We start from the raw sequence: 60,948 nt of genomic DNA, 5'->3' as shown, positions 1-60,948 counted from the left end.
TGCAGAGGACAGCTCTTCACAGCACCACCCCCCCAACCTCTGACTCATACATTCTTTCCTCTCCCTCTTCTTTTCTGCTCCCTGTGTCTTGGCAAGAGGGTTGATATAAATGTCTTGTTGTAACGGCTTCAATGAAGGCAGACAGAAATTGTAATAATATATACAGCTTTAATTGGGAAATAGACTTACAGAACCAGAGGTTCCAGCGGAGAACAGGAAAGCAGAAGGGAAGGCCGGGAGCATGCCCACAATCTTTATAAGTAAAAAATATCCTCGGGGGGCCCCGCCCTACAAGCAAGGTGATTGGCTGGGTCTCCCCTACATCTTGTCTATGGTTGTGCCCTCCCTGTTGCTCATTTTCAATGGTAATGTGTCTCTGATTTAGCCAGCACCCACTATCATAAGCTTATATATGACAGGAAAGAATGGGGTGAACACTGGCAACTAAGTAAGGGGATGGGTGGGACAAGGAGGGTGGGGAGCAGGAGGGTGGGGGATGATTAATCTACAGCTATATGAAGTAGCCTTATGAAACCTCCTTTGTTTGTAAGCTAATTAAAAATGTAATCTTTAAAAGAGTTTGAACATTAGTGACCAATGCTGCTCCTTGAAGACCTAGGATATTAAATGAAAACCTCAGTACTGGACAGGGGTTACCTCCCTGTGAGTTGTTGGTCAGAGAGACCCCAGAGGCTCCCCAAACAACGTAGGTTATTAGCATTGCTATTTCTGTCCATTAGAAATAGCTGGTGAGACCCTATTGCTGAAGACACCACACACTTGGTTACAGAGTAGTCAATCTTGAACTGACTGTGAAACTCTAAATTCTGCTCCTGGCTAGCTTCCATAGTACTGGAAGGTGCTGTGCAGGGTACTGCTGGGAGAAAAGACATCAGTGGTCTCTGCAACGCTGGACCCTGCACGCTCCAATACACATGCCAGGCAGGATGGGCTCACTGGTGCAGTAGTTCAAGAGTGCATGTTGGGTAATCCTGTCCTCCTGATTGGACTTGAGATGTGCCCCCCAGGAAGGAGTTCAACCCTGTGCCTTGGGAAATCGTGGTCTAGGGGAGAAGCTACTGATGCTGTTTCTCTCAATTGTCACGTTGTCACTCTGCCTTCCAGTTTGTTTACGTTTATAGTGATAAATTCATGCTGCTCCAAAGTTAAATTTTGACTTGTGCATTAGCTGAACTTGAGCTGTATTCTAGGGACAAGAGTGGTTTTTCTTACCATAGACACCCACCTGAGTGACAGGGACAGATCTCAGAGTCTCTGAGACACTGGTGAAAGGAGTACGCTCAGAAGCCAAAGAGGTCTCACTGCTTCCCTCCTCCGTGATGAGCCGCAGGAGAAGAAGAAAGTCTGGAACCAGAGGAAGGCCAGTGCTCACAGCGTTTCCTAAGTGACAGGCCTTTGCCACTAATGCTCCTGGACATGATTTTTTAATTTGTGTGTGTGTCTGTGTGTGCGCGTGTGTGCGCATATGTGTGTATTCATGCGTGTGTGTATGTGTGTGTGCATGTGTGTCTGTATGTGTGTGTATTGTGTGAATGTGTGTGCCTGTGTGTATGAGTGTATGTATGTGTGCAGAGTGTGTGTTTTGTGTGTATGTGTGTATGAATGTTTATGTTTGTGTGTATTTGTTTTTTCCTTCCACTATGAGGTTCCAGGAAGGTCATCAGGCTTGGAGGCGAGTGACTTTAGCCAGGAGACCATCGTGTGACACCCATCAACAGAGTCCGGACTGGTAGCACTCTGGCTTCTTTATTAGTTTTGTATTCAGATTTTTTAAAAAAAATATTTAATTTTATTTTACGTGCATTGGTATGAGGGTGTCAGAACCATGTCTCCGGTCAGTATTCAGATTTTTTTAACTGCTATTCAAATCACCTATATAAATAAGACGAATCAGAATTTGCTATAAACATCCCCATCCCCCAAAGTCTTTAAGACAGGGAAGATAATTTTCGAGTTGCAGTCATCAGGCAACCATGGGCTATTTCCCTGCCTCTGAGATGTCCGTGAAGTTCTACAGCACCGACAGCTGGTAGAGAAAGCAGGAAACAGGCCACTCCTAAGGGATCTTGTGTGACAGACAGTTCACTGGATTGTTTAAAAATAACCCTCTAGAAAACTTTAAACAGGGAGTTGCTCTTCATCTGAATGGCCACTCCGACTGCTTCTGTCTTCACAACTCTGTTGTTTGTACAGAACCCTCTTGGAAAAGGTGTTTTATTTTCTGGGCTTTTCCCTAGGCTCCGGACTCCCGGCTTCTGTTCCACAGCCCCCAGCCTCCCCAGGCCCCGCCTCCTCGGCCCTAGGCGTCTCTCCGTAGGTCTGTGATTGGTGCGCTCTCGAGCTCCAGCCTGGCCTTTTACGGACTGTTGTCAGGCCTTTAAAGTGATAAGGGAAAGGGTCCAGGAGCTGCTTTTATCAGCCAATCGTTTCCCTGACATCCCGAACGGAGGGGAAAACCCAGGATGCCTCTCTGTTACCCTTTAGCCTCTTGGTTGGCGGGGAGGGCTGGGGGCAGAGCCTTGGAACAGCGGCCAACACGGACCTGGCACCTGCTCTCCCAGCGTCACCGCGGGATTTGTCTAGCGACTTCCCTAGCAGGGGTGTGTTAGGGGGAGTCCTCTTTCCGACTGTCGAAATGGTTATCAAAGTGTTTGTTGCCACATCTTCTGGGTCCATAGCGGTAGGTGTCTGGGGCTCTGTGGGCTTTCTCCCTGGGTGATTTTCTGAAGGAGTAGTGGGTATGTCCAGGCTTTGGTCTTGAATTCCGTTTTTGTTTCTTTGCGTGCTAGTCAACTGCACACCGCAGCGAGCATGAGTGCCCTTCGCCTTTTGCATTTGTCTTCCCGGTGTTGGAAAAAGTGTATGGTGAAGTGTGTAATCTGGCAGGTGGGCGTGAAAGGAGACTGGAGGGAGGGAAGAGTGTTCCACGCTCGACTTCAGCCCGCGCTTTCTGTCTTGTGTCTTTTTTTCTGTCACCGGCTTTGGATTTTGAGTGCTTTACCATTCATTCTGTAAGACACAGATTAAAACTTGGAACAGTGCAGGGAACCCTGACTGCTCTTCGGACTGGAGAGGGAGAGGGAAAGGAGTGGGGGGAGGGGGAGAGAAGTGGGAGGAGGGGGAGGGAAATGGGAGGTGGGGAGGAGGCGGAATTTTTTTTTTTCAATAAAAAAAAGGGGGGAAAAGACGACAGGTCAGGGAGAATTGAAAGAGATCGGCAAAACGGTCTCAGGCATAATTCCTTCCGGCTTTGAAGTAGCTGGAAGCATAAAGATAGTGGGTGTGATATTATTTGTGGAAAATGATGTCACAATGACAATAGCAAACTCATCTGAGGTCACAGTTTTAAATGCTCTCAGGATTGAGGCACCTAGAGTGTGAGGTAAAAGTCCAGTTCCATACCATGGCTTTGCCTGGGTTTCTTTGGACCACCACTCCTGATTCAGATCTTTGTTCTGTGAAGGGCAACTCAGGGGCTCAGTTCACCTAGGAATGAATCAGAGATTGGCTTCAGGCTGGAATTCAGTTTCTGTCTGTGCTGAGGTTTTGACCAGTATTTTAGCAGAAATTAGAGAGACTCTGGGAAGAAAACTGTTAACTAATTCGGAGAGTTAGAGATCAGAGAGGGGGCTGTTTCCTTTTATAGCTGCTTCCTAGAGGGTCTCAGGTTGCAGCTGGGATTCTGACAGTCACTCAGCAGAGATGTTTCCAGGGCCTGGCTAGGGACCAGCCCCAACTGGAGCTTGCTGAGGGCCACCACTCCTAGCCCTGAACTTTCAGGAGGATTTCCAGAGAGAGTGAGCAGAAAACCAAAGAGTTTGGCAGTCCCACCCACCCATCCATACTGGTTTCTGTGATTCTACTGAGTAGTTAGGACTTAGGACGTAGACTTAGAGATAGATGGCTTGTCATGTTAATCCCATAATGGCCTCAGACCAGGAATAGGAGAAAAAAGGAGCACATATCTTGAATGGAGAACTCCAAACAACACAGATACTACAAATGTAACTCTCTCATGGCTGTTGGTGATATAAACTTTGCTTGATGGATATAAATAATGAGGGCATGTTTGTTTATTCAGACCTGGGGCTGCATGCATGCTGTGTGAGCATGCTAGCTTACTACCGTGCTACATTCTGAGATTACATGTTTGGGTTTTTTTTTTTTTAGATTGAAAGTATTTTTTTCAAGAATAATGGCTTTGTTGGTTCTTTTTTGAAGTGGGTTTTATTTTTTAATTTTTGAAAAAGATTTAAAAAATAATTTATTTTTACTTTATGTGCATTGGTATTTGGCCTGCATGTATCTCTGTGTGAGGGAGTTTGATCACTGAAACTTAAGTTACAGGTAGCTGTGAGCTGCACTTGGGTGCTGGGAATTGAACCGTGGTCCTCTGGAAGGGGCAGTCAGTACTCTTAACCACTGAGCTGTCTCCCTAGCCCCTGGAGTGGGTTTCAAATGTGCTCATTGTTGAAAACCTTTAAAATTTTATGTACCTAGGCGTTTTGTCTACATGCATGCCTGGGCACTACATGTGTGCCTGGTGCCTACAGAGGTCAGAAGAGGCCTCATATCCCCAGGACTGGATTACAGGTGGCTATGAGCCACTGTATGGGTGCTGGGAATTAAACCCAGGTCCTCTGTAAGAGCAGCCAGTGTTTTTAACCACTGAGCGGTTACTCCAGCCCAGCCTTTTGTCTACTCGGACAGTGTGGCTGTTTATATTCTCCAGACAACAGGAATAAACTACAAACTTCTTTGGTTTGTTTATTGCAAATGTTTCCGTGTCATCTGTAACCGTGTGACCTCTGAGGAGACCCTTGCTAAGCCTCGATTTCCTTGCCTGTAAAATGAGGATAAGAATAGTGTCCACCTCACAGCTAGGTCACGAGGACTCCTGAGATGCCACACTCGGGTGCCCAGCACTGTGCCAGGGCCTGAGCGGGCCCCGGAAAGTTTCCTGATTATTAGTTATAGACCCCGGCAGCTGCTTGTCAGTGTCAGCTGCCGTTCTGAGTTTTGTCAGCCACCTAAGCTAGCATCAATGAGCATTGTAGTTGTCCTTATTAGTTACTGTGATTATTAGCGACTATTTTAGTAGGTCTAGGTCTATTCTCATTACGTATTAGAAGAACCGTCTAAAACCAAGGAGATAGAGCACTCCTGCCTTACCATGAAGGGAGCGAACGCAGCACCCCACAGCTGCGCTGCCGAGTGTTCAGGAATGGGGAATTTCACCCAACAGCCACTTGACAGGAAAACTGCAGCGGGTACCGTGTTCCTGCTCCCGTGTGTTGGGTGGTCTGCAGGGACCACCTCTAAGACAGTGGACGGAACCTCCCGGGCATCTCAGTCCCTTCTCCCACTAGATTGGTGGTGTAAATGTGATAGGAAAAGTGGGCCTCTCTCTGTGTGTGTGTCTATGTGTGTGTGTTTGTGAGTGTGGTGTATGAGCATGGCTGCATGTGAGTGCATGTATGCATGTATCTGCGCACACATGCAGAGGCCAGAGGAGGATATCCAGTGTCCTGCTCTATCACTACCCACCTTATTCACATGAGACAGAATCTCTCGCTAAGCCTGGAACTAGCCTAGCAGTCTGCAAGTCCCGGAAGTCACGCCACAGACTGCGGTTACGTGTAAGCCTGTGGCCACACCCACTTTCTTACGCAGGTTCTTGATGTGAGCTCATACTTGTGCAGCAAGCATTCACCCGACCCCCCCCCCCCAAAAAAAAAAAAGAAAAGTGAATTATTTTGATCTGGGTGTCAGTCCTGGAAACCCCAGCAATTCGTTGGAAACTCGTTGTTCCTTTAAAATGGCGTGTGTATGTGGCCAGGCGTGACGGCGCATGCCTGATGCCTGTAACCCCAGCACTTAGGAGGCCAGAGCAGAAGTGCATGCGTTTGCAGCCAGCCTGGGCCACGTAGCTAGGTCTAGGACAGCCTGGACTGTGTATTGAGACCCTGTGTCTAGCAGCACCCCAGCAGTGAGACCCCACCTGCTAGCATGGTCAGCCTGACTGGGAAAGGACGGTGAGTTCTGGGTGCCCAGCACTGCAGGTTCTTGGGCTACCACACAGACCGCATCTCCACACATGGTCTCACTCAGTTGTCACCCCAGAAGGAAGATGAGGGAATCAGAGCCCTAAGCCCTTGCTCGAGAGCAGCCTTGGAGCTAGGACAAAGGTCATCTGTGACTTATGCCCAGCAGGCTCCACACTACAGTATGGTGACCTCAGCTGGAAAATCTCCTCACTGTACCGGACAATGAACAAGAGGTGTCAAGTGAAGGGATCTGGGAGGTGTGGCTGTGGATTCTCAGACACACTGGGGTGGCCAGCAGTGGCTGGGTGACCGCAGGACAGACAAAGCTTGTTGTGGGCATGGAGAAAGAGCTCTCCTAGCCTCCACCGAGGTCCCCCAGGCTCTAAACAGGGACTGGGCCCTCAGGGACCTGCAGGTCCTGCAGACCAGAGTGACAGCATCAGGGCCTTTGGCGTCCTGAGGATGGAGAAGGGACCTAGGGAAGGTGTGGAGTGAGTCGTGAGGAAGGGGAGGAGTCCTCTGAAGGCTGATGCTGTGTTCATGGGGTCAGCTCAGGATGCTGCCTGGAGAAGAGCAGCTCACAGGACGACACAGTGAGAGTACTTGAGTAAGGGCCCACCGGGGGAGGACGAGGTGGGTGAGGGTACCCACCAGGGAGAAAGGACACCCACCTCCTCCTTCCTCCCCTGGGCTTGACTCTAGAACCCTTTCTTCTCTCAAAGTCCCAGGTCAGGCCTCCCTCACTTGTTCCAGTCAATCTGAGGAATCCGTTTTAAGTGGTCCTTGGTGAGTCCGAGGGCAGACAGATTTCTTCTGTTTCCTTTCTGGGGAGCAGGTACTGAGAATAGCATTTAGCATAGTATCACGCTTGTGCCGGGACCAACAGCTCCATTGCTCCTCTATTGATCCTTTCTAAGAGAAAGGTGTGATTTTATTGTTTTCTTTGTTTTGTACTGTATACAGTACAGCTAAAGAAAATAACTGATATATAAACATCAGCAAGCACGCTTCAAAATCAGCTGTGATATTATAATACAGTAATGATCATCTTTTTCTCTGCTCTTAACCAGATTAGGAAGAAACAGCAAGAAGTGGTGGGCTTTTTGGAAGCCAATAAAATAGACTTTAAGGAACTGGACATCGCCGGGGATGAAGACAACAGGAAGTGGATGAGAGAGAATGTGCCCGGGGAGAAGAAGCCTCAGAATGGTATTCCTTTGCCGCCTCAGATCTTCAATGAAGAGCAGTATTGTGGGGTGAGTATTCAACGCTGTGGTAACATCTTCTGTGTGTTTGTCAGGATTAATTATTAATTACTGTGTGTGGTTTGCAAGTCTGTGTACCCACGCATATGTGCGCGCGTGTGTGATGTCGGCCCGAGGTTGACACTGAGTTTTTTCTCCAATCACTTTCTGCTTTGTGTTTTGAGACAGGGTCTCTCGCTGGACCTGGGGCTCCTTGATTCAGCTTGGCTAACAGGGTTGTAGGTGTCAATCTGTCTCTGCCCGCTTCTCAGCACCATGTTGACAGACACGTGCTGCTGGGTTCCGCTTCTCCATGGGCGCTGGGGGCACTTTATCCACTGACCCATCTTGTCAGCCCGTTGACCAGAAGTTGTTTCAGGTAGATTAGTTTCGAGTCACTGTTTGAAATCGTTCTGTTCTGTCAGGTCATGATTTCTTTCTTCTAGCCAACCAAAATTTAATAGTGAGAAGATGGTGGAATCAGTTGCACAGAGACCTGGTGTGGGGAACAATTCTGTATCTGTCAATCATGTTTTAAATAAATGCCGATTGGCCAATAGCCAGGCAGGAAGTATAGGCGGGACAATCAGACAGGAATTAGAGGTGGATCAGAGAGAGTAGGAGAATTCTGGGAAGGAGGAAGCCCATTCTTCCCCATTCCTGACCAGACACTGAAGAAGCAGGATGTGACCTGTCCTGCTGGAAAAAGGTACCGAGTCATGTGGTTAACATAGATAAGAATAATGGGCTAATGTAAGTTATAAGAGCTAATACGAAGCCTGAGCTAATGGGCCAATCAGTTTATGATTAACGTAGACTTCTGTGTATTTTTTTCTTGGGGGGGGGTTACCGACTGTGGGAACTGGGCAGGACAGAAAGCCCAACAAGGAGACCCTCTGTTACAATGACTAGATTTGGGGTTGTTTTAGATCCTGTATGTTGAAGAATAGAAGCCATTTGTTTTAACAAAATCTGCACTTTGGGTAGAAAGGGATTGATTCTACTTTGCCTTGTGAAGGGCATACTCAGTGGGTACATGATAAATTCTTTTTTTGTTTAGTTGTTTTTTGTTTTTTTAGGACAGGGTTTCTTTGTGTAGCAGTCCTGGATGTCCTGTATCTCACTCTGTAGACCAGGCTGGCCTTGAACTCACAGAGATCCGCCTGCCTCTGCCTCCTAAGTGTTGGGATTAAAGGTGTGCACCACCGCTGCCTGGTAATAAATTCTTAAAAATTGACTATCAGACATGTCGTCTTATGCCAGAAACAGGATGTGTTCAAACTCACCCAGTTAGTTTAAATGTATTCTGAGCATTTGATGGTAATGACAATTTTATTTATATTTAAACATTTTTATCTCCTTTAAATTTATTTGTACTCCCATGTGCATGTGTGTGGGTATGTGTAAGCCATGGCATATGGGCGTGGAGGTCAGAGGAAAGTTTGGGAGTCAGTTTTCTCTTTCCCCCATGGGTTCTGGGGATTGAGCTCATGTTCTTATACATGGCAGACTTTATACACTGAGCCGGTGTGCTGGCCCAACAACTTTATTTGAAGGACTTCATAGTTTATGTCAACAAAAAGCCACCTTCCTCAGAGTTCACAGGTTTTGCTTAAGAAAGCAAATTGCTGAAACATTGAAAAAAAATCAGCGGACCTCTGCTATGAGAAGTGGACGTTCCATAGGCCGTTCTTCCATCATCCCTCCTACGGGGGCGAGGGTGCTGTCAAGCAGAGGGAGTTAGTTGTCTGGTGTGTGCTGCGTCTGAAATCTGGGCCCGGTGCACAATATGCAGACACTTCTTCGCTCCTGCCATTGGGAGCTGTCTGTGCTTTTCATCCCAACCACCTGTCTCCGAGCAGATGCCAACTCCTGCTGCTGCCTGTCTAGGCCTCACTAGCCCACATCCACAAGAATTCATTCACCAGTCACCTGCAGCTGAGGCCAGACCGTGGCTCAGCCGAGTGCTTGGAACCAAGTTATACAAGCCACACAGCCCAACGTACTCACTGGATGGTCTCATATGTGTGGTCTTGTGTGGGTGTGGTTGGAGGTCAGAGGACCGAGCTGGCTGGACAATAGGTGCCAGGATCCACCTGCCCTTGCCTCCTTGGTGCTGAGGTTATATGTGTGTGCTGCCATTCCTATATTTCTCCACATGGGCTCGGGATGGAGCTCCGGTCCCCATGCTTGCAAGACAAGCACTTCACCGACTGACTGGTGTCTCGAGAGTCACTGTCAACTCTTTTACACAAAAGTTCTCTGGCTTCTGATCTGAAGTATGCATTTTTGCCTGTTAGGAACTCGGGTTGCTTGCCTACAGCGGCTCTAACAAACCGCCACAAACTGTGGTTTAAAGTATCAGGTATTTATGCTTTCTCGGCTCCAGAGGCCATAATGGTGCTGGTGCATGTTGGAACTTCTTGAGGAGAGCCTGTTCCACTTCTCTCTCCCAGTTGCTCAAGTTCACCAGCAGATCTTGGCTTGTGCAAGTATTCCAGATGTGGCCTCTGGCTCTCCTTGTGTTTTCCAGTGTCTCCCTAGGGCCTTCTGGTAAGGATGACAGTCACTGAAAAGCACTCACTCTAACTTAGTATGGTCTTGCCATAACAGCCACAGCTGCAAATAGCTTCCTTCCACTTTCTGGGGTACCAGGTGGACAAGGGCTTACGTGGGAGGCCCCGGAACCTAGCTTGGGACTGCATGAATTTGCAAGGCCGGATTAGCTTCTTGAAAGGCTTACTAAACGTCCTGTGGGCAAGAGTACTTTCAGTCTTGATGTGGTCCGTACATGCTGTGGGGAGCGTACGGTCTCTTTCAAGCCCTCTATGAATTTTACTTGGGGCTTCCCAGAACGCAGAAAGGATTTCCTCTGCGAGGAAAGACCTCCATCCTCCATTACCAAGCCTGGTGACCCCAGCACCATCTCCGGATCCCACAAGGTGAAACAGGACTCTCATAAGTTGTCTGCTGACCTCCATATGTGAACGGAAGCAAGCTCATCCTCCACAGTAAATAAATGTAATCAAAACAATAAAAGGCAAGAGAATCTACTCTCCACACAACCCCTAGTCTCCTATGCATCCTCGAGACAAGGAGAAGACTAGTGCAGGAGGGAGCGATGATGGCAAGGAATTCTGATTTTATATTTTCCGTAAAAATTATTTAATTTTATTTTTTGAACTTTATCTGTGTGTGCTTGCATGTGTGTGTGCGTGTGTGCGTGCTTCCCCATGTGCCTGTTTGTGCACATATGTGTTTGTATGAAGTACCTACAGAGGTCAGAAGTGGGCGTCAGATCCCTTGGAGCTGGAACTGCAGGTGGTTGTGATCCAGCCATCTGATGTGGAAGCTGGGGAGTGAACGCGACATCTGTGGGAGCAGCAAACACTCTTAACTGCGGAGCAGTCTCTCTGGCACACCAGTTTCTTTCACTATTAGGAAAATCATAAAAGTTCATACTAGCACATACCGAAAAATGAAATGATTTAGAAGGGTCTTCAGTGTGAATCATCCCATCCCAATTCCGCCTCACTGTGGGTGATGCCACCCCTAGGCAGGTGGTCCTGTGTGCCATAAGAAAGCAGGCTGAAGAAATAGCCAGTGAGTATCACTCCTCCAAGGCATCGGGTCCTTCCTCCAGGTTCTTCCATGTTTGAGTCTCTGACCAGGCTTTCCTCGAATGGTCTGAAAGTGTAAACTGAAATAAACCCTTTCCTCTCCAAACAGCTTTTGGTCGTGGTGTTTTATCACAGCAATAGAAACTCTAACTAAGATACCGCCGTAACTTTGCCCATGATTAGAATGTAGATTATGAAAATCTCACTGTTCATGTGGATTCTTGGTCAGCCATGCCCTGGGCCCTAGCAGCAGGCACGGGGGCAGGGGCAAGCAATGCATGTCTCTGCACCAGGAGGTGAGAGCTTCAGGTGTGTCTGGGAGTCCTGAGCATCTGCCGTGCAGAGAAGATGAAGATGTTCTGAGAGCCATGGCAGACAAGTGTCAGAGAAAGGTAACACCAGTTGGAAAGCCAGGCACAGCCAAGGCCAGGTTACCCACCCAAGAGGGAATTCCTGTTGGAAGTAGCAGACATGTATGCCCATGACAAGTTGAGTCGGGCTGCGGCGACTGCCTGAGGACAGAGACAGCCTAGGCTTGGGCACAACCAAAGATGACTTGATCATTGGCATATTTATTAATATAGATGTGAATGCCCCTGGATTTCAGGGAAGTGGGGAAGGACAGAAAGCAAGACCAGTGGTGGGGAAAAGGCTTCTCTACATCTTGTCATTACAGGCACTGTGCACCTGTCCCTAACACCCCCTTCTGCAGTCTTTACTCTGTTTTCTCGTGTGTGTGTGTGTGGGGGGGGCAATGCATAAAAACAAATGTAACATTAATGACTTTATTTTATATCTTTATGGGTTAATTATCAGTTGACAAAACAAGCAAAGAGGATGTTTCATGCTTGATAAAGGGACTGGGCTCAGAACATATACCAGCCCCCAAGTGTAGGATGGTTTTAAATATTCAATTTCTTTGCTTCCAGGATTTCGACTCTTTCTTCTCTGCAAAAGAAGAAAATATTATTTATTCATTCCTTGGTTTGGCTCCCCCTCCAGGGTCAAAGGTAAGCTGGGATGCCCCGCGTGGTCCAGTACAGGCTATAATAGAAGGAGATAGAAGCTGGCAAACACTAGTGCTCATCAGTGATGCTCTAAGTCAACATGATCACTTTTTTTAATTTACAGAATGCTTCATAAATTTACATGTCACTGTTCTATGGGGCTTTGCTTATCTCTCTACAAGTTTAATGTTTGTGTGTGTGTGTGCATGTGTGCGCGCGTGTGTGTGCGCGTATGTACCTTTTGGTCGTAGTGTTTCATCACAGCAATAGAAACCCTGAGTAGGACAAATAGGAAGTGAGGCAGCACTGTAACTCCCCAAGGCCACCCTAGTGATGTAATGTACTTCCTCCAGCAAGGCTACACCTCCTAAAGGTTCCAGAACCTCCCCAAGGAGTGCCACCAACTGAGGACCGAGAGTTCAAACACAGGAGTATATGGGGGACATTTCTCATTCAGAACACTGCATGGACATTGACTTTAAATAAAAAAAGAATTGTGTTCAGGATGGAGCTTAGGGCTCATTCATACTAGGCAAATACTGTTTAATGAGCTATAATCCCAGCCCCAACCTGTTATTTTACATCATATATAAAATTAGATTATAGATGTACATACCTGGTGCCTGCAGAGTCCAGAAGAGACATTGGATCCCTGGAATTGGAGTTATGGATGGCTGTGAGCTGCCATGAGTGTGCTGGAAACTGAACCCATGTCTTCTGCAAGAGCAGCCAGTGTTCTTAAACACTGGGTCATCCCCCCAGCCACAGGGATTAAGTTCTTGTTAGTGCAGTGTGGGTGGCAATGGCTTTGTCCCTATGTGGGCCCCCCCACTGTTGCTGCTGATAAAATGAAGGCCAAAGTAAGAACAATTCAGTTAGTTTAAAGACACTGACATGTGAGTCATTGTCCTGAAGAGAATCTCAGGTGTTGTCAACTATTGGGTATAGGTGACAAAGCCCGAGGAAGCTTCTTCCCTTCCCAATGGAGATGTGGCAGGAGAGGCAGAAGGTGCTGCAGAGGTAAGGACTGGTGCTGCCAGTGTCTTCAGGGTGGCTGCGTGGGCCTAACATTGCTTTCATTTCTCTCCCTGTCTCTGAACCATTTATTCATCTATCTATATACCCAACTATCATTCATTTATCATCTATCTATCTATCTATCTATCTATCTATCTATCTATCTATCCATCCATCCATCCATCCATCCATCTATCTATCTATCTATCTATCTATCTATCTATCTATCTATCTATCTATCTATCTATCTATCTATCTTCTATCTTCCATCTACCTATTATCTATATCTTATCTATCCATATACCTATCATCATTATTATCTATTATCTCTTTATCTGTTATCCATTCATCCATCCATCCATCCATCCACTGATCCATCCATCATCCACTGATCCATCCACCCACTGGTCCATCCATCCATCCATCCATCCATCCATCCATCCATCCATCCACTGATCCATCCATTCACTGATCCATCCATCTATCCATCCATCCATCCATCCATCCACTGATCCATCCATCCATCCACTGATCCATCCACCCACTGATCCATCCATCCATCCACTGATCCATCCATTCATCCATCCACTGATCCATCCATCCACTGATCCACCCATCCACTGATCCATCCATCCTGATCCATCCATCCTGATCCATCCATCCATCCATCCATCCATCCATCCATCCATCCATCCATCCACTGATCCATCCATTCACTGATCCATCCATCTATCCATCCATCCATCCATCCATCCATCCATCCATCCATCCATCCACTGATCCATCCATTCACTGATCCATCCATCTATCCATCCATCCATCCATCCATCCATCCATCCATCCATCCATCCATCCATCCATCCACTGATCCATCCATTCACTGATCCATCCATCTATCCATCCATCCATCCACTGATCCATCCATCCATCCACTGATCCATCCATCCATCCATCCATCCATCCATCCATCCATCCATCCACTGATCCATCCACCCACTGATCCATCCATCCATCTACTGATCCATCCATCCACCCACTGATCCATCCATCCACTGATCCATCCATCCATCCACTGATCCATCCATCCATCCACTGATCCATCCATCCACCCACTGATCCATCCATCCATCCATCCATCCATCCATCCATCCATCCATCCACTGATCCATCCATCCACTGATCCATCCATCCATCCATCCATCCACTGATCCATCCACCCACTGATCCATCCATCCATCCATCCATCCATCCATCCATCCATCCATCCATCCAGTTTACCTGTGTATCTGTCTACCATATTCATCTATATCCATCCATCTCTGCATCTGCCACCTTCACCAGCCTTAAATGGGTGACTCAGCATCCTTCACTCAGTAGCTTATGGCTGCAGCATGCAGGAGTCTGTTAGAGGTTTGGGGCTTTAGGGAGCTGTGTCAGCATCTAAATGACCTTGTGTAGAGGAGGTCTCTCTTCCAGCTCCACTTACATGCCACGACTGAGATGGAGAAGCCACAGCAGGGGTGGCTTGCTTTGTCCTTGGGTGCTTCCTGAAGGTCAGTGATACTTTGAGATTCTTTTCTAAACAGGGAACAGAGAAGGCCGAGGAAAGTGGAGAAAATGAGGCACAGAAAGAGGACAGCGAAGACACTGCTGACCTTTCTGAATCCCAAGAGAAGAATGTGAGTGTTTGCTCTGTCACTGCGGATTTGTTGCTTCTGTCCCTTACTGAACTCCTTCACGGTGCCAGGAATTGTGCTGAGCTCACAGCTGCAAGAAAGAAAGTGCACGTTGAGAGTGTAGCTGTGAGGAGCCAGCTATTCTCATTCCTGCTTTAACTGCTGTGGACCAGGTGCTGAGAGGGCCAGAGGGAGGAGCCTGAGCCAGAGTTGGTGGGAAGCGATCAGTGGAGGGTTCACCGATTCCTCATGTACCCAGGGAGAAGCCATATTCATTCATATTCCGAGCTCTTGCTCAGACACGGGTTCCTTTTCTTTGCCTGAGTGATGATTAACTCTGACATGTAGCTTCCTGTGAGCCTCCTGGGGGAAAGAGCCAGGGCATTCGAGTGTTAACAAAACACAAGTGGGAACGTGAGGATTGGAGCCCAGCATTGGGAAGGAAACTCACTGAGTCCAGTGTTCAGGTAACCAACAGGTCCCAGCAAGTCTCTGTCCCATGTGGTCCCACAGCCTTTCAGTCCCAAAGAAACACACAGAGGCCTACAATAATTATAAACTGGTTGGCCTATTAGCTTAGGCTTTCTTATAAACGCTTACATCATACATTAACCCATTATTCTTGTCTATGCTAGCTACGTGGCTTGGTATCTTATATCAGCGAGGCATTCTCATCTTGCTTCTTCTGTGTCTGAGTCATGAGTGCAGACTGAGCCTCTTCCCAGAATTCTCCTGCTCTGCTCACCCCACCTATACTTCCTGCCTGGCTACTGGCCAATCAGCATTTTATTAAATTAATATAACTGGCAAATCTTTGCAGGGTTTGAGACCGTTGTCCCACAGCACCTGAAGAGATTTGCTGTCCAGGGACACGATGATAAGTGATGTCTGGGGATTCTGTAGGGACAAAGAGCAATGGGTGTAGGGACTACTTAAGGCATTGTGGGACGGTGGCTGACAAGGCCTCGGGGTGGCAGTGGGTGGACTACTGACCTCAGGCCTAGCCTCCTCTTGGGAGAGTTTCAGTGGAAACATTATAACGTTTTCTAAGATGGTGGAAACATCACAACTGGTTTGTGTTTGCGTTGGCTCTTATCAAGGTAAATTTATCTACAAAAAAGGCCAAATTGTTTTGAGTAATGTTTGTTGCCAGCTGGCACTCTTCATCTGAAAATCTCTAAGCCCTGGACTTGGTGACACATGGTTGAAGTCTCACCATCTCGGCTCCTCCCCAAAGAAATCCTCACAAAAGTGACTTATGTTAAGGCCAGCATGGATGTAGCTCCAAAAAGCTTGCGGGCACAAGGCTGGACTAAGGGCCAAAGACCCAGGGGACACCACCAGAGCTCTCTCCTGCCAGTTCTAGGGCTAGCTGCCCTTTCAGGTCACACTGGCAGGGTTCCGCATCCTCGTCACCATCCGTGTCTGACACTCGTCACCACTGACACCTGCCCCTAGATCTGTCCCGGTGCCGTGCCAGTGGCCCAAGTCTCGGCTGAGTTCCCAACAAAAAATAGCTGCTGTGGAAGGTCTAAGAGATCTCATTTCCCACGTGCGCTCCTCCTGGTGGCTCCTCCTGGTGGCTCCTCCTGGTGCTCCTCCTGGTGCTCCACCTGGTGCTCCACCTGGTGCTCCACCTGGTGCTCCACCTGGTGCTCCACCTGGTGCTCCTGTCTGCAGTGCTGTGAACACCTGACGTCACTGACCCAGGAACTACAGTTTTCTCTATAACGCCTTGTCTATGTGATTATTTTCTGACCCATAAAATTCAGTTCAAGCGTTGTGTGGAGTTGGCTTTTTAACACTGCCTAGTTCAGACGCTGTCTAGTTCTGTGAGCTAATGCTGAAAAGCTTTTGAAATTAGTATATTGTACCTCAACTTAAGAAGAAATGGAAGCAGGAGTGGCATTTGATAAATATATTCAATTCACATTTTATCAGTCCTTTGAGCCACTGCCCCCTGACAGGCAGAACCTCAGTGATTAGGAGGGAGCAATGGGAAGGAAGGCAAACTTCTGCTCTGATGGGGAGCCTGTGTTCTGAGTGCAATATCCTGGGCCCTTTGAAGTTCCTTTCAAGACTATTGATGATGATGATGATGATTACTACTCCTCCTATTAATTTGGTTTTTCAAGCAGGGGTTCTCTGTGTAGCCCCTTCTGTCCTGGAGCTAGCTCTAAACCAGGCTGTCCTCAAACTCAGAGACCCACCGGCCTCTGCCTGCCGAGTGCTGGGATTAAAGGCTTACACCTCCACCATCCGGCTGGTTGCCCCATTTTTAATGATACCTTGTTCCGCTTGGATACTAAAAGTCCTTGGATTTAGGAAAGTGTAAAACTCTACAGAACTGATAGATCCATGCTGTATATGATGACGTTTAATCTGATGACACAAGATTAAGAAGAAAATGAAAGCTCTTCGAGAGGCAGAGGGTGGGTACCAGACTTCATGTGTACCTGCTCCCGGCCATAAACTTGTGTTTATCCAGTTTACAACAGCGGCAGGATTCTGGAGATCCTGAAAATAAGTAAGGGGCAGATCACCCTTTCAGGGAACATGCAGAGAAGCCAGAGAGAAGGGCAGCTCAGGGATGGCTGTGGGAGCCGATTTGAGGGCCTGGGACTCAGCCTTCTGGGTTAGGAAATATCTTCCGGGCTAACCGGATTCTGAGTGGTAGCTGACATGAGAGAATCTCATGGGGTTCAGTTTTGCTGAGTAAGGAGTGAGGAGGAGGGAAGCCAGAGCACTAGGTAGGCGCGGGGTGGCTTTCAGCCACAGTTGTAGACGATAAAGGAGATGTTCCGGGTTTAATAGGAAATAGATGAGAAGAATGAGCTTTCAGGAGAGCGCTGTCAGGAGGCCCCAAAATGGGAGAATCTTTGATGTAGGGAACAAAGGGATTTCTGGTTCTTACAGGTTTCTGGGGATGGGCTGGAAGGGTAGAAGGTTCCATACCACATGATCCAGCCTGTGGGCTGGGAGCCACAAGGCCAGAAGGGGTTAAAGAAGAGCATAAAGTCATTCTGGAGCCTGGGCATCTGGGAGATGGACTTGCCTCAGCTGCGAGAGTGAGGGACTGCCAGCCCATGGCTGGTGTTGCTTGTGGTTCCAACTGAAGAGAGACAGGCTGTAGGGTGACGGCCTGATATATCCAAGGTTGCCACCTCTGGTTCTCTAAGGTGGTAGCATCTTTTAAGGTCTGTAGCCTAATTCCATGCCAATGCCATGAATCTGAATGAGAGCAAATGGGGGCAGTTGGAGAGAAGAGAAGGGAAATGATGTCATTATAATCATAATCAAAAATGATTGCCATTGTGCCACGGTGCACATATGGAGGTCTGAGGACAACCCTGTGGGATCGGTTTTCCCACACCACCTTTATGTGGGACATGGGGCTGCTGTAGAATATTATTTTAAGGTGTGTTACGTTTGCTTATGCTCCGGAAGCCTTGTTTAACGACGTAAAGATGTGTTGCTTTTGTTTATGCTGCATTCATTTATGTCTGTGAAGCTGTGATCATTTGCCTGTCTAAAACACAGGCTAATAAAGAGCTGATAAAGAGCTGGACAGCCAAATGGCGGGGCGGGAGCAAGGACAGGTGGGGCTGGCAGGCTGAGAGGATAGAAGGAGAAGCGTGAACAGAAAGAGGAGCAAGGAGAGGAGAGCGCCAGGGCCAGCCACCGAGCCAGCCACAGAGTAAAAAGTAAAGAAAAGGTAGACAGAAATAGAGAAAGATAAAAGCCCAGAGGCAAAAGGTAGATGGGATAATTTAAGAAAAGCTGGCTAGAAACAAGCCAAGCTACAGCTGGGCACTTATAAGTAACTGAAGCATGAATAATAGAAACTCAGAGAAATTGGGTTCACCCTGAAGATTCGAAAAGCAAAACAGCCAGCCACTGTCTCTTACCTCGACCTCCGTCCGAAATGGCTATCTTGCCTCCAAGAATTTTAGAATGAGACCATTTTTATAATCCCCTCTCACGCTGGGATTAAAGGCTGCACTACCCCCTGGTTTCTATGGCAACTAGTGTGGCTACTGGGATTAAAGGTGTGTGTCATTGTTGCCTGGTCTGTAAGGCTGGCCAGTGTGGCTGTTTTACTTTCCCAATCCCCAGGCAAGCTTTATTTATTAAAATACAAATAAATTGCCACTACAAGTAAGAATAGGGCCCCATGTGTGATTTATTTGGGAGCTGGGTAGCGAGCCCCCCCCAAAGAGTAAAAGAATAAAAAACAATGACATTTTGGTGTTCCAGCATGGGGCTAGAGTAAAAGAAAGTCCAGCGACATGGGGCTTGAACTCAGGTCATCAGGCTTGCATGGTGAGCAGTTTACTGGTCAAGCATCTCACTGGCCTGTGACGTGTATGAACTGTGTTGGAGCTGCAGTAAAGACAAACCTATCAGGATAGACAGGCAGTAAAGACATTTTTGTTTTGGTTGAAAGCCTTAATTGCTTGCATCTCTGATCTGATGTTGTTAGATCATCACAGCTCTGCTTTTGACACCTTACGGATAAGTAATGTCCTGCTCATTCAGTGAGCTTCCATTTTGTTATAATTTGTTTACCTTAAAAATTCAATTTAAATCTTACTCCATTTTTTATCTTTGTGGACCCAAGGAAGAAGAGGGAGAAGAGGGAGCGAGAACAACAGAAGAGGTAGGGTCTGCATCTTTAACCGTTGGTTTAATCAACTTAGTGAAAACCTTTGTTGGTGACACCAGTGCTGCTTTTGCTACACTTCTCTCGTGTGTGTGTGTGTGTGTGTGTGTGTGAGAGAGAGAGAGAGAGAGAGAGAGACAACTGGAGGTCAATGTCAGATGTCCTTTTCAGACACTCTTCAGCTTTGAGTGGCAGGTGTCACTGTGAGCCCTCAGCTCTAGTTTGGCCTCTTATTCCCATGGTGTCTTTGGCTCTTATGCGTCTCAGTAATGATGTGATTTTGTAAACACTAGACAGAAGAGGTGAAAGAGGAAGGAGCGGAGGGAGAGGCCGAGGAAGAGGAAGCCGAGGAAGAAGCAGGAGAAGGGGAAGACTCTTAGGCCTTTCAGGCCGGTTCATCAACTATCCCAGGTAGGTGCAGAGTTCCTGGCTGAGTGACTTGTCCCTGCGTGGCCCTGAGTGACCTCTCATGAGGTGTGAGAGGCATGAGCCCGGGTCTGTGCACTGCAGGGCTTCAGGCCACCATGTGCATGACTCGGCTCTGGGGCTGGATGGGAAAAGAGCACTCTGAGCAAAGGAGGGCTGGCGTGCATGCGTTTACTCCTCCACGTGATCTCGGCACAGAAGCAGCTTTTCCGTGTCCACAGCACGAATGCCGTTCATCACTGATGACGCTGGCGGCAGACCCGACCTCAAAGGCACGGAGCTAGCTGCTGGTTCATGAAAGACAATTCCTGCAGCTCTGCGTGTCGTCTTGAGTGCTGGGTAGCCTGGCCAACACTCGTGTGTACATTCTGTGGTTTTACACGTCTGTTGGTGGTAAAACAGTAATTACACATTCTCTACAGGTGGGTAGGTACCGTGTGATTATGTTAATAGGGTAAGGATGGTTTACAGTAGGAGGGTATCAAGGACACGGTGGGATCCTTGCCTAGCGCAGGCTAAGTGAAAACCCTACAGATCACTTGGCGTCGTGAAACAGCGGGCTTCACGAGACACAAGGACAACACGTTTGCACAAGCCAGGTTGCTGCTCCTGTTGTCTTTGTGACTGAGTCAGAGGCAGTGGAGCTTTCTGGGAGGGACCTTCCAGTTGTCTGCCACCACTTAAAAATAAAAATCAAACAAAGAATAAACCAAACACTGAACAAACCAGAAACCTAAAAAGCGTTTTAGTCTCCTCGCTGTCTATATCACACCTGTACTAAAACAACACGGGTCAGATTTCTGGGCTGTAGCTATGAGCGCAGCTGAGAAGGACACAATGAGGGATAAGTACCCGGACACACAGTAGGTCACCAGCAAAGGCCTGTGGTGAGGGATAAGTACCCGAACACACAGTAGGTCAGCAGCAAAGGCCCGTGATAATGAGGGATAAGTACCTGGACACACAGTAGGTCACCAGCAAAGGCCTGTGATAAGACTTGGTGCCTGACTAGAGACAGGTGCACAGAGGGGTTCATACAGAGACGGAAAAAGAATTCTTCAGTACTCTGAAGTAACAATGATGCTATGCACAAAATAAGATGGAGAGAGAACCACAGAAGAGGTGGGGTCCGCCATCTTTAACCATTGGTTTCATCAGCTTAGTGAATACATTTGTTGGTGATACCAGTGCTACATTTCTCTTGTGTATGTGTGTGTGTGTGTGTGCATGTATGTGTTTGTGTGAACAGTGTGGACATTCTTCCTCAACATTCTTATGGACAAGATGCCGATATCAAGATGGTTAGTATGCCCAGGTGGTGGTGGCGCACACCTTTAATCCCAGCACTTGGTCAGAAGCAGAGACAGGTGAATCTCTGTGAGTTCCAGACCACTCAGGTCTACAGAGTGAGTTCCAGGACAGCCAGAGCTACACAGAAAAAAAAAGAAAAAAGAAAAATAAGATAGTTAATGTTTTGTTGGAGCTGGTGGGGATGTCTGTCACAGTTTGTTATTAGACTATAGAAGTATTGTGCTCCATTTATATTACAGTAGATCTGGGCATGGCTGGATGTCTCCCCACCACTTTCCTTCATGCTGGTGACACACAGACCTCTCAACTATCTCTTCCTCTGTAATGATTCCACTGCTAAGGAATGATTTGTGGCTCATGTTTAAGAAAAAGAAAGTTGGCAGTTTTATGAAATCCCATCTGAAGAATCAGGAAAAAATGCAAAAGTGATGGTTTTATCATCGAACCAGCAGCAAAGTCAAAGGCTACAGAGCCGCAGCCTCGCGAGTACCATGCAAATCCACTGATAGCCACGCTACTTGCAGGGTTCTTTAAAAACTATGCAGTTTTAATATGATGACCATATGAATACTGTATGTGTACTAACACAGCGGAGAGAGAAGCCTTAGTGTTTGTATAGTGTCCAGGTCCAATTCCAAAATTAAAATAAAAATGAAAGACCAGTGTGAGGCTGTGTGGATCATTTTGTCTGTTTCTCTGAGGGTGCTGGGTTGGAACTCAGCCCATTGCAGTCTGTTAAATACCTGGATGTGAAGGCATGGACCAGGAGGCTCTTGGCTTCACCCTTGGCTCCCACTGATCCAGTGACTTTCCTTCAAGTGTGCCATGGTTGATGGCAGGAGTGGTCTCTGGGAACCACTCAGCTTCCAGAGGCCACCCTGTCTCGGTGCCTAGGAATTCATACTCAGTTTGAAAACACGATCCCTGGAGAACATGGCAGTGAACAGAAGCATGAAGGCAGTCTCCTGTACAGTTTAGGGTTAGACTCCAAACTGGTGCTTGAGTCTGAGAAGCAAACTCTACCTCCCGAGGCTGCAGAGATGGTTCAGTGATAAAGAGTACTTACTGGGGCTGGAGAGATGGCTCAGTGATTAAGAGCACTGTCTGCTCTTCCAGAGGTCCTGAGTTCAATTCCCCGCAACCACATGGTGGCTCCAAACCATCTATAAGGAGATCTGGCGCCCTCCTCTGGCGTGTGGGTATAAATGGAGGCAGAAAGTTGTATACATAATAAATAAATCTTAAAAAAAAAAAGAGTACTTACTGCTCTTCCAGAGGACCAAGCTTAGTTCCTACCACCTACCCTGCCTGCAACTCAAGCTCCGAGGGATCTGATGCCCTCTTCTGGCCTCCATGGGCACCCTCATATGTACATGACACACACTCACACATTCATACATATGAAAATAAATATAAGTTAATAAATAGACGCTACTCCCCAATGCTTGCCTCTCAACACGGTCTCCTGCTGGAATTCCCTCCTAGGACTCAGTTGTAGATGAAGCCCCTGCTTTCCATGAACAGATAGCAGGGAAGCTAGTTAGAAGGCCGGCCTTTCTTGTGGTGTTCGAGATGTTAGCTCTGGGCAGCCAGTGCAAATCTGGCTTGGTTCTCACCAAACTTATTTTCTCTTCTCTGCTCTGGGGCCAGAAAAGGTAAACTGTGGTCCCGTTAAGTAGCAAAGACTGCAGTTAACACTCCCGTCTTTAACAGCCTTCTCCCACTCCTTCCTTTCTTTTAGGATATCTGAGCCATGAGGCCACATTTCAACTCTCTCCACTAAGTTGGTAAAATCTTCACCGAGGACTTGTGCCCTGCGATGCAGCTGGGTGTGTTTGGGTTTCCCACTGCACTGTATCACCGTGAGCTGAATGTGAGGACTGCACGCATACTGTGCCTACCACTCTTGGTCTTTGCTTAGTTTTTGTTTCTTTTGCTGCACACAAGTAGACCTTCTGTTAATACTCTGCTAACAGGATCTTACTGTGATGCAGCAGGAGTGTTTCCCCGTGTGCTGCTTGTTTAAGGCTTGGCTTTCAAAATGAAACACTTCCCGGAGAGCAATCGTAAATAAAGATTGATAGCAAGAACCTGTCTGGTCTTTCTGCTTTCTTGCTTTCTTTCCCCTTTCCCTCTGCTCACGTTTTTGTCTCCTGTAGACTTGAACTTGCTCTGTCTGTTCAGACTAAGTTGTCTGTATCCTGAGGTAGATAGATTGCTTCTGTTGCACTAATTGGTTCAGGTTGTCAAATGGCACGGACTGTCTTGTATCACAGCTTGTGTAACATAAAGTGCTGTGTATCCTGTCTGGACCCTGACTGCCACCCACACCAGCAGGGATGTGGCTAAGACAAGACGTCTGCTGCCTCATGGCCTGAACATTTCTGAGGTACAGGAACAGTTTTACCTCTGCCCCTCTGGCTGCTGACTGATTTGCAGTCTTAGCCTGGGGTGTGCGTTAGCAACCACTACTGCAGTCGCCATGGGTGCATGGTACACAGACATGTGTTTATATAAAACATCTACACGCATAAAAATAATTGAACTTTACAGTGTGTAATTTTTTCTAAAAGTAAAAGATCAAGCCAGGCAGTGGTGGCCCACACCTTTAATCCTAGCACAAGGGAGACAGAGGCAGCCTGGTCTACAGAATGAATTCCAGGATAGACAGGGCTAAAGAGAAAAACCCTGACTCAATAAATCAAAAAGCAGATCAAATGTTCAAAGTCAGGTTAAATACATTGTAGTGGGAGCTGCAGGCTGTGATCCTGCCGCCTCAGCTCTTGGTAGCCTGGCTAGCTTATGCCCCAAAATAACAACACACAAACTGTATTCATTTAAACACTGCTTGGCCCATTTCTATTTATGTGTGTAGCACCCCGAGGTGCGCTTACCGGGAAGATTCTAGCCTACGTCCATCCTGGGTCGGAGCTTCATCGCATCTGCTCTGGAGAGGAGAGCATGGCGTCTGTCTCTCAGAGGAGCTGCCCTGCATCTGAGCTCACTTCCTCTTCCTCTGCCAGCATTCTGTTCTGTTTACTCCACCCACTTATGTTCTAACCTATGAGGGCCAAGCAGTTTCTTTATTTTTTTAACCAATGACTTTCCTCCATCAATGCATAGTGAATTTATAACAGGGCAACCTAAATATTATGGAGAAAATAGTGAGTTTATGAAGATATGCCACATTGAGAAGCAATCGCTCTCCTTAGCTACTGAAGGCAAAGGACAACTGCACACTCACTATGACTGCACACTCACCTCGGACTCAGCCACCACCAATCTGCTCACTAGCTGCTCTAATCTTATCTTCCGTTCACCAGAGAGTGTGTTAAAGGCCACAAGATGTCCCTGGGGCCTGAAAACCTCCAGAGAAAGGTCTGAGTAATCTCTGTCCTTCAAGGAACTTCTAATAATGTCCTTGGCTGCCTGAGACCCTAAACTCTGTGTACCACACCCAGTCCTGTCCGAACAACACCACTAGAAACCTGTGAGCAGCCTACCGCCTCCATCTGCACCCAGCTCTGTGTACACCTGCTTGGTTTCTGTTCAAACACACTCTGAAATACATTCCTACCTCCCTGCTTCCAGAACCACAGAAAATGGGCAATGTGGCCTAGCCTGCTTTGGGGTTTCCTCTGAGTGAACTGTTAGGGAAGCTCCCTATTTATGGTCTTACGTCTATGCAGAAGTTGATGCACATAAGATTAAAGTCAGAGGTATCTTGAGAAGGGAGCAAAAGCTTGCATAAACCAAGCCTGTCAGTCAAAACTGAACTAACCACCTGTGCCGTGTCCTTGGCAGCTGAACTCCTTATCTGACATCCATAAAAGAAAGTCCCAAGCAATAACAATAAAACACATTTCTTCTGATCTGTACTAGCACTTCGCATGGAACTAAGCAGTCCTGCTCCTTCGCAATCGTGAATCATCCTTGGAAACATCCGGCCCAGAACCCGCCACTGACCAGCAGTAACAACCAGGTATCCATAAGCGGAGCCCTGGGTCACTGCTCTCTGTACATGATCCAGTCCTCACTTCCTGAGACCATTGTCCTTTCCATTTCCTTCCTCCAAAACCCATGCAGAAAATAAACAAACCAAGAAATGCACACTAGGTAAGCAGTAAATAAAATAATAAGTAAATATTCAGGGGGTAAAAGCAAGCCACGCTCTTACTACAGAACCTCTGCGCTCGCCCTGTCCCCTTCCCTGCAACTGTTGCCATGGAGCGAAACAAACCGGAATTCAGACACATTTTCACCTCACTAAATTGTTCAAATCACGCTCTCCTCGTTTTCTGAAAAAATGCTACGTCTCAGGCTGGATGCTCTCCGGGAGGGCATTTCACTAACTGCGGACCTGCTCTGTCAGATAAGGAATCTGCAGCGTGCAGGTCGTTATCGGAGGACGGTTAACATCCTTGATGAAGCAGCTACGTGTCTGTGAGAAGCAGACAGCAAAGCAGCAGTCGGACTGCTCCGAGGAGAGACTGAGGTCAGGGACTGCACTTGTGTGAGAGTCTGTGACTGCTAAGAAGGCGCTGGGTCACTCAGGAACACGCTCCCACTGGCTCTCACGCTCACTTATCTGTTCATAAAGCAACCAAGGGCTGGACGCTAGGACTCACTTTCTTCCCTCCCGAGTCATCAGCCTGAAAGCTTGTCCGGGCCACCACCACAAACAGAAAACCTTTGTTATAGGGATTAACCCCCAGCCCCAGAGCCTTGAGTTCTGGGAGCTACTTTGTGGATTGCAATGGTGTTGCCATGGTTACCAGGTTTGCCCTTCACAGTGGGTTCCTAAACCTTGACACAAAACCTTCAGGAAAACAAAGTAAAATTCAAATTGAAGTGCAGACTACTAAATTAGCTTCCATGACCAGCTGTTGGTGTCGACCGCACAACAATGATTTGGCAGAGGAAAGATAGGAGAGGGGACTGGGGAGAAGGCCCCCTCGGTAAAGTGCTTTCAGGGTGAGCATGAGGGCTGCAGTGTGGACCCCAGCACCCAGGTAAATACCAGTCATGTGCAGTGGCCGCCTATAAATCCAACAGATGGTAGAGACTGGATCCCTGCAGTAAACTGGAGAGCTCGACTAGCCAAATCCGTGAATTCTGGGTTCAAGTGAGAGTGAGAAAAATCGGCCTCAGTAGACAAGATGGAGAGCAAACAAGGAAAACACCCAACGTCAGCCTCCAGCCTTCACATGCGCATCCCATGTACACACTGATGCAGGCACCTCTAAACACATGTGTGCCCAGACATAAGCAAGCAACCACACACACATACATACACAGATACACTCAGACACACACACACACATACATAAATACACATACACACATATACACATACACATATATACATACACACATATATACATATACACAGTACACACATACACACATATATACATACACACATACATACACAGTACACACATACACAATACATATATACACGTATACACATACATATATACACACATATATACACATACACACATACATATACACATACACATTCATACATACACACATACACATAGACACACACATATAGACATACATAAACAAGGTATGTAAAACACGACTTTGCTCGCCATCTGTAATTGCTCACTGTCTGAGTTTTCCGTCGAGCAGCACAACCCATCGCGAGCTCCCCAGGTTGAGATTTTGTATAAACAAGCTTGCTTTTCTGTTTGTAGTCCACAGTTTCTGCTGGGCTCATTGTCCGCCACTGAAGAGGAATCTGCCCTGGTTCCAGTACTTGTGAGTGCTGTGTCTGTGGCATAGGAACCTTTACACGTACATCAGCATCATATCTACTTCACGTCTCTCCCAGGAAACCACATGAAAAGAGCCTCAGTAAAATAAAAACACCGGGGAGATGGTTCGTGTGTAAAGGGCTGGCTGTGCAGGCTCCAGGACCGCAGTTCAAATCCTTAGAACCTACACCAGTCAAGTGCAGTAACAGACATCTGTAACAGTGCTCCTAAGGTGAGAGGGCAGGTGGAAGCAGAAGACTCCAGAAACTGGTGGAGCCACCAGCCCGGGGGACAGAATGGTGGACGGCAAAAACAGACATACATGCAGGCATAACTTAAAGGTGTTTATGAGTTGTAAAAGTTCCTTGGTAGAATTTTTAGGTTCACTTATGCAAACTATCATATCAGCAAACAGAGTTTGACTTCTTCTTTTCTGATTTGTATCCCCTTGATCTCCTTTTGTTGTCTTATTGTTCTAGCTAGGACTTCAAGAATTATATTGAGTGGATATGGAGAGAGTGGACAACCTTGTCTTGTTCCTGATTTTAGTGGGATTGCTTTGAGTTTCTCCCCATTTAGTTTGATGTTGGCTGTTAGCTTGCTGTATATTGCCTTTATTATATTTAGGTATGTTCTGTGTATCTCTGCTCTCTCCAAGACCTTTTTTTCAAAAGCGTTTTTGGCATCTAATGAGATGATCATGTGTGCCCCCCCCCAGTTTGTTTATATTGTGCATTACATTGACATATTTTTGAATGTTTAACTCTCCCTGCATCTCTGGGATGAAGCTGACTTGATTACTTTGGATGTTTTTTTCTGATGTGTTCTTGGATTTGGTTTGCCAGTATTTTATTGAGTATATTTGCATCAATGTTCATGAGTGAGATTGGTCTGGTAATTCTTTCTTGGTAATGTCTTTGTGTGGTTTGGGTATAAGGGTAAGTGTAGCTTCATAAAAAGGGTTTTGCAATGTTTCTTCTGTTTCTGTTTTGTGGAACAATTTGAGGAGTATTGGTATTAGTTTTTCTTTAAAAATCTTGTAAAATTCTGTGCTGAAACCATCTGGCCCTGGGCTACTTTTGTTTGGTAGATTTTGATGACTGTTTCTTTTGCTTTTTTCTTTTTTTCCCTTTGGTTTTCTTTAAGGGATTTGCTAATGTCTTTCATGTTTTTGTTTGTCTTTTCCTCCATTTCTTTGAGGGAATCTCTCATTTCCTCTTTAAGAGTTTCAAATATTCTCCTGAGGTTATTTTTTAGGTCATTTTCTTCTACTTCATATATATTTGGTTGTTCAAATCTTGCTGTTGTAGGGTCTCTAGATTTTACTGGTGTTATGTTGCTCTCTGTGGTGTTGTGTGTGTTCTTACCTTGTCAACTCATCTTTTCCTCTAATTGGTATGGTTGGGGCTGCCTGTGATTCTGGTGGTTAATCTTCTAGGTACCAGTGGATCCAAGGCTCAGATTGTTGTATGGTATAGTCAGTGCCATGGTTCTAGTTACCCTGTTGGTCACTCTGTTTTTGGAGGTTGCTTAGCACTCCCAGGCTTTGCTCTGATCCCATGGGGTTTACTGTCTTAGGCTTGCTCTGGACTAGATGGTCAGTTCATACTTGTTTCTGTAAATGTCCCTGGTCTTTATCTGCTCCTGCAGAGGTCCTTGGCTTGGAGTTGGTCCTGCAAAGGTTTCTGGCTCTGATTTACTCCTTGGATGTCCTAAACTTGGGTGTGCCCAGACCTGCAGAGGACTTGACTCAGGCCTGTTCCCCCAGAGGTCCCAAACCCACAGAGGTTTCTGGTTCCTGCTTACTCCCTTTGATGTTCCAGAATGATACCCAGATCCACAGAGGTCCTGGCTCAGGCCTACTCTCTCAGAGGTCCCAGACTCACACCAAGACCCACCTATACTTCCTGTCTGGCTACTGACAAATCAGCGTTTTATTAAAATACAATTGACAGGGCACAAACCATTGTCCCATAGCTCTCCCCCCTTTTAAAAAAGCAATAACTCTGAACCTCATATCCTTTGTTTAGCTTTTCTCCTGATCATTCTCCATAACATCTTGTAACCATCATTCTAAACAAAGGAAAATATCCATAGTCCATTTTCTGGGAATATGGGTATAGTTTTCCAGGCTACTTCCTGCTGGTTGGGCATGCTGACAATCTTATGGGGACATAAAGAAAATTTAGAATTATTATCAAGTCCTGACTGGAGTATCCTGTGAGGCTTGATCATCTCAAGCAGCAGTCTTGAATCTGTTCTGAACGGAGAACTCAGACATCCAGACCATCTGTTCCTACCGGAGATTTCTCAGGTGATCTTCTTTGATCAAACCTGATTTTTCTTAACTCAGAATGAATCCACAGCCTCTTCTTTCCTGTGGAAACAAAAGCAAAATCTCTTCTCCAAAGTAACATACCTTTTGGCTTCAATTTTGAAGTCAAGGAATTTTCACAATACCTATCTTGGATTAATTTAGCAGCATTTATAAGCAAATATCTTTTAGCAGCTGTTGCTCCTTCCTCAGCATTCAAACAATTCAAAGAGAGCATAATAATATACATTATCTAGACTCTCTGTGTATTTTTTCATCTTTAAGTAGCTCTATTTCTTTTATTTTTAATTTTTGGCTTTTTGAGACAGGGTTTTTCTATGTATCTTTGTCCTGGAACTCCCTCTGTAGACCAGGCTGTCCTTGAACTCACAGAGGTCTGCCTGCCTCTCTCTCCCAAGTGTAGGATTAAAGACACGTGTCACCACACCTTGAACTCGCAGAGGTCCGTCTACCTCTTCCTCCCACGTGTTGGGATTAAAGGTGTGTACCACCAAACCCAATTACTCTTTTTTTTTTTTTAAGGACTTTAACCTTTTTCTTTACTCTCCCAAGTTTGTAAATATTTTTAACACACTGTAAACCATTTAGAGTTTTTTTTTTATCTTTGAATCTCTCTTTACTGTATCTCCCTCTCAGTCTTTTTCTGACCACATGAGTCTTTAATTTGCTAAGCAGTATGGGTAGGAATAAAGCCGTGGCTTTGATGGCTGGATCCAGCCCATTTCTTAGCTTTCTGAGTTTCCAGCCTCATGGCTGAGGTACTGGCTGGAGCCACGTATATTGCTACAACTCTATAGTGTTTCAAGGTCCCTGCCACCAACAGAAAGCATGTGGTCAGCTTTTCATCCACACCATTTAAGTGTTTGGTGGCAGAACCTCTTTAAAAAGCTGCAAGATTTTGTAGCTAAAGCTGAGTCAGGAAGCCTCTCTTAAATGAGAGTGTTTGTCTCTAGCAAACAGAGCCCACCTGAGAAAATGCTGCTATCAATAAGCTGTGCTTAACTCTATTATTTTATGTCTAGAATTACTTCCTGAGCTCTTTCAGGCTTTATGTGGATGCAGTTGCCCCATGTTGGGTGCCATTTGTTTTCTGAGTATCTTTCCTGCCTGGTTCTCACAATCGTTTAGTCCCAAAGAAATCACACAGATGTCTATATTAACTATAAACGGATTGGCCCATTAGCTCAGGCTTCTTATTAACTCTTATGACTTACATTAGCCCATTAGTCTTATCTGTGTTAGCCACATGGCTCAGTACATTTTTCAGTGGCAAAATTACAACTTTCTTCTTCTCTGTCTGGACAGGACTGTAGAGGGAGCTTCCCTCTTCCAAGAATTCTCCTGTTCTCATTGACCCACCTCTTCTTCCTTCTGGTTGTCCTGTCTATATTTCTTGCCTGGCTACTGGCCAATCAGCATTTATTTAAAACATAATTGACAGAATATAGACAATTGTCCCACACCAACCTTGCACACTGCATAATTCTGGGACAAGGTAGTTGAGAACTTACACACTGCATCATTCACAGACAAGGCAGGTGAGACCATAAACAGTTCCTCATCCTGAAACAAGGCAGGTGAGCCCATACACACTGCATCATCTCGAGACAACAAGGTCAGTGAGACCCTGCCCTTTGCATCATTGTGAAATAAGCCTGGTGAGACCCTTCATACTGGACCATTTTGAGAAAAGGCATGTGAGATCCTACACAATGCCTCATCCTGTGACAAGGTTGGTGAAACCCTACATACTGCATCATTCTGAAACAAAGCAGGTGACACTCTACACACTGCATCATCTTGAGACAATAAGGCAGGTGACACCTTGCATACCGCATAATTGTGAAACAAGTCTAGTGAGACCCTACTCATTGCCTCATCCTGAGACAAGGCAGGTGAGACCCTAGACACTGCATCATTCTCAGATCAGGCTGGTGAAACCCTAAATACATATACACAGCCTCACCTTGAGACAACTCAGGTTAGAACCTACACACTGTATCATTCTGAGACAAGGCAAGTAACACCCTACACACTGCACCATTCTGTGACAAGGCAGGTGAAACCCTACACTACTGCATCATTCTGAAACATGTAGGTGAGATTCTACCCACTGCATCATCAAATGAAACTTGAGCTGGTTTCATTCCCCAGAACTGTTTTTAAAAACTCTCTAGTCTTAAGTAAGTTATGAGGTCTCTCTAACTTAGGTTCCTACACTTGGGAGAAAGAAAAACAAACCCTGTACGAATTTCTCAATTTCATGTAAGCAATAAATATTTTTAGTAGAAATATGTTCTACACATTGTGTGGGAACTATTTACCCTAAAAGTATTTGCTTCTTGTCTGGGTATTTGAGACACCCTTAGTTAGTCATTGATGGTCTGTAATTAGCTGCCCTACAGTTTATCTGGTAATTCTATAGGGTTAGTGAGGTGAACCTTAGAGTCAAGCTATTTCCAGCATCTAAAATGAGGTGTATGTTCACTAATTCAATGTAATGGTCGATTTCCCCTTCAGGGAGCATTTTTTCTTGACAAGATTCATCCATACTTGGTGTTCTAGGAATTATTAATTATTTCCCATTTCACATACAAAACTCTTCAAGTTAGCGTTGTAAGGCTACCACAGACAAGCATAAACATGCATAAGTTGGAATGTAGTACTTTACTTCTGCCACCAGATGGTACTGCAGGGCGAGAAATTAAATTAAGATTACACTTAATGATTTATATATGGGTACATATACACTTAGTACTTTGTGTGTATGTGCACATGAAGGGCAGAGGGCAACTTTGTATTGCACTTTTAGTGATTGTGTTATTCTTTGAGACAGGCTCTCTCAATGACCTAGAGTCCCACTGATTAAACTAGATAGGGGAGCTAGTGAGCCCTGGGAATCCTATTTCTGCCTCCCTAGAGTAAGGAATACTAGCATGTCATAGTATGTCAGCACACTTGGCATTAGTGTGTGTGTGTGTATTTGTGTGACTTCTGGGGGTGGTAGGTCACACTCAGGTCCTCATCCTTGCAAGACAAGTACTTTACCAACTGAGCAATCTTCCTAACACTAAAATTTTAATTTGCTAACTTTCCTGGGCTGTTTCCCTCCCTGCTCATGACACATAAACATATTCCATTCTGTTTTACTCTGTGAATGGGTGAGTCAGATGTTCTTTGAATGTTCACCCTAAAAATAAAGTCTGTAGATTCCTTTTCTATAGAAAAAACATGAATGACTATCCACCAGCTATGTTTTATTTTTGAATATAAAGATGTGTGTTCCTGCTTTCTTTCATGATCTATTCTAAAATTAGCTGGGTCACTCTTTTTACTCTTCAACAGCAGGTGCCTGTTTCATTGATTGTGTGTGGTGTACTGTTAGCCTCTGGTCAAATGCACCATCAGTAGCAGCCCAGGGCCCTAGGTACCAGCAGGTACTGTAGGGAAGGTTCACAGTCACTGTGATATGCTCTCAAAAGGAATTGTGGAACCCTGGTTTCCACCCCTTCTCTTCCTGCCCCAGTACTTGCAACATGCAACCTTTGCCAGAAGACCAAGCAAATGAGGCCACCTGAATTTGCATTTGAATCCTATAAATCCTAAGGCTCTTCATGGCTCCACAGGAAGTCAGTATCCAGGGTTTCACTTTAGTGATACAAGCTGGTTAGGATACTGACATTCCTAGCATGTGTCATGGATAAATGAATACTTAGTAGAAAATTAGTGAATGAGTGATTGCCAGGGATACATGATACATGTTTGTCGGTGAAAATGATATTTTAGGCATCATAACAGATAGTGATGTGAAGCCCTTTGTGAGGAAAGATGACTGAGCCATAATAATAATTGCCTGGCATCTGGATCTGTCTCTGTTGAGAAAACCTGCCACCTGCACTCCCATCACTGCAGAACAACTAATACAATGCAGAGACAGATATTTGGGTTCAAGCTGAGAGATGAGAGAAGCAAAACAGCCGTCACTGGAGAGTTCTTACCTCTAGAAATCTTCAGACTGAAGAAAAGAGAGTGGGTTCCTGTCTCACTCCACCTTATATACCTCTCTAGTGCTTGTGCACCACCACCACCCAGCCTCTATGACTAGCTAGTGTGGCTGCTGGGATTAAAGGTTTGTGCCACCACTGCCTGGCTTGTATGACTGACTAGTGTGGCAGCTTTGCACTCTGATCTTCAGGCAAGCTTTATTTGTTACATGATAAAGAAATTATCACCGTACATTATTCTCAAAGACATCTTCTCCCACACCATCTTAAGTTGGTACATTGAGACTACACACATCAGAAATGGATACAACAGACCCAGTCCTGCAGAGGAAGCAGTTGCAGTGGGTACACATTGGACTGGAGAGTAGTCTCCAGATCTGTTATGTCCACAGAGTTGAAGTAGAATGTCATTCTGTATATGTGTTGTTTTTATTGGTTGATGAATAAAGTTGTTTGATCAATGACTTTGGCATATTTCTAGCTAGATCTTACATTTTAAATTAAACCATTTCTATTGTTTTATATTTTACCACGAGGCTCATGGTTTGTTACCTCTTGCTTCTTGGGAAGCTACATGGTGTCTTTCTCCTTCAGCAGCTACATGACGTCTCCTAGATTCTGCCTACTGTCTCTCTATATCTCTTCTAGCCTGGCTATATTCTGCCATGCCATAGGCCAAGATAGCTTTATTCATCAACCAATAAAAGCTGTAACACATATACAGAAGGACATCCCACATCACAGAGTCACCTGTGGGCAGGCATTTAATCAGCTGCCACAGATAGAAGAATGGCCACATTTGGTAGTTAGAATAATTTTCTTGCTAATGACTGCACTGTGTCTGCTTCAAACTTCTACATTTAAAATAAGTTATATCAGCAGTTATCCTGAGCTGAGGAGAGCTACCTTCTCCACAGATTTACTCCTCTCTTATGGAATAATGCACTAATACAGATGGCCATAAACTCTTTGCTTTTTGATTTCATTCAGGACTTCTGAAGGTTGTCCAGGCTCCAGCACCATCCATAAGTGCTCTTGAGAACTGTCACATCAGCCACTTTTGTTTCTAAAGCCAAGTTCTCCCATGAGAACCACCCCAGTCACCGGCTACAAGCAAGTCTCCATTCCAGAGTCCATCCCACAGGGCCCTGACCTAGAGAAGAGCCTGAGACCAGACTTTGAAGAAGGAATGGATGAAAGAGCAAAGTAGCTAAAGTTCAGCAGGACTAGAGGCATCTACACACACCTATTAACCAATCTCAAAGTTATTTTTCTGGTTACTCTAACAAATGCCAGACAAAAATCAATTTAAAGGAAGAAGGACTTGCCTGACTTATTTTCTGAGGGACACAGACTATCATGGCAAGGAAGGCATGGCTGTAGGAAAGCCTAAAGGAGGGTTACATTGTGTCCACAGTAAGGAAGCAAAGAGAGATAAATGCCAGGACTAGGTTCTCTTTCTTTATTTTCACGTTTTAGTTTAATTCGGAACCCCAAGCCATGGGATGATGCCAGCTGCAGGAAGGGAGGGTCTTCCCTCAGTTAAGGTCTCTGGAAGTGGCCTCATTGACACTCTAAGAGGTCTCCAATAAGGGAGTCTCCTAGGCTAGGCTAAAACCAGCTGCAATGAGAATGAAGAATAACCTTCACACCTAGCTAGTGAAACAGAGCTGGGCCCAAGTGTGCTGACCATTTTTTGTTTTATGGTCAGTATCCAGAAATAAAATGCAATAAATTTAGAAACCCAGGGGGTTGGAGATATGACTCAGGGATCAAGAGCTAAATGGGTAAAAATTATGTAGCATAATACCTGAGATATATCAACAATCCTGGAAAGGCCAGTGCCTCGGTTTACAAAATTCAGGTGGTCAGCAGTTACAGCATCCAGGATGTTTATATCTTATTCATTTGCTGGCTTGTGTTTGCTTTTTGTTGTTTTTTTTTGTGGGGGGCAGTGGTTTGGACTTTCGTATGTGTGGGTTGTGGGCTTTGGTTGCTTGATTGATTGGTTTAGGTTGGGGATTAGTTTTGTTTTTTGAGACAGGATCATTCTCTATATAGTTCTGAATATCTTGAAACTCACCATAAAGACCAGATTAACCTTGAACTCACAGAGATCTGCCTGCCCCTGCCTCTGGGTACTGGGATTAAAGATGTAGCCCTCAGTGCTTGGCAGATGTTTAGATTGAACTACCAGCTTACATAGCTTAGATCACCTAGGACGTCTCGGTGAGCCACTGTCTAGATCAGGCTCACCAGTACACATGTCTGTGGGGACTACTGTCACGGTTACTAACTGACATTAGAAGCTCATCCCATGTGGATGGATTCATTCCCTAAGCAGGGAATTTTGGACTACATATGAGTGAAGAAAACATATGTGTGTGAATAAGTTCATTATCTGTGCTCAACTGTGGATATGAGCAGCCACCTCAAAGCTCCTGCCTTCCCTTCCTTACAACGACAGACTGTTTTTGCCTGTTATAGTTGCTTTTGTATAAGAACAGTAGCTACATGTTTATGTTTAATATATTAAATTTAATCTTTGTCTGAAAGTGTCATATCCTATTTCTAAGACCCTTAATTTTCCATGGGAAATGAATCTTCCCTGTTAGAACTGAGGAGTGGACATCCCATATTTTTATTATTTTATGTTGCGGAAGGTCCTTCCGCTCCTCCAGCCAATAGCCGCTGAGATACCAGCCCATTGGGGCGTGGTCTCTCTCCCTTTAAAAAAGCGGCCACTTCCCTCCTTGCTCTCTCTTACTTCCTGCTCTGCTTCCGGCGATTAGACTCCCTTCCTGATTGCGCAGAGGGTTGTTGTCTGGGATGGTGATCTGTAAGTTTTTTCCCCTTTAAATAAATAACCATTATATTAACCATAATTCCAAACTAGCGTGGGATTGTTTGTGACTTACACCTTTGCCTTCAATTTTAATTTTTAATCTTTGCATGTACGAGTATAAGAACAGACATAAACATACCACTGAATATGTGTGGAGGACAGAGGACAAGGATATGAAAGAATCACAGCAATTTTTATTTAAAATAACCTCAACCAGAAAAGATTTTAATGTCTACACCATGGAAAACAAATTAATACTTTTGGATATTTTCATTCCATGCAGTCCTGTGTAGCAGCAGAAAAAGTATAAAATACGTTATATACAGACAGAGAACAAACTCTCAGAACATTATTCTAAACACAGGCACAAAGTGCTCACCAAATATGACCCTGTCATATACTCGGGGTACTTCACCCTGGGTGCCAGGGAGAAAACACAGGCCCACCCAGCACCTTGTGGTGCCAGGAAGTCAGCCACTATTTTGGGTGCAAGGGCAAGGTCAGATACAAAGGAACAGGGAGATGGAAGAGATTGAGATACATGATGTGAAAGACACCAAAAAAATAGTTAAAATTTTAAAATAAAAAGCTGAACATGTCTACACAAATCTAAAAAGAATGCTTGCTCTTACCCTCAGTATGTGAGTGGAACTGTGGCTGCTGTGGGTGGCTGTGGGCATCTTTGTGGAGCTTGTGTTCAATCTACTATAGCTCATTCTTCTAATAATTCATATCCAGTCTTCATACAAAATTGTCATCACATCCAAAGACCCAAATTTTCAGTCCATTATAACCTTGGCCTGTTGAGAAAGGGTTTTGTCTCACCCAGTCCTGCAGCTGTTCAGTCCCAAAGAATCACACAGAAGTCTATATTAATGATAAACTGGCTAGCCTATTATCTCAGGTTTCTTATCAACTCTTTTAAACTTACATTAGCCCAAAATTCTTGTCTGTGTCATCCACGTTGCTTGGTACCTTTTATCAGCAAGGCATTCTCACCTTGCTTCCTCTGTGTCTGGATGACAACTGCAAACTGACCCTTTTCTCTTCCCAGAATTCTCCTGTTCTCATCACCCTGCCTCTGCTTCCTGCCTAGTTGCTACACCTATACTTTCTGCCTGGCTACTGGCCAATCAGTGTTTTATTAAAACAATACAAGACCATTGTCCCACAACATCAGCCTGGTTTCAGCATCTCTCAGTCTCACAGGCACTACTATCCATCTGCTATGCTGGCAGAACCTGAATTGCTGGTAATACCAGGTGAAGTGGGGTTTATCAGTAGGGAGACCTCTCAGCTTCTCTTTTAAACCTGAATTAGTATAACCCAGCTGGATACCAAGCTGAAGCCTTTTGTTGGTATATGGGACTACTATACCCAGCAAAACTTTCATTTACCATCAATGGAGAAAACAAGATATTACATGACAAAACCAGATTTAAACAATATGTGTCCACAAAAACCCAGCCTTACAGAACATACTAGAAGGAAAACCCCAACCCAAGGAAGCTAACTGCACTCACAAAAACACAGGCATCTGATAACCCCCCCACCAGCATAGCCCAAAGAAGGGAAACACACAAACACATAATTCAATAATGTGTTCTTCCAGAATGCATAAGATGGAATATCAGAGTTGTTTTGATTTGCATTTCTCTGATGACTAAGGATGTTGAACATTTCCTTAAGTGTCTTTCAGCTATTTTAGATTCCACTGTTGAGAGTTCTCTGTTTAGGTCTGTACTCTAATTTTTTTTATTGGATTATGTGTTCTTTTGATGACCAATTTCTTGAGTTTTTTTTGTATATTTTGGAGATCAGACCTCTGTCTGATGTTGTGTTAGTTAAGATCTTTTCCCATTCTGTAGGCTGTCATTTTGTCTTGTTGACTGAGTCCTTTGCTTTACAGAAGCTGCTCAGTTTCAGGAGGTCCCATTTATTAATTGTTTCAGTGTCTGTGCTGCTGGGGTTATATTTAGGAAGTGGTCTCCTGTGCCAATGCGTTCAAGTGTATTTCTCACTTTCTCTTCGATAAGGTTCAGTGTGACTGGCTTTCTGTTGAGGTCTTTGATCCATCTGGACTTGAGTTTTATACATGGTGATAGATATGGGTCTATTTTCATTCTTCTACATGTTGATATTCAGTTATGCCAGCACCACTTGTTAAATATGCTTTCTTTTTTTCCATTTGATATTTTCTTTGTCAAAAATTATATAATCGAAGATGTGTGGATTAATATCCAGGTCTTTTTTCAGTTCCATTGATCCTCCTGTCTGTTCTTATGCCAAATACCAGGCTGTTTTCAGTACTGTAGCTCTGTAGTAGAGTTTGAAGTCAGGAATTGTGATGCCTCCAGAAGTTCTGTTATTGTACAGGATTGTTTTGGCTATCCTGTGCTTTCTGCTTTTCCATTTGAAGTTGAGTACTGTTCTTTCAGAGTCTTTGAAAAAATTTGTTGGGATTTTGATGGACACTGCATTGAACCTGTAGATTGCTTTTGTTAAAATTGCCATTTGTACTATATTAAATCTGCCTACCCAAGAGCATCTTTCCATTTTATGGTGTCTTCTTCAAATTATTTCTTCAAAGATTTAAAGTTCTTGTCATACAAGCCTTCCACTTGTTTGGTTAGAATTGTTCCAAGATATTTTGTGCTATTTCTGGCTATTGTGAAGAATGTTGTTTTTATGATTTCTTGCCCAGCCCTTTTATCATCTGTTTACATGAGGGCTACTGATTTTTTTTTAGTTAGTCTTGTAACCTGCTACATTACTGAAAGTGTTTATGAGTTGTAGAAGTTCCTTGGTAGAATTTTTGGGATCACTTATGTAAACTATCATATCACCAGGAAACAGTGAGTGTTTAACTTCTTCTTTTCTGATTTGTATCTCCCTGATCTCCTTTTGGTGTCTTATTGCTCTAGCCAGGACCTCAAGAACTATAGTGAATAGATATGGAGAGAGTAGACAACCTTATTTTGTTCCTGATTTCAGTAGAATCACTGAGAATTTTTCTCCATTTAGTTTGACGCTGGCTGTTGGCTTGCTGTATATTGGCTTTATTATGTTTAGGTATATTCATTGTATCCCTGCTCTCTCCAAGACCTTTATCATGAAGGGTTGTTGTATTTTATCAAAAGCTTGTTCAGCATCTAATAAGGGCATTTCTCATTTCTTCTTTAAAAATTTCAAACATTCTCTTGAAGTTATTTTTTTAGGTCATTTTCTTCTGCTTCATTTATATTTGGTTGTTCAGGTCTTGCTGCTGTAGGGTCATTAGGTTTTACTGGTGTTGTGTTGCTCTTTGTGGTGTTGTGTGTACTTTTAACTTTTCTACTCATCTTTTCCTATAATAGATGTGGTTGGGGCTGTCTGAGATTCTGTTGGATAATCTTCTAGGTGCCAGTGAATCCAAAGCTCAGATGGTTGTTCCTCATGGTATAGTCAGTGCCACAGTTCTAGTTACCCCATTGGTTACTTTGTGTTCCTGGAGATAGCTCAGTGCTCCTGTGCTTTTCTCTGCTTCCTTGGAGTTTGCTGTTTCAGACCTACTTTGGCCTAGGTTTCCAGCTTTGACCTATTTCTGTAAATCCTAGTATGGATCCTCCCCCGCAGAAGTCCCTGGATTGGAGTTGGTCCTGTAAAGGTTTCTGGCTCTGGTCTACTGCCTCAGAGGTCCCAGGCTCAGGTGCACCCAGAACTGCAGAGGAACTGGCTCAGGCTTACTCCCTCAGAGGTCCCAGACTCATGCTCAGACCCAAAGAGGTTCAAGGTTCCTACTTATTCCCTTTGATGTCCCAGATCAATGCCCGGACCCACAGAGGTCCTGGCTCAGGCCTAGTTCCTGGGAGGTCCTAGACTCACCCCAGACCCAGTGGAGTTCTGGCATAGGTCTACTCTCTTAAGGTTACAGATTCATGTCCCAACCCTCAGGGGCTCTGGCTCTGGTTCACTCACTCAGCCGTTACCCCCCTGTACCTGTTTTGGTGGAGATTGCTGACTATGGATCAAGTGTTTGGCTCAATCTTAGTCAGCCAGTGTCATGGTACATGATTGGCTCCTGGCGTCTGCTCCTGTGGAGCTTGCTTCCTCCCCTGGGTTTTTATTTAATAAGACCAATTAGGATTTCATTACATGCTCCAGCAAGTATTGATCGTTCCTCTTCCACATGCCAGGCTGGGTCCTTTTCTACCAGAGCAGTAGCTCTCAAATGTAGACAACTTTTCTTTCCATGGGACATTTGTCAGTTCAAAGATATTACTGGTGTGTGTGTGTTTATGTGTGTGTACACACACTCAAGTGTGCATGAGCGTGGTGCTGGCAGGAGTGGATGGGTACCAGGGGTATTGGTAAACAACTCACCACAACAAAGAATGGTCAGATCCAACAACAGTTACTGTAGCTGAGGTAGGGGTGTGCTGCTTTGGGGTCACTGTGGCACCTGAAGGATGAATGCTTTGACTGAAAATCAGTGGTACTAGGCTCTGGAGATTGTTTGCTTGTTGACTGGGCACACATTGGGGGCACATGGAAAGTGGTATAGTTTACATAGCTCACAGATAACAGAACAACCATCATGACAAACAGCACAGCTCACGGCCTGGAACGGTGTCAGAACTTTAGAGTCTGAACTTTGGTCAGAAGTCATCTACCATTTTAACTGATGCCTCCAAGCCTCAAGGCCCAGCCTAGCTCATTTCCCACTGGGCTTCACTGTGCCTAGTATTGTAAACACATGCACCTACCTCACCTGACCTCTGCTCTTAGCTCATTTTCTGTTGCGGTCCAGTGCCAGTCCAGACCATAAATTATTTCTCCAGACCAGAGGGGAGGTGTGGGAATAATTGAGACAACTCACTGTCTTTACTGGGAGGGAGATTTTCAGTGATCCCTCATGAAATCCTGAGTTCACATCCTGAAAATTCCTCACGTTCATTTTTCAAACAGCCTTATCTACCAAAATATAATCTGAGGGGGAAATTTATTAGCATTCAGTTTCCTAGGTAACCAGGTAAATGGCTATGGTAATATCCACATCTACCTACGTCAGCTCTTCCATGTAGGCCTAATTAACTTCTCTTTCGAGGAATCCTCCAAATTACAAAGAAGGGAGCAGGGCAACAGTAGCATATCCTGACTCTTTGTTAGCGACGTGACCACCTCCTACGTGGCAGGTGCAAACTATGACCTGGTATTTTTGGCTGCCATTCAATGTAGAAATATGGGCCTACAATCCATTCTCTTATTAGTTTTTAATAAAACCTGTGTTTTTACCACAGGACAGATTATCATGTCTGCCTTAGGCAAAGACTTCTCCATTTACCTAAATTTACTCATCCTTGGAATAGGTATTTTATTTTATGCACACTCCTGTCTTAGGCATCTGGGAAGAAGAAGCTTTAAACCTGTCACTGACTATTGATCTCTATGAAGAAAAGAGATGAAGGGAGAGAGGTACCCTTGGGCTCTGTGTCTTGGAGCCATATTTTTTTGTCAGGAGAAATAATCATACTTCATGAATAAACATGTTTTTAAAGACTATAGTTTTCTGTTTAAAGGAGAAGAGGATTGCCCGAGTTGAAAAGGTTTTTATTTTATTTTATTTTATTTTTATTCTTTTTTAATTAAAATTTCCACCTGCTCCCCGTTTCCCATTTCCCTCCCCTCCTCCCAAATATTGCCCCCTCCCCCCAGTCCCCTCCCCCTATCGCCACTCCTCTTCTCCTCCCCCCACACCATTCCCCCTCCCTCTCGATACTGGAGAGCAGTCTAAATTCTCTGCCCTGCGGTAAAAAGAAGGTCTTCTATCTATGTCCAGGAAGGTGAGCGTCTAAACAGGCTAAGCACCCACAAAGCCAGTTCATGTATTAGGATCGAAACCTAGTGCCATTGTCCTTGGCTTTTCATCAGCCTTCATTGTCCGCCATGCTCAGAGAGTCCAGTTTCAACCCATGCTTATTCAGTCCCAGACCAGCTGGCCTTGGTGGGCTCACAATAAATCAGTTCCACTGTCACAGTGGGTGGGTGCATCCCTCGTGGTCCTGATTTCCTTGCTCATGTTCTCCCTCCTTCTGCTCCTCATTTGGACCTTAAGAGCTCAGACCGTTGCTCCAAATTGAGTCTCTGTCTCTACCTCGATCCATCGCCAGATGAAGGTTCTAAGGTGATATGTAAGATATTTATCAATATAGGATAGGGTCATTTCAGGTTCCCTCTCCTCAGTTGCCCAAGGTACCAGCTGGGGACATCTCCCTGGACACCTGCGAACCCCTCTAGAGTCAAGTTTCTTGCCAACCCTAAGATGGCTCCCTTAGTTAGGATATATACTTCGCTGCTCCCGTATCCTCCCTTCCTATATCCCAACCATCCCAATCCCCCGAGCTCCTCCCATCCTCCCCTTCTCATGTTCCTCATCCCATTTCCCCTTTGCCCCTTGCCACCTCACCCGCAAGTTCCCAGTTATTGCCCTGCAATCTTGTCTACTTCCCCTCTCCAGGCGGATCACTCATGCTCAACCTCCTTAGCGATAAGGGAAATGCAAATTAAAACAACTTTGAGATACCATCTTACACCTGTCAGAATGGCTAAAATCAAAAACACCAATGATAGCCTTTGCTGGAGAGGTTGTGGAGAAAGGGGCACACTCATTCATTGCTGGTGGGAATGCAAACTTGTGCAACCACTTTGGAAATCAGTGTGGCGATTTCTCAGGAAATTTGGGATCAACCTACCCCAAGATCCAGTAATACCACTATTGGGAATATACCCAAGAGATGCCCCATCAAATGACAAAAGTATCTGTTCAACTATGTTCATAGCAGCATTGTTTGTAATAGCCAAAACCTGGAAACAACCTAGATGCCCTTCAGTGGAGGAATGGATGAAGAAAGTGTGGAATATATACATATTAGAGTACTACTCAGCAGTAAAAAACAATGACTTCTCGAATTTTGCGTGCAAATGGATGGAAATAGAAAACACTATCCTGAGTGAGGTATCCCAGACCCAAAAAGAGGGACATTGAGCTTGAAAAGGTTTTTTAAGCTAGTTTGAAGTACCTCTTAAATCTTTTACATTGTCTCAAAATTTAAATTTTTTAACACATGCATTATGTAAAAGATAGTAAACGAAGGAGAAACAAACCCAGGAGGCGAAGCTATAAAAACATTTTCTTTTTCCTGTATGTAAATAGCATCACCTCCTGGGTTTGTTTCTCCTTCATTTACTATTTCTGCCCTGGGTCAAAGGAATGGGGGAATAGATTTTAATGAGATGGGGTCTGGGGAAGGGTCTTGATCCAGTCAGTGCCGGGGTGCCCAGTGGTTGCTCTTGTCCATTTTCTGAATGTAGGGAATTCTTAGTTGTATGTCTGGATTCTATACACACTTTAATGCCCATTATTTTCTTCCTTTCTCTTTTGCCTTCTTTTTTTTTCTTTTTTACTTTCTTTTCTTTTCTTTCTTTTCCTTCTCCTCCTCCTCTGTTTTCTCCTCTTCCTCTTCTTCCTTCTCCTCCTTTTGTTTCAGGGTTTCTCTGTGTAGCTCTGGCTGTCCTGGAACTTAACCATAGACCAGACTGGCCTCAAATTCAGAGATCAGCCTGCCTCTGCCTCTGCTTCTCAAGTGCTGGGATTAAAGGTGTGCACTGCCACTGCCATTGCCACCACCTCCTGGCTATCCCATTCTTGTATAATGAAGGTTTTTAGTTTAATTATAGCTTTGGGCAAGGAATATAGCTTAGTGGTAGAGACATCCTTGGCATGTCGGAGGCCCTAGCTCAATCTTCAGAACTGAAACCAACAAGAGAAACAAACCTGTCTGTTTACCTGCCTGTCAATCATCCATTAAGTCTTGTGTATGCTCCATCAGACTGCCCTGCCTTTTTCAGTGTTTCTTCTCTAAAAAAAATAGTTTAAGTATTATGCAAATTTTTTTCGAAGAGATGTTTGTCTTAAGGAGTGACTGTGCATGGGTCTGTTCCCCGTTACCTTCAGTTTTTGTCTTCTATTTCCAAGTTGTATATCCAAAAGGCAAATTAAAAAAGAAAGTCTATAGATGTAGGTTAAGTGCATTTGAGTCATAAACATCTGTTAGTCCCCTTATTTCTCTGTTAATTTTTTGTCTGACAGACCTGTCCAGTGGGTCTTCACCAACCCACTTCAGACAGAGGTCTGATCTCCAAAATATACAAAGAACTCAAGAAACCGGCCATCAAAATACAAATAATCCAATAAAAATTGGGGGTGCAGACCTAAACAGAGAACTCTCAACAGAGGAATCTAAAATGGCTGAAAGACACTTAAGGAAATGCTCAACATCCTTAGCCATCAGAGAAATGCAAATCAAAACAACTCTGAGATTCCATCTTACACCTGTAAGAATGACCACTTATGCTGGAGAGAATGAGGGGTGTAGGGCCCATGGGTCTACCCCTGCTCCTGAGATTCATTTTGAGGACAGTTTCTGGCCAGCCAGCATTTCTCTATTTGTTCCTGTGCTCCCTCTGCCCTGCCTGGTGATTAGCTGTAGGGCATTGTTTACTCCATCTTGGGTGTGGCAATTTACCACCTGACTGGGGGAATTCCTTGTGCAGCAGTTAGGTATATAAGGATTTTCCTAAGCTTGAATAAACATCATTTGGCTGATCTTCTCTCGAATGACCCAGGTCTCTTTTGTGTTCTTTCACTCTCCAGGCCAGTACAGCGGCATGTCACCTGCACCAAGAATAACGCAGGTGTTACAGTGGGGTAAAGGGAATTGCTGGTGGGAATGCGAGCTGGCACAGCCCCTTTGGATGTCAGTGTGGTGATTTCTCAGAAAATTAGGAAACAACTTTGAGACCCAACAATACCACTTTTGGGTATATACCCAAGGATGCTCAATTGTACCACAAGGACATGTGCTCAACTATGTTCATAGCAGCATTGTTTGTCATAGCCAGAACCTGAAAACAATCTAAATGCCCCTCAACCAAAGAATGGATAAGGAAAATGTGTTACATTTATACAATGGAGTACTACACAGTAGAAAAAAATGACATCTTGAAATTTGCGGGCAAATGGATGGATCTAGAAAACATTATATTGAGTAAGGCAAACCAGACCCAGAAAGACTATTATCATATGTACTCACTCTTAAGTGGCTTTTAGACATAAAGAAAATAAAAGCCAGGTTAAAATTCACAATCCCAGAGAACCTAGACAATGAGGACCCTAAGAGAGACATACATGGATTAATCTACATGGAACATAGGAAAAGACAAGATCTCCTGAGTAAACTGGGAGCATGGGAGAGAGTAGAAGGGGCAGGGAGAGGAAGAAAGAGGAACAGAGAAAAATATATAGCTCAATAAAAACATAAAAATATTAAAAAATTGAAGATTAGAAATAAAATCAAAATAAAAATAATTTCTCAATAGTTATACTTACTGGTCAATGTTGAAAACTGCTCCATATTATTAACTTGCTCTCTCTCGGGAAACATAATGTAAATTATTCATTAAATATTGAGAAGACCTCAAGAATAAGAACAATAATGGTATGTACTCACTTATAAGTGGATACTAGTCATAAACAAAGGGCAACAATGAGCCTATAGCTCAGGATCCTAGAGCAACTAAGTAATAAGGTGAACCCCCCCAAAAAACATATATAGACCCACCTAGAAATTGTAATCAGACAAAAATTTGGGAGCAGGGGGGAGAGGGTGGGGGGAAGAAGGAGGGTGGAGGAGAACTTGAGGGAATGGGATGGTCGTGATGGAGGAAGGACAGATATGAGAGCAAGGAAAGAGATATCTTGATTAAGGGAGCCATTATGGAGTTAGCAAGAAACCTGGCTCTATAAAAATGCCCAAGAACCCACAGGGATGACTCCAGTTAGGACCCTGGGCAATAGAGGAGAGGGTGTCTGAACTGACCTTATCCTGTAGTCAGACTGATGATTATCTTAAAGCTATACCACTAAAATCAGGAACACGACAAGGTTGTCCACTCTCTCCATACCTCTTTAATATAGTGCTTGAAATTCTAGCAATAGCAATAAGACAACATAAGGGGATCAAAGGGATTCAAATCGGAAAGGAAGAAGTTAAACTTTCATTATTTGCAGACGATATGATAGTGTACATAAGCGACCCCAAAAACTCCAGCAAAGAACTCCTTCAGCTGATAAACACCTTTAGTAGCGTTGCAGGATACAAGATCAATTCCAAAAAATCAGTTGCCCTCCTATACACAAAGGATAAGGAAGCAGAGATGGAAATCAGAGAAGCATCACCCTTCACGATAGCCATAAATAGCATAAAATATCTTGGGGTAACTCTAACCAAGGAAGTAAAGGATCTATTTGACAAGAACTTTAAGTCAATGAAGAAAGAAATTGAGGAGGATACCAGAAAATGGAAGGATCTCCCTTGCTCTTGGATAGGGAGGATCAACATAGTAAAAATGGCAATTCTACCAAGGGCAATTTATAGATTCAATGCAATCCCCATCAAAATCCCATCAAAATTCTTCACAGATCTTGAGAGGACAATAATCAACTTTATATGGAGAAACAAAAAACCCAGGATAGCCAAAACAATCTTATATAATAAAGGATCGTCTGGAGGCATTACCATCCCTGACCTCAAACTCTATTACAGAGCCTCAGTATTGAAAACAGTTTGGTATTGGCATAAAAACAGAGAAGTCGACCAATGGAACCGAGTAGAAGACCCTGATTTTAACCCACAAACTTATGAACACCTAATTTTTGATAAAGGAGCTAAAAGTATTCAATGGAAAAAAGAGAGCATCTTCAACAAATGGTGCTGGCAGAACTGGTTGTCAATGTGTAGAAAAATGAAAATAGATCCATATCTATCACCATGCACAAAACTCAAGTCCAAATGGATTAAAGACCTCAATATTAGTCTGAACACACTGAACCTGATAGAAGAAAAAGTTGGAAGTACTCTACAACATATGGGTACAGGAGATCACTTCCTACGTTTATCCCCAGCAGCACAGACATTAAGGGCAACATTGAATAAATGGGACCTCCTGAAACTGATGATTATCTTAAATATCACCATAGAATTTTCGTTCAACAACAGATGGGAACAGAGGCAATGACCCACATTGGAGCACTGGACTGAACTCCCAAGATCCAGTTGAAGAGTGGAGGGAGTGAGAGTATGAGCAAGGAATTCAAGACCATGAAGGGGTCATCCACTGAGACAGTTTGCTTGAGCTAATGGTAGCTCGCCAACTCCAACTGGACTGGGAGTGAATGAGCATGGGAACAGCCAAGCCCCCCTGAAGGGGGTTGACAGCTGGGGCAGACTGAGGGGCCACTGACAGTGACACTGGGATGTGTCTCTACTGCATATACCGGCTTCATGGGAGCCTATTCTCTTTGGGTGTAAACCTTGCTCAACCTAGACATAGTAGGGAGGGCCTTGGACTTTTCACAGGGCGGGGTGCATGGCACTCCATTAGGGTTGGAGGGTTGGGGGGAGGGTCTGAAGAGGGAGAGGGAGGGGACTGGGAGGAGGGGAGGGAGTGGGAATTTGGATTGGTATTTTTTTAAGTAATAAAAAAGGAAAAAAGTTAAAAAATGTAGGAAAAAATAAAAACAATAAAAACAATTTATTTTTTAAAGAAAGAAAGTCTAATTTTGAGGGGAAACCTCAGGATGAGGCTGTTGGAGTCAAGTCCCAGAAGAGATCTTGGGGAAGCAGATATTTCTCCCTCCTCCTCACACACCAGCTTGACCCAGACAGTTCTTCCTTTATGAACGTTCCTCTCACCAGATGGTCCTTCTTTTGTGGGTTGTGGGCAGGTGCTCTGAATAAACAATGGGCATCTCTGAGACTGGACTCTGAGATGAGGCCAGGTGTTCTGACATGCTGGGGAGTCTCCTTTCAGCTGGGCTCTCCTCCTTCTGTTCCCACTTGCTGGTTACAGGCAGTGGACAGGAAATGTTAGGTCTGTGCAGAGGACCCTAGGACTTCCAGACGCGGTCTCTTCTCTCCTGGACATGGCCTTGGCCTTGGATGCTGAGCTCAGGAACCTGCCATCTGTCCTGTTTGCCCATTTAACTGGGCATCAGATCCTATTTCTCCTGGGTTTTCTGGTTCTGAGAGCCACTCCTGTTTCCTGTGGTCTTGAATAGTTGCCTGGTATCTTCTGTCCCCAGTAAGTGAGTTGACTGAACAGGATTTGATCCTTCCTTGAACCTGACAGATCTAGTATGTTCTTTTCCTAACTCTAAGTATCAGTTAGCAGGAGCTCACTGCCCCACCCTGGGTTGGGTGAGCTGAGTGAGTGTGTATGTGCATGTGTGACTGCTGTGTGTGTGGTTTATGTGCAGGGGTTGGGGTGGGGTTGAGGGTGAGGAGGGTGAGAATGGGAGTTGGGGAGTGGCCTCCAGTACCCAGCTGGCTTTTCTCCTGATTTCTATTGCTCGTCTCTGCTCACTTCCCTGCCATCAGGGAAACACAGGACTGGCAAGGGATCTTTCCACTTCTTCTGATCTCAGGCTTGGGGACTGTGTTCCATCAGCCTTTGTGACTGGCCTCCCGTGGGTTTGGACAACACTTTCCTTATCTTCTGGTAAGAGGGAATTATCTGAGCACATGTCTGAAGCTGCAGAGTGAAAGGGTGGGTAAGATGGATGATCGAGGTTTGGTAAAGTTACCTAATCTCAGTTTAAAGCCAGGATCATGAGATTGAGTGTCCCCAGACTAAGCTTTGAAATAACCGATGACCAGCTGTCCTGCTAGTGGTACGGCATGAATAGGCTAAAGCCTGGACTCTGGAAACCACAGTCCTTGTGTGCTAGTTATTAAGTTAGTTTGTATTTCCCACTGCCCAACTAAGGGAGGGTAGGATGGTGATGCTCCAGACCAGATCTATGTGGTCTAGAGGCCACGTTGACAGACCAGATGAACCCAGGGTCTTTATAATTTCAATATAGAGATAAAAACACACCATCCAATGCTGAGAAAGATCTGAGCTTGTCACAGCCCTTATATCTCAGCCTGAATGAGTGGCTGTTCAGAGGGCACACTTGCTCTGGGAGAGGAGAAGGGTCCTTTGGAATATAAGCAGACTGTGATTGTCATTGGCCATCCAGTGAAATTTCCAGCAGGCTCTCCAAACTGCCTAGCCATCTGTATTCTGTACCGAGTAGGGAAAGAACCTGTAGACCCAGCTATGGTAAGACAATAGCAGAGCTTTTCACAAAATTATATAAAACAAGAACATGGCTGCTTCAAAATACGGCTGAGGGGAAGGTTCTTGTAAGCATGAGGGGTGAATAGTCAGAGGCACCTGGAAGAGTCCAGAGCAGGGACAGGAAGTAATAGATTGAACTGAGCTTTGAGAGAAGAGGGGAGTGGGCAGAAGAGAGCGAGAGAGAAAGAGAAGAGAAGAGAAGGAAAGGGAAGGGAAAGGAAGGGAAGGGAAAAGAAGAGAGAGGGGAGAACAAAGGAAGAGGTCCAGGAAGGGAAAAGAAGAGAGGGGAGAACAAAGGAAGAGGTCCAGGAAGGTGAGCATCCAAACAGGCTAGGCTCCCACAAAGCCAGTACGTGCAGTAGGATCAAAACCCAGTGCCATTGTCCTTGGCTTCTCATCATCATCCAGACTCTTTATATCTGATTTTTGAACGTCACCCCACATCATCACTAAGAGCTAGAAGTCATTTGGGACCAAACAGGACTAAAAATGTAGTTGATCACTCCCTCATTCCCTATGTACTCACAGAGACAGAGGAACTCGGGCACATTAATTCAACCCTGTACCTCAGTTCTCTCCATTGACACCACAGAGGCTGATATTATCATTTCTCTGGGTACACGTAAGGATGATATGGTCCCATCTTTCCTGTGACACCAGCGACAATGATTATCACAGCATTGCCTCTCATTTTCTAAGTTCTTTGCTGAGTTTTGCTTGGTTATGGAAAGAAATAAAAAAGCTTCTCAAATTATAAAATAACTTGGTTTTAAGAATAATTGCCAGTTAGTATAAGATATATATATTTGGGGCTCAGTAGACTGGCAGAATAGAGGAGAGACTTCGGGGCACAGTGGCGAGTGTGCTGACTCAGGTTTGGGTTCTCTTCTATGTAGCTTGTTCTCTCTGTCTAAACTCCCTTCCCAGTGTCACTGTTCAAGGCTGTCTGTTCTCTCTCGGAAGACCTCACTCCTCTGCTCCCTGGGCTGTTTTATTTGCCATGTGTTAGCTGTGCATGTTCCTCTTTTAGTCTCCTGGGTCTCTGGTAATTTTCTATGTTCGTTGTGTTTTGCTGACTAAGTATTCACTCTCTGGGGAGCAGTACATTTATCAGGCTCCCCTTTGATCTACTTCAGGGAGTTCCTTCTTCCAGATTAGTCAGGCTACCATTCTTGTTTAACAAGGGCAGGGTCACCTGGTTGGCTGCCTCTGTAGGTACAAGTTACCTTGATCATTCCTTATTGCCTCTTTCTTATTTGGATTTTATTCAAATTCTTCTCAGAGCTTCAGTTGGAGCCTCTGTATCACAATCTACTTCTTTGTTGTCCATTGTCCCAGGCTATGATGAAAGGGGAGTGAGAGGGATCAGGCAGTGTGAATAAGCATGATCTCCAGATTGCTTTTCATGTTATTTACCATAATATGTTTTCAGTGCTACTCAGGTTAGGTAGGAAATTCTTCTTTCTTCTCTCTCTCTCTCTCTCTCTCTCTCTCTCTCTCTCTCTCTCTCTCTCTTTCTCTCTTTCTTTCTCTTTCTTTGATTTTTGGTTTTTCAAGACAGAGTTTCTCTGTAGCTTTGGAGCCTGTCCTGGAACTAGCTCTTGTAGACCACGCTGGTATTGAACTCACAGAGATCCACCTGCCTCTGCCTCCCAAGTGCTGGGATTAAAGGCATGTCCCACCACTGCACAGCTAGATGCATATTTCTTAAAACTGTAAACCATTTCAGGTTGTAGAAAAGTCAGAGGGCCACAGACAAGCTGTGTGCGACCATGTCCCTGTCACATGGGTGGCACCTGCTGTGACTTATAAGGTGAGATAGTAAAAAGTGAGTTGGTCATAGAGCATCGCCTTTCATTTCTCTCCCCGCCTTTTACCCTTTCTCCCTGCTCTGGATCCTTCCTCCGTCCTTCCTGTGTGCGTGTTCTTATCTCTACGTGTGAGTCTGTATCTCATGTCACTACTATTATGCTTTTTAAACCTGCCGATATGAAGCTATGGTACTAATTTTTGCATTTTCATCACTATTGCTAGATGTCTAGATATTTTGCACTTTTATATAAAACACAGTGGTAGGCATTCCTGGTCTGTCTCCTCCTGAACAACTGTGTGATTTCCTGTAGATTAAGGATCTACCAATATGAGTATAATTGACTTCCAGGGCAGTTCTAGATCGGTCTCAATCTGTCCTTGATCCTGGGAGGGTAGGGGGCTGCACCAAATCACACTCCCACCAACCATATGGTTTAGTAACTCAGTGTCTGGTTCCCCACAGCTTGACCAAGACTTAGACTCCCTGGACCTTTACATTTGAATTAGTAGAAAAAGTAGTAACTCCGTCTCATGCTTTAAGATGCATTTACCTAAACTGGGTGGTGGTGCACACCGTTAATCCCAGCACTCAAAAGTCAGAGGTTGCCAGATGTCTGTGAGTTCAAGGCCATCCTGGTCTGCAGAGTGAGTTCCAGGACAGCCAGGGCTACACAGAGAAACCCTGTCTCAAAAAAGCCAAAGAAGAGGAAGAGGCAGAAAATATGCATTTACCTGATTCTAGCATAGCTGGCAGTGTTTTCAGTAAAAGGTATTAGCCTATGATTTGTCTGTCTCTTGTTTATCAAAGTGCCATCATCATCTATTGATTGATTGATTCATCTTTCAACTCTCTTTGTATTTATCATCGATATATTTTTGTCTATAATCTATCCATGACCTATTAGTCTTCTATCATCTATGTACCTTTCAATGTCCATTTTCTTTTCATAATATATATTGTTTATCTATCATCTAATATCTATCTGTTATATCTATCAATCAGCTGGTAATCTATCTATTATCAATCATTTCTATCACTTATAAGTAGTCTAGCATGCATGTTTTCATCAATCTATCATTGATCTTCTATTTATAATCTATATAATTTACATAACTTCTATTGTATATCTTTTTGGTATACCTATTATCTATCTGTTATTTATATTTGATTTAAAATCACATATAATTTCTCTATCACCTACCACATATATATTTATAATCTATTGTCTATATATCATCTATCTATCAATCAATCTGTCTAACATCTATCTATCATCTATCTGTATCTATCTATCATCTATCTATCAATCATCTATCTATTTATCTATCTATCAACTATCTATGTATCATCAATCATGTATCATCTATCTCTGTCTCTTTGTCACTATGACCAAATACTCCCCCTCCCCCGATCAAGTCCCCCTCCCTCGTCAGCCCTAAGAGCAATCAGGGTTCCCTGCCCTGTGGGAAGTCCAAGGACCACCCACCTCAATCCAGGTCTAGTAAGGTGAGCATCCAAACTGCCTAGGTTCCCACAAAGCCAGTACGTGCAGTAGGATCAAAAACCCATTGCCATTGTTCTTGAGTTCTCAGTAGTCCTCATTGTCTGCAATGTTCAGCGAGTCCGGTTTTATCCCATGCTCTTTCAGACCCAGGCCAGCTGGCCTTGGTGAGTTCCTGATAGAACATCCCCATTGTCTCAGTGTGTGGGTGCACCCCTCGCGGTCCTGAGTTCCTTGCTCATGCTCTCTCTCCTTCTGCTCCTGATTTGGACCTTGAGATTTCAGTCCGGTGCTCCAATGTGGGTCTCTGTCTCTGTCTCCTTTCATCGCCTGATGAAGGTTAATATTCAGGAGGATGCCTATATGTTTTTCTTTGGGTTCACCTTCTTATTTAGCTTCTCTAGGATCACGAATTATAGGCTCAATGTCCTTTATTTATGGCTAGAAACCAAATATGAGTGAGTACATCCCATGTTCCTCTTTTTGGGTCTGGCTCACCTCACTCAGGATAGTGTTTTCAATTTCCGTCCATTTGTATGCAAAATTCAAGAAGTCATTGTTTTTTACTGCTGAGTAGTACTCTAATATGTATATATTCCATACTTTCTTCATCCATTCTTCCATTGAAGGGCATCTAGGTTGTTTCCAGGTTCTGGCTATTACAAACAATGCTGCTATGAACATAGTTGAGCATATACTTTTGTTGTATGATAAGGCATCTCTTGGGTATATTTCCAAGAGTGGTATTGTTGGGTCCAGAAGTAGGTTGATCCCGAATTTCCTGAGAAACTGCCACACTGCTTTCCAAAGTGGTTGCACAAGTTTGCATTCCCACCAGCAATGGATGAGTGTACCCCTTACTCCACAACCTCTCCAGCAAAGGCTATCATTGGTGTTTTTCATTTTAGCCATTCTGACAGGTGTAAGATGGTATCTTAAAGTTGTCTTGATTTGCATTTCACTGATTGCTAAGGAAGTTGAGCATGACCTTAAGTGTCTTTTGGCCATTCGAACTTCTTCTGTTGAGAATTCTCTGTTCAGCTCAGTGCCCCATTTTATAATTGGGTTGATTAGCCTTTTATGGTCTAGTTTCTTGAGTTCTTTATATATTTTGGAGATCAGACCTTTGTCTGTTGTGGGGTTGGTGAAGATCTTCTCCCAGTCAGTGGGTTGCTTTTTTGTCTTAGTGACAGTGTCCTTTGCTTTACAGGAGCTTCTCAGTCTCAGGAGGTCCCATTTGTTCAATGAGGTCCTTAGTGTCTGTGCTGCTGGGGTTGTACGTAGGAAGTGGTCTCCTGTGCCCATGTGTTGTAGAGTACTTCCCACTTTCTCTTCTATCAGGTTCAGTGTGTTCGGACTGATATTGAGGTCTTTAATATATTTGGACTTGACTTTTGTGCATGGTGAGAGCCTTAATTTTCACTGTGATGTCTGCTATACAGACATCTTAGTCCAAGGTGACTTAGAGTAGAAACTTGTAGAGACCCAGTAAGTCTTAGGTCAAAGTCCCTGAGCGGCTGGATCCTGGTGAAGTGGTTGCAGACTTCCACTTTCTGTCATTCGAAGGGCCTGGCATTTTTTCTTTTTCTTCTAATAGGTCAATTGAATTAGGGCCCCACCCTGGAGCCTCATCATCTAACCTTAATTATAGCTTGAAGGCTCTGGTGTACTGGGTCAGAACTCTGCCATGACTGTTAGGGGAGGCACCATTTAGTTCATGACATTGGTCTCTTTGCCTGTACCTCGCCAATACATTCCTGACTCATGACTGAATGGCAGGATTCGCAGGCAGCAGGTTTCCCTCTGTTTTCTTTGTAATGTGCTGGTCAGTTTTTGTCCTTTATGTGAATTTCACGATCACATGTCAAGCTGAGTTAAAACTTTTGTCAGTTTTCAGAATTGTTTTTCTGTCAGAATGTATTTGTTGGTTTCAGAGCAAACACAACTTATTTATTCATTCATTATCATTACAGGGTCATAGTTCCCAGAGTCTTTCTATATAGCTGAGGCTGGCCTCAAATTCTTGATCCTTCTGTATCAGTTTCCTTAGTGCTGGGATTACAGGCATGCACCACAACACCTGGCTCAATATGCTTAAATTCCAGACTGTTTGCATGTTACATAGTGTTCTTGTTAATGTCATCTTGTCTAGGATTGCATGTCTGTGTCCATATGAGTAATAACCTCTGTTAGTTTTGTTATTTCTTTGTGTAGTTTCTGTCTGGCATACCTGTACATTGGTGAGTGGGGTGTTGAGGTCTCCCACTATTAGTGTGATGTGGTTTGATCTATGCTTTAATCTTTAGTAATATTTCTTTTACAAAAGTGGGTGCCCTTGTATTTAGTACATATATGTTCAGAACTGAGACCTCATCTTGATGGATTTTTCCCGTGTTGAATATGGAATGTTCTTTTCCATCTCTTTTGATTAGTTTTCATTTGAAGTCGATTTTGTTAGATATTAAGATAGCTTTACCAGTTTGTTTCTTAGGTTCATTTGATTAGAAAATCTTTTCCCAACCCATTGCTCTGAGGAAATGTCTGTCTTTAATGTTGAGGTGTGCTTCTTGTATGCAGCAGAAGAATGGCTATTGTTTTTGTAACCATTCTGTTAGTCTGTGTCTTTTTGTAGATGAATTGAGTCCATTGATATTCAGGAATATTAGCGACCAGTGCTTATTACTTCCAGTTAACTTTTAGTTTGTTGTTGGTAGTATGTGTTTTCCTTCTTTGGGGTTTGTTGGTGTGAGACAACTGTGTTTTTGTGGATGTAGCTCTCTTCCTTGGGTGCAGCTTTCCGTCTAGTACTTTCCATAGGGTAGACTTGTGGATAGGTATTGTTTAAATCTGGTCTTGTCTTGGAATATCTTGTTTTCTTCATCTATGGTGATTGAAAGCATTGCTGGGTATAGTAGTCTGGACTTCCATTAGTGCTCTCTCAGTGTCTGCAGCACATCTGTCCAGGACCTTCTGGCTGTCAGAGTTTCTATTGAGAATTCGGGTGTTATTAGAATGGCTCTGCCTTCATGTGTTACTTGGCCTTTTTCCTATGCATATCTTAATATTATTTCTTATTATGTATGTTTATTGTTTTGATTATTATGTAGCAAGGGGGCATTTTTTTCTGGTCCAGCTGATGGTGTTCTGTAGGCTTCTTGTGTCTTTGTAAGTATGTCCTTCTTTAGGTTTGGAAATTTTTCTTCTGTGATTTTGTTGAATATATTTTTTGTCCCTTTGAGCTGGAGTTCTTCTCCTTCTTCTATCCGTTATTCTTATGTAGCCTTTTCATGGTCTCCCAGATTTCTTGGATGTTTTGTGTTAAGGATTTATTGGATCTTACATTTTTTTGACTGATGAATCTATTTTCTCTATTATCTCTTCAACTCCTTAGATTCTCTCTTCCATCTCTTGTAATCTGATGGTTATGCTTGCATCCTATTTATTTTCCAAGATTTTTCATTTCCAGAATGCTCTCAGTTGTGTTTTCTTTATTGCCTCTATTTTGGTTTTCAAGTCTTGAATTGTTTGCTTCACCTGTTTGTTTGTTTTGGTTTTTTTTTTTTTTTGGTTTTCTTGGCTTTCTTTAATATATTTATTGATTTCTTTCAACTTTCTTTGTCTTTCTTCCATTGATTTAAGGAATTTTTTCATTTCCTCTTTAAGGGTCTCTATCATCTTTATAAAGTTATATTTAAGGTCACTTCCTTCTGCTTCTTCTGGGTTAGAATGTTCAGGTCTTCCTGTTGTAGGACCTCTAGGGTTTGGTGGTGCCATGTTGCTCTTTATGTTGTTGAATGTGTTCTTATGCTGCCATCTGTCCATCTCTTTCTTCAGTGCATGCAGGTGGGTCTTGTGCTTCAGGGAATCACTCTTCCCCCAATTGGTAAAGGTGGGGCCTATGGCTCAGGTGGCCGCTCTTCTTTTTAGGTGCAGGCAAGTCTGATTTGGCAGACTGATATGGTTCTGGGGTTCTTCCAAGTATAGGTAGGGCCAAGGCTCTCTGCAGAGGCAGTCAGGGCCAAGTCTTCAATGCTCACAGATTCTCTCTAGGGGCAGTCTAGGCCAAGGCTCTGGTGGTCACAGATGCCACGGGGGATGGTTACGGTTTGGGAAGCCTGCTCTGGGGTTTCTTGGGTGGTTGGAGCACAGGATTTGCCTCCCAGGACTAAGGACTAGAAAGCATAGCCCTCCAATAGGGAACTTAGACGCTCACCTCTCCAGTCTGGTCCATGGCTCCAGTGGGAACAACTGAGTTGGGGGATTGTAGTGCTGAGATCCATTTTCATTCAAAATATCACACTAGTTAGAAGGTCCAGCAACCATGAAAGGTCACCATCACATTTATTCAAAATACGTTCCCTTAAATGGTTAGGGTTTTTGTTGCTGTGATGAAACACCATGTCCAAAAGCAGCTTGGGGACAAAAGGGATTATGTTGCTTACAGTTTCATATAACAGCTCATCATCAAAAGCAGTGAGGGCAGAAACTCAAACAGGACAGAAACCTGGAGGCGGGAGCTGATGCAGAGCCATGGAAGAGTGTTGCTTACTGGCTCTCTCAGCCTTGCTTTCTTATAGAACCCAGGACCTCTGACCCAGAGGTGGCACCACCCAGAGTGGGCTGGTCCCTACCCTATAAATCACTAAGAAAATGCCTTACAGCCAGATCTTATGGAGACATTTTCTCAATTGAGGTTCACTCTCTTTGGATAACTCTTGTTTGTGTCAAGTTGACATTAAACTGGCCAGTACAGTGGTGGCTATTAAATTTCTTTCAGTGTCTGCCTGTGTGTGTGTGTGTGTGTGTGTGTGTATGTGTAACCTTCATGTGGGTCTGATTCTGGCCTCTTGATCCTTCCCCTTTGCCAGCAAAATTGTCTTATAGTTTCTATTGCTCTGAAGAGACACTGTGACCAGCAACAAAGCCACACCTCCTAATAGTGCCACTCATTATGTGCTTATGGGGGCCAATTACATTCAAATGACCACAGAACTTAATCCCTTTCTCTTCAGTTTAGCTTCAGGCATATTCATATTTTTTATATGCACACCAACTCTTGCCTTTTCTTTTAACTTTATTTGCGTTGATGTGAGGACGTCACATCTCTGGAACTACAAACAATTGTGAACTGTTATGTGAGTGCTGGGAATTGAACCCAGGTCTTCTGGAAGAACACCAGTGCTCTTAACCACAGAGTCATCTCTCTAGCCCTCAGACAGGTTCTTAATACAAGGGCAGAAAGCAGCCTCATTCTTTGTCAAAATATCTCAAGAATGGTCTTTATCCCCATTAGTAATATTTCTCCCCTCTGAGACCTCTTGAGGTGGCCCCCACGGTCCACAGCACTACTGCCACACTGCTACTAGGATGGCCCATTAAGCTCAGCACTCAGTGTTCAACCATTTTCCTCATCCAAAGCCCCACTGTCTTCTACATTCTTCCAAAACACAACAAGGTCAGGCCAGTTAGGCTCTATCTCACTCCCTGGTACTAACTACAGTGTTAATTACTTTTACCTTGCTGTGATGAAACACCATGAGCAAAGGATGTAATAAAAATTCAGTTGGTCTTATAGTGTCAGAGGGTTAGTGTCCATGATGACAGCAAAGACATGAATGGTGGGAACAGCTTAGAGCTCACACATTGATCCACAGCCATGACGAAGAAATAGAGCACCTTGGCAATGGCATGGGTTTTTCAAACCTCAAAGCCCACATTCAGTGACACACCTCCTCCACCAAGGCCACACCCCCAATTCTTCCCAAAGGCTTCCACCCACTGATGACAAAGTCGTCAATCATATAGGCCCAGAGAGACCATTCTCCCTCAAACCACCACAGGGACTATCTTCATCTGTGAGACCTCAGAAGATTCTCAGATATTTGTTGTAGAATGACATTTGTTGTTGTAAGTGAGTCATATGGTTGGCACTGTGCCTCAGTTGTACCCATGTTAGAAGTCACAAAACTGAGTCCAGAAATGCAGCTCACACACTTGCTCGAGGTCACACAGGGAGAGGGTAAAGCGTGAAGGAAAGTGAAAACAACGTGACTCTATCATTTTCTCTCCTAGTTATTCCTGAGACACGAGCTTCATTTTTGGTAGACAAACCGAGTCCAGAAGATTGTCTCAGGAGGTAGGGTGGAACGTTGGCCACAGTCAGCACTGCTCCTCACAAGGAATTCATTTCATCGTGGCTTCTACCCTGTGACTTAGCCCTCTGGAGGGAGCTAATTTCTTGCTCAACAAAAGTGAGTGTTTTTCTTTCTCAGTGTTACAACACTAACACAGGTGATCTCAAACTTACCACATTCCAGGTTTCTAGAGTTTCAAGGTAATTGTGCAAATCAGAAAACCAGAGGTGCTTTTGTGTTCATTACTTTTCTTATTGCTATGGCCAAATACCTAAAGAGAAATGACTTACAGGGTGGGGGGATTTACTTTGGATCCTGATTTGAGGTGATTCTCCTTTGCAGCAGGAATACATACACACCACTGGGAGCAGTTTGTAGCTGTGGTATCAGGGTGTGAGATTATTGCTCATAACTTGTGGATCAGGAGGCAGAGGACATGAAGTGGACGGTGTCATAAACTCAGCACTCATCCCCCAGGAGTCACTTCTTGTAGCTCGGCCCCATCTCATAAAGGGTTCTACAACCTTTCCAACAGCAGCGTCAGCTGCAGACCAAGAGTTCAGACACATGAGTTGTCAGGAACTCATGGTGTGAAGAGCTGCTTTTTTAGCCTGCTCAATTAGAGAGGTCTGTGGCCATTTGCTAAGGACCAGCTTCGACAAAAATACCTCTTGCCAGGCTAGAGGTATGAAGATTTAAAAATATAGTAAAGAGTCTGAAAACATGAATGAAAATAATGAACTGGAGAAACGTATAGGATAGTATCCAGAGGGAATCCCAGTGAGCACTAAAATTTCACCGCACTTCATTTCCACTTGTTTTAAAGACCCCTGACAGCAAAAGGTAGGAGTAAGACAGAAAACTCCATTAACACAACACAAGGAAATGAATATAGCAGTTGAAGGTTGCGGGCTATATCCATTAAATATTTTGTGTCTAGAACAAAACAAGTCATGCTCACACCCTAGACCAAAACACTGAAGGCAAACCACTCCCTGCATGGAATCCAAAGTTATCTCCATAAAGGACCTGGACCCATAGTTGGATTTTTAGACTTTTGTTTGAAGTAGGAACATATTTACTTCTCTATTCCTGAAGTACAAGGGCTAGCTATAAGCCACACCTCTCTCAATAAACTTGAGAGAGCAGAACTCCTGGTCTACAGCTAGGTGGGACCTTCGAGGTGGAAGCAGAATAACATTGAAGGAACTAGAGGTAAGTTCCAACTCTCCGACCTTTGTCAATGTGGAAATAGGCTCATATTTTTGGGCCTCCACAGCCTGTCATGTGATTGCACCCAGAATGCACTGCTTCTAGACCTCTGCTTGCACCCTGAATGCACAGCTGTCAGACCTACAGGCTGTCTAGCTGCATTGTGACATTCTTTGTCATGGAGTCACCAGAGGTCAGAGCTGAGGATCTGTTGGGAGATCTGGTCCATCTACTGAAGGACAAGGAGTCTGAATATCCCATCAGTGAAGAGCTGGCAGGTCCCAAAGCTGGGACCAGCATGTAGAATCCCAAGCTGTCAGTGTGGCACTGGGGGACAGCAAGGCAGCCTCTCCTGTGTGCTTCACTGTTGGGGCATGGTTTCCATTTCTGTATTCTAAGAGTCCAGACTTTTCTTTCTTTCTTTTTCTTTTTTATATTTTATGTATGAGTGTTCTGCATGTATGCCTGCATGCCAGAGGAGGGCATCAGATCATATTATAGACAGTTGTGAACCTCCACATGGTTTCTGGCATCTGAAATCGGGATCTTTGGAAGAGCAGCCAATGTTCTTAACCTCTGAAGTATCTCTCCAGCTTCTCCAGAATTTTCTAAACCAGGATCTCTTCATCTATCTCACCTACTTGATACATCAACTCATATTTTTTAAAAGTTCATTTTTAAATTGTGTATATGTGGGGCTTTGTATAATATAGTATACATACATAATGTGTACTGTTTACACAGATTCAAATTCCATTTCCTTAATTATTATTTTTCATTTGTGTATTGAATTTTTTTGGGAAAACTTTAAAAGTTTTTAGTTTATGTGCATGGGAATTTTGCCTGCATTTTTATCTGTGCACCACTGATGGAGGAGGTACTTTCATTGGTTAATAAATAAACTGCCTTGGCCCATTTGATAGGCCAACCCTTAGGTGGGTGGAGTAGACAGAATAGAATGCTTGGAAGAAGGGAAGTGAGGTCAGAGATGCGATGGAGCAAGCCGCCAGGTCAGACATGCTGAATCTTTCCTGGTAAGACTGGTGCTACACAGATTGCTAAAGATGGGTTAGTCAAGAGAGT

At 44.3% G+C, this 60,948-nt stretch overlaps 1 protein-coding gene across 1 annotated transcript; it reads left to right on the top strand.

The window, feature by feature from the left end:
• Positions 1 to 2,452: 2,452 nt before the first annotated feature.
• On the top strand, positions 2,453 to 23,122 carry Sh3bgr (SH3 domain binding glutamate rich protein). Its single transcript, XM_057764333.1, has 8 exons — positions 2,453 to 2,701; positions 7,139 to 7,324; positions 11,862 to 11,942; positions 12,888 to 12,959; positions 14,543 to 14,635; positions 19,254 to 19,292; positions 19,589 to 19,706; positions 22,774 to 23,122. Exons 1-7 carry the CDS (start codon positions 2,657 to 2,659, stop codon positions 19,673 to 19,675), a joined length of 603 nt encoding a protein of 200 aa, XP_057620316.1. The 5' UTR covers positions 2,453 to 2,656; the 3' UTR covers positions 19,676 to 19,706; positions 22,774 to 23,122.
• Positions 23,123 to 60,948: the final 37,826 nt, after the last annotated feature.

The sequence above is a fragment of the Chionomys nivalis genome, chromosome 3 (genome assembly GCF_950005125.1).
Source record: "Chionomys nivalis chromosome 3, mChiNiv1.1, whole genome shotgun sequence".
Taxonomy (NCBI): Eukaryota; Metazoa; Chordata; class Mammalia; order Rodentia; family Cricetidae; genus Chionomys; species Chionomys nivalis.
Note: the sequence above shows the minus strand (reverse complement) of the source record. Positions and strands in the feature narration are given on the sequence as shown.

Bases quoted from the DNA above. Each gene is read 5' to 3' on its own strand.
- Sh3bgr (XM_057764333.1), top strand. From the start codon at position 2,657: ATGGTTATCAAAGTGTTTGTTGCCACATCTTCTGGGTCCATAGCG. The intron at 11,943-12,887 runs GTAAGCTGGGAT...TATTGGGTATAG, and splicing joins CTCCCCCTCCAGGGTCAAAG to GTGACAAAGCCCGAGGAAGC. The intron at 14,636-19,253 runs GTGAGTGTTTGC...TGTGGACCCAAG, and splicing joins CTGAATCCCAAGAGAAGAAT to GAAGAAGAGGGAGAAGAGGG.